Source organism: Mesoplodon densirostris, chromosome 18 (genome assembly GCF_025265405.1).
Source record: "Mesoplodon densirostris isolate mMesDen1 chromosome 18, mMesDen1 primary haplotype, whole genome shotgun sequence".
In the NCBI taxonomy this organism is placed as follows: Eukaryota; Metazoa; Chordata; class Mammalia; order Artiodactyla; family Ziphiidae; genus Mesoplodon; species Mesoplodon densirostris.
This window is the reverse complement of record NC_082678.1, coordinates 27,995,363-28,065,771: the sequence shown is the minus strand read 5'-3', so window position 1 is coordinate 28,065,771 and position 70,409 is coordinate 27,995,363. Positions and strand designations below refer to the sequence as shown.

Genomic DNA, 70,409 nt, shown 5'->3' with positions numbered 1-70,409 from the left:
TTTGATTTGCATTTCTCTAATGATTAATGATGTTGAGCATTCTTTCATGTGTTTGTTGGCAGTCTGTATATCTTCTTTGGAGAAATGCCTATTTAAGTCTTCTGCCCAATTTTGGATTGGGTTGTTTGTTGTTTTGCTATTGAGCTGCATGAGCTGTTTTTAAATTTTGGAGATTAATCCTTTGTCAGTTGCTTCATTTGCAAATATTTTCTCCCATTCTGAGGGTTGTCTTTTGGTCTTGTTTATGGTTTCCTTTGCTGTGCAAGGGCTTTGAAGTTTCATTAGGTCCCATTTGTTTATCTTTGTTTTTATTTCCATTTCTCTAGGAGGTGGGTCCAAAAGGATCTTGCTGTGATTTATGTCATAGAGTGTTCTGCCTCTGTTTTCCTCTAAGACTTTGATAGTTTCTGGCCTTACATTGAGGTCTTTAATCCATTTTGAGCTTATTTTTGTGTATGGTGTTAGGGAATGATCTAATCTCATACTTTTACATGTCCCTGTCCAGTTTTCCCAGCACCACTTATTGAAGAGGCTGTCCTTTCTCCACTGTACATTCCTGCCTCCTTGATCAAAGATCAGTTGACCATATGTGCGTGGGTTTATCTCTGGGCTTTCTATCCTGTTCCATTGATCTATCTTTCTGGTTTTGTGCCAGTAAAACACTGTCTTGATTACTGTAGCTTTGTAGTGTAGTCTGAAGTCAGGAAGCCTGATTCCTCCAGCTCCGTTTTTCGTTCTCAAGATTGCTTTGGCTATTCGGAGTCTTTTGTTTTTCCAAACAAAGTTTGAAATGTTTTGTTCCAGTTCTGTGAAAAATGCCAGTGGAAGTTTGATAGGGATTGCATTGAACCTGTAGATTGCTTTGGGTAGTAGAGTCATTTTCACGATATCGATTCTTCCAATCCAGGAGCATGGTATATCTCTCCATCTATTTGTATCATCTTTAATTTCTTTCATCAGTGTCTTATAATTTTCTGCATACAGGTCTTTTGTCTCCTTAGGTAGGTTTATTCTTAGGTATTTTATTCTTTTTGTTGCAATGGTAAACGGGAGTGTTTTCTTGATTTCACTTTCAGATTCTTCATCATTAGTGGACGGGAATGCCAGAGATTTCTGTGCATTAATTTTGTATCCTGCTACTTTACCAAATACATTGATTAGCTCTAGTAGTTTTCTGGTAGCATCTTTAGGATTCTCTATGTCTAGTATCATGTCATCTGCAAACAGTGACAGCTTTACATCTTCTTTTCCAATTTGGATTCCTTTTATTTCCTTTTCTTCTCTGATTGCTGTGGGTGGGTGGAGGTGAGGGCTCCATATCAAGCCTCTGCGCAGGAGCTGTGCCCGGGGGATGGTACACCAGCCCCCACCCAGAAACATGTCTTTCCCTCTACCCCTTGCCCTCTCTCACTCCTCCATGTCCAGCTTGTCTTGAGTCAGTTTTTTTTTTCTTCCCAAGTATTTATTGTTTTTATTTTTATTTTTATTTTATTTTTATTTTTTTATTAGTTTCTGCTTTATAACAAAGTGAATCAGTCATACATATACATCTGTTCCCACACCCCTTCCCTCATGCACCTCCCTCCCTCCCACCCTCCCCATCCCACCCCTCCAGGCGGTCACAAAGCACCGAGCTGATCTCCCTGTGCTCTGCGGCTGCTTCCCACTATCTATCTACCTTACGTTTGGTAGTGTATATATGTCCATGCCTCTCTTTCGCCTTTTCACAGCTTACCCTTGGTTGAGAGTCCGCCTGCCGATGCAGGGGACATGGGTTCGAGCCCCGGTCCGGGAAGATCCCGCATGCCACCGAGCGGCTTGTCCCATGAGCCGTGGCCGGTGAGCCGGTGCGTCCGGAGCCTGTGCTCTGCAACGGGAGAGGCCACAACCGTGAGAGGCCCACGTACCACAAAAAACAAAACAAAACAAAACAAAAACATTTGTATTTCCACTAATAAACTCAAATTATCTTTGCTTTTTCCCATCACACGCCCCAGAGCCTTTTCACAGAATTGTCACTCGTCCCCTGGCCACTATCCTGCCGCCTGTGTGATACTCCATCAGATTCCTTGGAGGCCCGTCTACCTAGCACGGCCTCGTGATTCTAATCGGCTCACCACCTACAATGGTCAACTCAGAGTTCCTCCCTTTGTGAACCTTGCAGAACAATCTCAGAACATACCATCGCCCCCCCCCCCCCCGCGGCACCGCATTTGTCTTGGGGCCAAAGAAAACCCAGAGGCTTCTTAGGGGAAGAGGTGCTGGAATGACACAGGTGCTTTCTCAGCATCACTCCCACAAGGGTGATGAGAGCAGCGAGGATGGGGACCTGAGCCATACTTGCCACCAGCTGGGGCTCCTGGCAGAGCAGCTTTGGGCCTGGGGCCGGTGGACCATGGGATGCTCCCCGGGCTCCCTCCTTGTGGGCCCTCCGTGAGGGGAGTGGCATCCGTGTGGGGAGGGAAACAGCGTGGAGAGGGAGACCGAGTGCCTGAGAAGCTGTCCTGACGGCCAAGCCAGCCTGAGGCACCTCAGTCATAGGATGGAACTTTGAACTTACAGCTGAGCGTGGTGAGGTCTGTTGATTCCACGGGAACTACCACAGTGGATGCTCCTGTCATTAACCTGACATTAACCCGACAGATGCTTCCAGAGAGTTCCCCAGCTCTTTATTACCAGTGTGACGCTAACAGCAGAACCCGAGAAACATTTTACCAAGAGAGCAGATGCACTTTCCTTCTCCCATAAGAGCCCTTGAGACCTCGGGGTGAGGCTACGATGCGACCCTCAACTCCCTCTCCCGCCACTGTCATTCGGTTTCATGTCTGGCCTGAACGGTGAAGCCAGTTTAATCTGAGAATGGCTGGCTCCCGAGATCACTGTAAAGAAGCCCAGGCATTGTTTTCCTTCCAGGTCTCGCTCCCCTGCCGCCATCCCAGAGTGGAATAAACATCCACCAGCAGGTTGGCCCGAAGGAGTTAGGGAGAGGAGGAAGCACAAGGCCTGGGGTCAGTTTCCAACAGCATGGGTGGCTGAAACAATTCCCAGGAGCTCTCTCTGCCAAACTCGGGGGTTAGTGGGCGGCCACTGTGGGGAGGCAGGAGCCTAGATTCCTCTCTTGAAGCCCAGTGAGCGGCTGGCCGGCACCGCTGCCCCAGACTCAGGGCGGAGTGAGGGCAGAGATGGCATCTTCCCCAACTAGTGACCAAAACAAATCCTGCCTGTAACCTTTGCCACAGAAGCATCCCCGCTTTTGTGGAACAGGGATTAATCTAGTCTCACAAATATTTTTTTTTTCCTGGAAAATTTCAGCATATTAAATACAGGCTCTTGCCAGTTAGGAATGGAAGCCTCAGCGAGGGCCCCTCGGATGTGCGCGTGCCCAGCAAGCTTGGGGTTGGGTGTGGGTGAACATGAACTTTCACACGAAGTCTGGATAACCTAAATGAGTTTCAAAATAAACAAACTGGACAGACAGACGTACATTTGGCAAAAAGACATGAGAAACCAATGGACAGACAGAAGCCAGGTAAAGAGTGGGAAGGCAGGAAGTGAAGTGTACCCTGGACCTCAGCCGCTCTGGCCCAGGCCTGGCTGGGTCAACGCTAAGTGGAAAGGCTGGCGAGCCCCTGGGAAGGCCGTGGGAGGTGTCTCTGGGGATTACGGCTTCCTCCCCCACAAGCCTGCATGGGGCCAGAGGGGTGAGGACCTGGGTCTTTTGCAAGCTGATGGAGAGTGGCAACCACAGGAGTTTGTGTCCCTCCAGCACCTGTAGCCACGTTGCCAAGGGAGTAAAGCACTGGACCCACGATGGGACGTGGCTGTCCTGAAGCTTAAACATGTCCAGGGCATGTTTAAGAGATTACAAACCATGCAACATGAAGGCAGTCTCTGCCGTGAACCCAGAAGGGGCAATTTCGACCTAGTCCACCGGGCAAGACGTGGCTTTAGAGCCATGGTTGGTGAAGCCCTTGGTGAGCATGGAGCAGGGGGACATCAGTGCCCAGAGTGTGACTGACAGGTGGGCTCCTCCTGAGAACTCATCCCGGATTCAGTTTAGTGTCATGAGAAGGAATAAGGGGCACGTTGATGGCCCTGATTGAATTTACAGAGTTAGGGCTCCAGGGAGAAGAGTCACCCTCGACCCCTGATCGTTCCTTTGGGATCCAAATCTAGGGAGCACAAGGCAACTGGTGGTGGCCCAGGGCTCACTGGATCACAGAGCTAGTCTATAAAATGCAGCCTTTGAAATTCCTCTCTGATCCTAACTAACCACTCTCCTCTGAGGGGCTACAGGTTCCCTTTTCAAGGGCTCAGGCTCTCTTTCCAAGACCTTATCACAGACGCCGTGTCTGCCTTAAACTGCCTGTTGATGGAAACAAGACCAGGCCCCCTGCCATGGGATCTGCAAGATCATGATGGAGAGGACGCGGTCAGGTCAAATTGGAAGGCTTTGGAGGTATTTTTGTGCCTTTCTCCATGCCCAAATAGTTTCGCTTAGAGCAGAGTCGCTCTTTGCCCAAGGACTCTCCCGAGGCCGCCTCACTTCCTTTCAGCAACTGGCTCCCAGCACCTTAGCAAAGCCCATGCCTTCTTGCAGGAACTGCAGGGCAGGAGATGGGTGTCCCAGGGTGAGAGCAGGGGTGCGAGCAGGGGAACGTCTCCCACCAAGTTCATGTTCAGCAGACTGCCACTCACCGGGTAAGCAGACCGCAGAGCACAGCTTATTGTCCAGTGCTTTCATGCTGGCGATGTCAAAGTCATTGTTATTGTCACACTCCATACCTAGAAATGCGAATGTCCTCTGGCCTGTAACGGAGTTAAGGCAGTTAGAGAGGACCTGGCTGTGTTTTTCTCTGCTTTGCTGTCCTTAAAATAAAAATCTTAAGGATGGAGACAAAAAAACATCAAATCATATGCTAAAAAAAATAAATAATTAAAATTGAAAACAATAATTAAGTGGGTAGAGTGGACAATAAAGGAAACTGTGTGGGTACGTTTGCGTTCTCGCTCTGTTCTGCTCTGTTTCCTTAACTGGCCCCTTTCCAGCCTTCGTTCCTGGGAAATCAGACCCTGGGGAGGTCTGTGGGATTCGGACACGCAGACCCGGGCCCACAGTAGAGCTAAGCCAGGCTGGAAGAGCTAGGAGAGCCACGGGGGAAGTGACCCCGGACTCCGGCCTGTGTCTGTGGGTGCACGTGGGGTGTGTTTATGACCACAAGGCTCTGCGAAATGACTAATACATAAAATGGCAATTAAAGCTCTTTGGTGCCGTAATTTTGCACCTCAAATCAAAGAATCGCATTGTTCACAAAATTATGATTTATTTTCTTTGAGACTTAATTTGCTATTCTGAGGATGTTTTAAGGGGCTGACCAGAAACCTACAGTCGTCTAAGATGGGAAGGGGACAGTTTTAGATGTTATTTTTTCAAGCTCCCCACTCGGTTTTTTTTCCTTGGTGAAAGGGAGAGGAAGAAACATACATCTACTGCGTACGGCATGTCAGGTGGAAACCACATATGGAATGTCAGGCGGAAACCACGTACTGCCCTGTGCCTTTTAGAAGCAAATATTCTACTGGGGACGACAATCACAATGGAGATCTCGGAGCCTTGTGCCCTGAAGACATCAACCGAGGGGAGGTAGCGCCCAACCCCGGCTGGGTTGGCGTGTGCGTGCGGCAGAGGCACAGCCTGGGCGACCACCCCTCCTCCGGCACTACTTGGCCAGGAGAGAGTGGTCATGTGCGCATGCGCACCCCTGCACACCACACCGCCCCCCAAGCAACTGCCATGGCCAAAGCAGAGGTGACTAGTGTGACATCTGCATCCAGGCTGGGATCCAGGTTTGCTCTGGAGGTTGCCCTTCTGTGGAGGCACCTCAGAGGAGCAGAGGGAAGAGACACCGGTTCCTGGGACGCCTGGTCCTACACTCCCAGGTGGGATTCCCAGGTCACCTCCCCACCCCCACTTCCTTGCTCTATATGTAGGTCGTTCCTTCGCTTCTCGGCTTACTAGAAACAAAATTCTTCCGACTGAAGATATGATTGACCTTATTTGCAAAACAGAAATAGAGTCACAGGTGTAGAAAACAAACTTATGGTTATGGCGGGGGGCAAGGGAGGGGAGGGATAAATTGGGAGATTGGGATTGACATATACACACTACTATATATAAAATAGATACCTAATAAGGACCTGCTGTAGAGCACAGGGGACTCTACTCAGTACCCTGTAATGGCCTATATGGGCAAAGAATCTAAAAAAAGAGTGGATATATGTATATGTATAATTGATTCACGTTGCTGTACAGCAGAAACTAACAAAACATTGTAAACCAACTCTTCCAATTAAAAAAAATATCTACTTGAGGCCTGAACGATGGTAAAGAGACTCGTGCCAATAGCCTACAAACACTAGTGTACGCTGAGCTGCTAACGTCTCTTCACCTCACCTTTGCTGTGCCGCCAGGGCTGTGATCCTTCTGCTACTGTAACATCAGCCGTTTTCTTCACTAAAGCAGGAAAACCTACTGCCTAACAGTCGGTTCCCCCAAGGGGAGGAAGCTGTTCTCCTGCTGCAGATGAACTTTGGGGCTGCTAGAGCAGTTCTGTGAGACTCAGCTGAGAAGCTGAAGCAGGAAGGAAGGTGATGGCAGTTGCCCAAGAAGCTTTAGGATCTACTCAACAAAGATGGAGAACTCCATGTATCTTCTGCAGCCTTGGCTCAGAGGCCCAGAAAGAGCCAGGAAGGCTGCTGAGGTCCTCAGATACCCTGCTTGCTTTGATATTCCATCAAGAAGACGACCTTTCCCCAAAGCCACACCCTTGAGCAGTGCCACCAAGTCACACCAGTGCCCCTTTCTGTACCCTTCAGAGAATACCCGGGAAAGAAATATAATAAAAGGGAGCAAAAGACCAGGTCTTTTACCATCTTCTTGTGTGGGTGATCCGTCCTCTTCTTCTAGAACATCATTTCCCTAGGACAGAAGGAAGGCACTGTGAGTCCATAAAGCAGTGAAAGGAGTCTACTGATTGTCAGAAGACAGAACTAATCACCCTCATGGTATCCATACATTTCCTGTCCGTGTGAGATGGCTGGGAGGCCCAGCAGAGGCAGATTTTGCTTGGCGAGGCAGGATCGGCCCGTAGGGACCAGGTCTGAGGCACGTTCCAGAGGGACCAGGTCTGAGGCACCTTACAGAGGGACCCTGGGACTGTCAGGAATAGCCTTGGTAATAGTTTAGCTCACACTCTTTCTCTCAGGTGGAAATCAAAGTTGTCAAATGAAAAAGCAAACCGTGAGATCATAAAACTTTCAGGAACCCTTTAGGATCCCCAATCCCATCCAGATACTCCTTTGAGAACATCTGGCTCAAGAGAAAGTTGTAGAGTCCCCACTGGGAGCTGGGCATTCCATATACTTCAGGCACACCTCCGTCAGAGCACTTCTCACGCTGAGTTATAACTCTGATTCCTCCATCAGATGGAGCTCCGGAATGGGTGGGATGGGTGGATTGGGGGTGTGGGGAGGCAAAAGCCATGTCACTCGGTCTTTGTGTCCCCCAGTGCCAGGAAGATGTGAGATGCCTGTGCCAGGTAAATACTAAGTGAATTGGAGGACAAACGCCCTCTCAAGGGTCTGGCCTGGAAGACTTCCCTCTGGAACTCACCCCACGCCTATTACGCTGAGACCAGCACCCTCTGCTAACCGGACAGTCCCTCTGCTCTGCACCCTGCCTCTAACAGATCCAAGTGCACCACCTTGGAAGGCTTCTTCCAGAAGAGCCCCCATCCTATTTGCATCCTGTCCCAGCGCCGGCAGTCCCTCTGACCGGGGAGGGGCACCAGCGTCCACCTTGCTCTTACCTCTGCATCCTGCTCTTCGGCGGTGGCGACGAGGCCCGCAAAGTTGCAGTCTGGAGACGCCGCTGGCGTCACCTGCAAAGGAGCAACAAAAGTCAAGGTGCAGATGCCACCGGCTCTCCTACCCAGCTCGCCTGGCAGCAAACCCAAACCAAGTCCTCAGGACAGAAGTGGTGCCACATGGAAGATCACATCTGAGGGAGTCTTTGATTCAACAACCCGGTACCGTGTTTTCCAGGGCTCCCCTCCCGAGCACTGGGGGGCTTTGCTGATCTCCCTGGCAGGCCCTGGACTGAGCTCCTTGGGACTCGAGTACAGAGCAGAGCAGAGCGGTGAGGGCGATCCCATGCTCCTCTCTTACGTCTCCTTCTTCTGAGGGCGTCCTGCTGGCGGCCCGGGGGCAGGGGAGAGCCTCCCCGTCCTCTTCCATGCCAGGGGCGATGTAGGAGCCGGACATGGAGGAGACGGTGTCGGTGCTGATCTGGGAGGACACCATGGACATGACCTTCCTTCTTCAAGTCTGGGTCCATAGTATGTTGAGGGGGGCAGAGGCGGGGAGAAGAGTGTTTCCTGCCCTCAGCTCAGCTCTTCAGGAGGCCTGGCGCATTTGCTTCAGGCCAGCATGGAATCCCATCCTGGGGGCCTTGCCGTCACTGGAGCTGGGGGTGGCCTGTCCCGTGGGCAGACGGCGAAGGTCCCCAAACACTGAGTTCCTGAACATTGCCGCTCATCCCTTTCTTGGCTGGCGATACATGGGGGAGGGAGGATAGGGAAGAGGTGGAAAGTGAGGAGACAGAAAGCTGGCTTCTTGCTTTGGGAAGGGACTGTACCACACCTGAGGCTGAAGTGGCTGAAGGGCTTCTCACCTCAAAAGTGGAGATCAAAGGAAATGCGAAACATGCCCAGAGAGCTTGAGTCATGGGCTCAAAGCCACACAGGGCAAAAGAGAAAGGACAACTCAGTGCAACATGGGTTCCTGGATTGGGATGCTGGAATGGAGAGGAGCATTACTGGGGTGATCTGCAAGATGTGAAGGGGGTCTGGGGTTACATGGGATTACCAGGTCAGTGTTCATTTCCTGATTGTGATGGTGGTACTGGGATTATGGAGGCGTGTCCTTGTTCTAAGGAAACACACACTAAAGTATCTAGTGCTAATGGGGCAGCCTGTCTGCAACTTACTGTTAAGGGCGCCAAATATATATTGACTGGGATTACATTGAATCTCTAAATAAATACGGAGTCACTGAACGTTTTTTGAAAAAGCCACCCAGCAAAGGGCCGGGGCAGGGATGAATAGGAGGGACAGGATCCACTCACGCTTCCCGCCCCCTCCACCGCCAACCCCCAAACGCTGCCTGCTGAAAGGGTGTGTGAAGCCCTGTGTTCTGGCCGCTTCGGAGCCCCCTCTTAGCTTTGGCTGCTCGTTGGCAGCATCCATGGACCCTTAAAAGTGCCAATGTTTGGGTCCCAGCCCCAGATACGCTAGTCCCAAGCATAGGGATTTCCAGGAGCTCCTGGGGATTCTTCCTGGCAGCCAGAAGCTTCTTCAGCCTTTCCTTACCTGGCAGGCAGTTCTGCCAGCCCCTGACCTTGCCCCTCTTCCCCCAGCATGGGCCCAGGCAGAGGGTGAGGAGGGGGGACAGTGACCGGCCCCACCTGTCAATCCAGGGTGTACCCCTTTTGGCGGGGGCTGGAGGCTGAGCCTGGGGACCAGTGGAGAGGCTGGAGCCCCCATGTTCCCCCAGTGCTGGGGAGCGTGGGGAGGAAGGCCGGAGGGTGGTGGGGAGAGGGAGGGAGTCGTTGCTTAGGGGGTGAAGGGAGTCTCAGAGGGAGGTTGGGGCAGCCTCCTCAGCAAGTGGTGGGAAGGGGATGGGCTGCCTCCTGAGCTCTGTAAGGCCCCAACCCGGCTGGCCCTGCAGTGGGCGCACCCTTCTGAAATATTTGGAATAATTAGCAAGGGAAAGCAGCAAGTTGGCGGGGGAATGCCAGGGTGTTCTGGAGCCAGCCTACAGTGCAAGGAAAGAAAGGGGCTTCAGGAGAAAGGGGCCCGTGGAGGCTGGGCAGGATTGTGTAGGACAGTGCCCGTTTGTGTGTGTGTGTGTGTGTGTGTGTGTGTGTGTGTGTGTGTGTGTGTCTGTGCGCACGTGCATGTGAGTGCTGGGGGAAGGGGCTGTGCACCACAAGGGCGTGCTGGCGGGGAAGGTGCGGGCGCGGGGGAGAGATGGGTTCCCGGCAAAGCTGGGGTGAGGGGGTTGAAAGGTGCCTGCTGAGTGTCACATATTTGCTGTGCCTCAGTTTCCCCATCAGAACTCTGGTACGTTGATTCCGCACAGGCTGGAGCTGTAGGGTCTAGGCACCCTGTCTTCCGTCTGCCCTGATGGCCTCCCTCAGCCCCAACCTGCATTGGAGGGAAGGCCCTGGGCGGGGTGAATGAACCCCAGGGTGGCAAGTGGGGCCCCAGGGGCTGGGGCCCTCTGACCTCACACCCTGTCCCTTCAGGAAGGGACCAAGGGAGGGAGGAGCTGGAGACAGGCCCAGGCGAGGACCGCAGGTGAGTCTGGGCAGGCCCTCAACTTGGGCGAGGTGGGGAACGTGAGCCGAGCCCTGGGCAAGAACGGCCTTTGTGAGTGAGTCCCCAGGGCCAGGGAGGGGGCTGGGCCTCCTTTGCTTCCTGCTCCTCGGGGCTGTGGGTACAGTCTCCCCATTGCACATATAGAGGTGCCGAGGCCCTGGCTGCAGGGGACCCCCGAGGGCCGCCTCTCAGCCCCTTTCTCTCTGGGCACCCAGAGATCATGAGGAGTGCATCAGGGGACACGCTGCAGGCTTTTGGTGCCCCCCATCTTCCTCCCAGCCATTCCCCCTTGGGCCGTGGCCTCCCCAAAACTGGCCCATGCTTTTCCCCAGAGAAAGTTGCAAGCAGGTCCATTTTGAGACTTTTTAAAACTTTATTTTTAAAACTGTTCTTATTGTAACTAACTTTCTATGAAAAAGGTTAAATTGCCCGATGGGTTAGGAGAGTGGATGTGGGATGCAGCCCAGGGGGTTTATGGTGCAGCAAGACACTCCCCTGCAGCAGTGCAAGCAAGGGCACGGGGCCATCCCCCCATTCCTGGTCCCAGTGGTTCTAGCAAGCACTGCGTCCCTCCCAGTTAAGCCTCAGCTATAGCTACACTCACTACATTAGTCTGTCTGTGCCCTTTCCCTCTGCAGCTTGGCTGCCCCAGCCCCTAACCCCCAGATCCCCATCTCCCCGCTGCTCTCAGCCTCAAGTTGGGCTCAAAGATTAGGGACACATACACTCTGCCCCACCTCTAGGGATGAAGCCAGAAGATCCCAGAGGCCTTAGAAAATCTCCTGGTTCCACCCGGCACCCCGGCCTCCTTTCTGTCTCCTCTCTCTTCCCCCCTCCGCCTAGCTCCTCCTCACAGACTGCCGGGAGAGGCCTCTTGGGTGTTAATTTGCAGTCACCTAATCAGCATGTGTTGTAGCTGGGAACTTGGTCTGGATAGAGACCTGGGGAGGAGAGCAGGAGAGAGAGAAGCTTCAGAAGCTAAGGTGTTCGGGGCGGGCCCCGTACTGATGTTTCCAGCTTGGCCAGGGCCCCTCCAAGCCGCAGCTCTCATAGTGCAGGGCCCTTAGCGTGTCTCTGGGGCAGGGAAGAAGTGGATCCATGAAACACTGTGTGTATGGGGGGCTGGGGAGCGGAGGCAGCAATTTTGGTCCTGGGCCCCAAATCTCAGCCTGCTGGACTAGAATCTGAGGATGGCCTGGGCTGGGGGCCGTGTGGCCTGGTGGGGTGACCTGGCCCAGCCCCTGCCTGGGCGGTAGGGTGTCCATGGGCCTGCACTGGCGGGGAGGGGGGCAGTCTGGGCCCAGACTTCGGTGCTGTCTGGAGGTGGGGCAGGGCCTGGCTTCTTACAAGAAGGCGCCCAGGCTGGCCCAGTCATGCAGGTCAGAGGCCAGTGTGGCATCCCCGGCCTCAAAGAGGGGCTCGGGGGGCAGGGAGCTACGGGTGCTCTCGTCCCAGGGGTGCTCCAGGAAGGATGTGGCCAGGAAGGTCTCATCGAAGTCCAGGCTGTCGGTAGCCTGCTCCACTGGAGGCCCCCAGGTAACAGGGCAGTCGATGTGGTGGCCATGGATGGTGAGGTCCATGTCCCCGTGGGAGGCAGGGCTCAGCGGCGGGATCAGCTCCGAGGTCTCCAGCGTGCCCAGCTCCCCGTCCAGCGTGCCAGCGTCCAAGATGGCCTCCCAGTCAAAGTTGCCCTTGAGGGGTTCCAGCTCACCCTGCTCCTCCGGGGTCAGCAGCAGGGGGCTGGAGGGCCGCGGGACCTTGGCCTCCTGCTTGGGCAGCGGCTGTTGACGCTTACGCCCCAGCCTGCCCTCGCCTGCACCCCAGCCCGCCTCCCCAGTGGCCTCCTCGAACTCCCGCAGCAGCTGCTGGGCCTCGGTGCTCACGGTCAGTGGCCCGGCCCATGGGGCGGCGCTGGGCTCTGGCGCGGCCTGGCGGGCAAAGGCCGGGTGGATGTGGACTGGGGGCAGCCGCCGCTTCTTCAAGGCCCCACTCAGCAGCCGCTCGGCGTACTGGGGGTCGATGCGCCAGAAGCCCCCCTTGCCTGGCTCGTCCTTCTCCCGAGGCATCTTGATGAAGCCCTTCTTCAGGGACAGGTTGTGGCGGATGGAGTTCTGGACACAGGGAGATAGGAGAGAAGGAAGACAGCTGGGAGAGTGGGTGGGGTCAGTGATGGGGGGCTCCTAGCGCCACTGCCAGTCCCACCACCACCTTCTCTCCGATGGGGGCAGGGGAGACAGAGGCGCTGCTCCGAGCGGGAGGCTCTGGGACACCAGCCACGGGGCACCAGGAGCTGGGAGTGCTGTCGGGGGCTTTTGTTCCCTTTTGCCAGGATATCTGCCTGCTCAGTCATCCGAGCCCTGAGCCGCAGGGTGGCTCTCAGTGCCAGCCTGTCCTGCCCTCCCTCCCTTACCCCGCTGCTTGCAGCCTCTGCTCAAAGGCCTTGGCTCCCCCAGGTCCTGGACGGCCATCTCCCTCTGCCTGGGCCTGGCTGGCCTTCTCTGTTTGTGAAATGAGTGAGTGAGTGTGAGGGTGTGTGTGTGGCGGGGGGGATGAAGTGTGGGAGGATCTGATGACTTTCCTTGTTTCTAGAGCCGGCTGCTGGCCTGGGCCCTCACCCACCATGTCCCCCTCCTCCCACCCCAGGCTCTGAGGCCTCAGTTGATTATTACCCAGCCAAGAGCATAGCGCTCATTCCTGGGGCCTCTCAGGCTTGGGGTGGGGTGGGGGGTGGTGGAGGGTCTCTGCTTTCTCACCAAGGTTACAAATGGTACCTGCCCCAGGGTCAGGGCCCAAGCAAACGTGGAATAGCTGTGATCACAGGAACTCTGATCCTGTGACCTGTGCCACAGGGAAGGATCTGTGCATCCTCAGGGTCTCTGTCCCCAAGTAGCCCCTGATCCTGATGGTCGAAGAGGCTCAGGGCAGTGTGTGCCCAGCCTGAATCACCATCCTGCCTTGTTCACGCCTAGGTGCACAGTCCAAACCACGCTGGGGCACAGGGGTCTGGGGCCTGGTGGGTGGGGCCGGCAGGTGAGTAGTGCCCCCTGGCAAGACTGGGAGGTTTACATGGTGGTCTGGGCCCCTTGGCTGCTCTGTGCCAGGTTCCGGAGACTTGGAACATGAAGCCAGTGTGGGAGGAAAGAGCCCCTGTGGAAAGCACGTGGCTGAGGTAATTGTCCCCCCAGGGAGGTTGATGAGAAGAGGGGGAGGAGTGTAGGCAGGAAACTAGGGAGGGCTTGGGGTGGGGGCTGGCACGGCAGCTTTCGGAAGGCCCCGGAGCCCTTCCACTGGGACACAGATGGCCTTCACACCCCGCAGCACGCCCCTCTCCCCTCCCAGAGCCCCTCCAGCCAACTGAAAGCAGGCGGGATGCAGAGCCTGGCAGGAACGATGCTCTGCCTCCAGTCAGGCCCTGACAAACTGACCTTGAGGAGGGTAGTGTCGAGGAATTCCAGGACTTGGGACAAAAATGTGTCCCTCAGTCCATCAACCTACCCTGGGGGGCTGTGTCCACGCATAGTTCAGCCCTGGTCTTTGGGCTGAGCCTGCCGGATGAGTGACAAGTTCTTTCCACTTGAACCTCTAGGTCGGCACCCCTACAGCCCTCTGAACATCCTCCCTCCTCCGTCTCTGAAGTCAAAGGGGCAGCAGTCCAAGCACTGGGCTCCCTTGAGGTCCTTCCTGGATGGCCTTCCTCTCTCGGGGCCCTGGCCGTACCGCGCCTACTTGTCCTGCGGATCTGGCATGTGAGTCCAGTCCGCGCGGGCATGGGGAGGGAGGGAGGGAGTGCCTCCCTACCTGCCAGGTGGGATCAGCGTGGCGGAAGTAACAGAAACTGTCCGTGATCCACTTGTAGATGGCCGACAGGGTGATCTTGGTGGCCTTGCTGGCCTGCATGGCCATGCAGATGAGCGTGGCATACGAGTAGGGCGGCTTCACGTGCGGGTTGGTGGCGTAGTCCACGTCGTCGGGAGGCGAGGCCTGCAGCCCCGAGGGGGCGCTCCGCGGCGTGCACAAGGACGTGGGCTTGCCGGGTGTGTGCGGCTGCCCCAGGCAGGCGGGGTCCGCCGCCAGGGGAGACCCCGGCTCGGCCGAGCCTGACAGCTCGTGGTAGCCGTGGGGGTCGGTGTCCGCCGAAGGCAGGGCGGGGACCTCGGCGTTGAGAAAGGAGAAGTCCTGCAGCCACTGCAGGCTGGTCAGGCTGTCATTCAGGGCGTTGGACTCCTCCAGGCCGCCTTCCGGTCCGGCCTCCTCCGCTGCCCCTGCTCCCGAGACGCGTAGCCAGCTCTCCGCCATATCTGCGGGGACTCTCCGAGGGGGCTGTCAACATCCACGAGCCGAGCCGAGGGTGGCCGCCGAGCTCTCCGGCCCGCTGACTCCCGCCGCTTCAGTTACGCAGCCTCCCGGAAGCGGGCTTCCATCCCGCGATCCGGGGGTAGCCTCCTCCAAACGGAGTGTGGTGCCTGCGGGGACCAGAGCGGGAACTGAGCCCTCTTTCCCCACCCCCGAGGGGAGAGTGTGGGCGAGGGGGGAGGCTCTTACTAAAATCCTTCCTGCAGCTGGGGAGGATCTTTTACTGCCGAGGTCTGGGAAACAGAAGGTGTGCCCGGGGGTCCGACCCACAGGGGGTTCGCCTCGCTCTTTTCCTCTTGGATCTTTTAGAGGAGACTTAATTAGCCAAACGAGGGAAGAGTGTAGGGGCATGCGAGGCCACCCCTTTCTCCCTCAAAGCGGGGAATTAACCCCCCTCTCTCCGTCCACAACCAATGGAAATGGGGCGAGAGAGTCCAGGAGGGCAGTACGACGGGTCGGGGGGCGGGGGAGGTCGTCTGATCTTTGAAAAGGGATATTAGGATGGGGATCAAGGGGAAGGAAGGAAACAATACAGAGAGTTATAAGGGGGTGGGAAGTGAGTGTCCCCCAAACGCCTCTGATGTCAGTTCCCGGGCCCACCACTTCCGTCGGGGACGGATGGGAGAGCAGGCTGGTACTGACGCCCTCCCTTCCCACGGCCTGCAGCCCTCCCCGTCCCTTACCTGGCTCAGAGCGCAGCCCGGGCCAAAGGAAGGTTCTCAAAGAAATTCCTCCCACCGCCCACCCTCACCGCGGCTCTCTGCTCCCAGCTCGAGGGCCCAGCCAGCAATCCTCGTCGCCACTCACGCCCGACGGCGCCTCTCTGAAAGCCAGCGGCCGGGGACCGGCACTCAGTAGCCGCTCGCAAGGCGTCTCCTGCTGCCGTGGCGACGCCCCGCCCATATAAACAGCTTCCGCTTCTGCCATTGGCCAGGGCATCTCCAAAGAGACCGCGCGCTCTTAACCGCTCTCTCACGCGGTAACTCTCTTCCAGCTCCCTCCTGCCGCCCTCTCCCGCGCGCGACCCAGCCCCCTACCCGCCACCGCGTCCCGGCTCCGCGCATTCCCGCCCGAGGGCCCCGCGCAGGGCTCGGAGAGGCGCGCGGCTTGGCGCTCCCGCAGAGGCCCCGGGGCCCTCGGCGAGCAGTTCGCCGCGGGAACCGTCCTCCGCCCCACCCCCTTCCCATCTGGGCTGCTCAGAGGTGGCGACGGCTCCTGGGACGCAGCCCGTGGCGTGGGGGCCAGGGCTGGGTGCATGCTTGGGGCTTTCCTTTCCTCTCCTCTGGGCTGCGAGTGGCACTTGCTCACGTTTCTGCGGCCTGTCCCGGTCTCCCGACCGAGTGTCGTCTTGGTGCCCGCAAGCAGGTCTGACTCTCCGATGCCACCTGCCGCTCAGGTCCGCAGAAACCGCAGCCCCGGTCGCAGGCACCCCAAGGCGGCTAGGGTAATCCAGTGTTTCCCGGTAAGCGCTCCCTCCCCGCCCCGTCCTCAGCAAGATTCCCAGAAGCTGACATTCCAGAGGCTTCTTCGCAAGTGCTCTCCCTCCTTTCCAGATAGCCGAGGAAACAGAGCCGGTGGGTGAAACCCAGGAAAGCCGTGGACTTGCCAAACTCTTTGACTGGGGTCATTTGCCCCATAAATTTCACCAGCCTTTAAGTGACGGACTAACGGTGGACTGTGGTCCTTCCTCCTCCCCTCCCCCAGCCTCCCTCCAGTCACCAGCTTTCCTGCTCTTCAATTACTGAGGAGCTGCAGTTGGAAGTTCTCTGGTTGAAGGGGGTGGGTGGAGGTGAGGGCTCCTTATCAGGCCTCTGCGCAGGAGCTGTGCCCGGGGGATGGTACACCAGCTCCCACCCAGAAACATGTCTTTCCCTCTACCCCTTGCCCTCTCTCACTCCTCCATGTCCAGCTTGACTTGAGTCAAAGTTTTTTTTTCTTCCCAAGTATTTATTGTTTTATTTTAATTTTTATTTAATTTTTATTTTTTATTAGTTTCTGCTTTATAACAAAGTGAATCAGTCATACATATACATCTGTTCCCACATCCCTTCCCTCATGCATCTCCCTCCCTCGCACCCTCCCCATCCCACCCCTCCAGGCGGTCACAAAGCACCGAGCTGATCTCCCTGTGCTCTGCGGCTGCTTCCCACTATCTATCTACCTTACGTTTGGTAGTGTATATATGTCCATGCCTCTCTTTCGCTTTGTCACAGCTTACCCTTCCCCCTCCCCATATCCTCAAGTCCATTCTCAAGTAGGTCTGTGACTTTATTCCTGTTTTACCCCTAGGTTCTTCATGACATTTTTTTAAAATTCCATATATATGTGTTAGCATATGGTATTTGTCTTTCTCTTTCTGACTTACTTCACTCTGTATGACAGACTCTAGGTCTATCCACCTCATTACAAAGAGCTCAGTTTCGTTTCTTTTTATGGCTGAGTAATATTCCATTGTATATATGTGCCACATCTTCTTTATCCATTCATCCGATGATGGACACTTAGGTTGTTTCCATCTCCGGGCTATTGTGAATAGAGCTGCAATGAACATTCTGGTACATGCCTCTTTTTGAATTATGGTTTTCTCAGGGTATATGCCTAGTGGTGGGATTGCTGGGTCATATGGTAGTTCGATTTTTAGTCTTTTAAGGAACCTCCATACTGTTCTCCATAGTGGCTGTACCAATTCACATTCCCACCAGCAGTGCAAGAGTGTTCCCTTTTCTCCACACCCTCTCCAGCATTTATTGTTTCTAGATTTCTTGATGATGGCCATTCTGACTGGTGTGAGATGATATCTCACTGTAGTTTTGATTTGCATTTCTCTAATGATTAATGATGTTGAGCATTCTTTCATGTGTTTGTTGGCAGTCTGTATATCTTCTTTGGAGAAATGCCTATTTAAGTCTTCTGCCCAATTTTGGATTGGGTTGTTTGTTTTTTTGCTATTGAGCTGCATGAGCTGTTTTTAAATTTTGGAGATTAATCCTTTGTCAGTTGCTTCATTTGCAAATATTTTCTCCCATTCTGAGGGTTGTCTTTTGGTCTTGTTTATGGTTTCCTTTGCTGTGCAAAAGCTTTGAAGTTTCATTAGGTCCCATTTGTTTATCTTTGTTTTTATTTCCATTTCTCTAGGAGGTGGGTCCAAAAGGATCTTGCTGTGATTTATGTCATAGAGTGTTCTGCCTATGTTTTCCTCTAAGACTTTGATAGTTTCTGGCCTTACATTGAGGTCTTTAATCCATTTTGAGCTTATTTTTGTGTATGGTGTTAGGGAATGATCTAATCTCATACTTTTACATGTCCCTGTCCAGTTTTCCCAGCACCACTTATTGAAGAGGCTGTCCTTTCTCCACTGTACATTCCTGCCTCCTTGATCAAAGATCAGTTGACCATATGTGCGTGGGTTTATCTCTGGGCTTTCTATCCCGTTCCATTGATCTATCTTTCTGGTTTTGTGCCAGTAAAACACTGTCTTGATTACTGTAGCTTTGTAGTGTAGTCTGAAGTCAGGGAGCCTGATTCCTCCAGCTCCGTTTTTCGTTCTCAAGATTGCTTTGGCTATTCGGAGTCTTTTGTTTTTCCAAACAAAGTTTGAAATGTTTTGTTCCAGTTCTGTGAAAAATGCCAGTGGAAGTTTGATAGGGATTGCATTGAACCTGTAGATTGCTTTGGGTAGTAGAGTCATTTTCACGATATCGATTCTTCCAATCCAGGAGCATGGTATATCTCTCCATCTATTTGTATCATCTTTAATTTCTTTCATCAGTGTCTTATAATTTTCTGCATACAGGTCTTTTGTCTCCTTAGGTAGGTTTATTCCTAGGTATTTTATTCTTTTTGTTGCAATGGTAAATGGGAGTGTTTTCTTGATTTCACTTTCAGATTCTTCATCATTAGTGTACAGGAATGCCAGAGGTTTCTGTGCATTAATTTTGTATCCTGCTACTTTTCCAAATTCATTGATTAGCTCTAGTAGTTTTCTGGTAGCATCTTTAGGATTCTCTATGTCTAGTATCATGTCATCTGCAAACAGTGACAGCTTTACATCTTCTTTTCCAGTATGGATTCCTTTTATTTCCTTTTCTTCTCTGACTGCTGTGGGTGGGTGGAGGTGAGGGCTCCATATCAAGCCTCTGCGCAGGAGCTGTGCCCGGGGGATGGTACACCAGCTCTCACCCAGAAACATGTCTTTCCCTCTACCCCTTGCCCTCTCTCACTCCTCCATGTCCAGCTTGTCTTGAGTCAAAGTTTTTTTTTTCTTCCCAAGTATTTATTGTTTTTATTTTAATTTTTATTTAATTTTTATTTTTTTATTAGTTTCTCCTTTATAGCAAAGTGAATCAGTCATACATATACATCTGTTCCCACACCCCTTCCCTCATGCATCTCCCTCCCTCCCACCCTCCCCATCCCACCCCTCCAGGCGGTCACAAAGCACCGAGCTGATCTCCCTGTGCTCTGTGGCTGCTTCCCACTATCTATCTACCTTACGTTTGGTAGTGTATATATGTCCATGCCTCTCTTTCGCCTTTTCACAGCTTACCCTTGGTTGAGAGTCCGCCTGCCGATGCAGGCGACATGGGTTCGTGCCCCGGTCCGGGAAGATCCCACATGCCACGGAGCGGCTTGTCCCATGAGCCATGGCCGGTGAGCCGGTGCAACTTCCTATTGAGCACACCTGGGTGCGAGGAAAACACCACAGCAGAGAAGTTTCTCAGTCTGAGGCACTGAAGAGAGTGCTGCACTGGGAATCAGGAAGCTTCAGTCTTCACTCTGCTTTATCTAACTGTGATACCTCACTGGTCCCTCTAGCTCCTCTGGGCCCTGAACTTCCTCATCTGTTCCTTCCAGGGTTAAGATTCTGATTTCACCTTTCTACTAGTTCCTTAAACTCAACACACAAAACCAAAATCATCTTTTCTCTATTCTAAACCCCTAAGACCTGCTCTTCCTCCTGACTTCTGTATTCCTGCTGTCCCATTCTGCCAGCCATCCAACCACAAACACTTCAGCATCATCTCTGACTTAAGACACCGAACTGACTGTTCCTTCCCCTCCTACCTAATCAGTCACCACATCTCTCTGTTCAACCTCCAAAGTATCTCTTGACTCCACCACCTCCTTTCATTCCCAAGCACACTAACTCAGGCACTCATCATCCCTCACCTGGAGTAGTGCCATGAACTCGACTGAAAACCCTGTCTCTAGTTTCTCCTCACTCACAATCCATCATATGCATTCTCCAAAACCCAGTCATGACCTCTCAACAGCCTCACTGTCCACTATGTTCTTTCATGTAACCCAGGGTCCGGGTAATTTGGATACTCAGTTTCCGGACATCCACCTCATTTCCAACACCACCCCTCAGCCTTTGCTCAAGCTACCCTTCCCTCCAGAATGCCCTCTTCTTGCCCTGGCGCCTCAATTTCACAGTCGTGCAATTTAAATGCCACCTCCTCAGTTGAAGTGTTCCCTTACATCCGCAAGGGGGCAGTATCACTCCCTCCACTGAACCCCTAAGCACCTTGTCTGAACCCCTCTTACAGCACCCTTCAAATTCCTATTAGTCCTTTCTTGGTTTGGTGCCCCTACTCTCTCTACTAGATGATTCGCTCCTTGTCAGAGGAAATGATGCTTTATTCGTCTTTGTATCCTTCAGAACAGAGCTTCTCAAAGACTGTGCCGTGGCACTGTGGTATGCCATGAATGAGCTAAAGAGGTTCTAGTCAGTCATCCCCTCAGCCCTCCACAAAGAGACTTCAGCAGCCAAAGTCCCACAAGTCAAGCCTCAAGCAGCCTCAAGCAGCCTGCTCCTTCAGCCAAGTATACGCCACGATGACTTGAGAAGCACTAAGAGGATGCAACACGTGGTACACAATGGATGCGCACTAAACATGTGCTGAGCTGAACCTTGGAATAACTCACCCGTTCCCCTTCAACCACTATGTTCTCAAGAAAACTTACCATCCAGACTAGACTCTCTCTGAACATTCTCCCCGAACAGGTTCTGATCATCTTTTTAATAATCACCTGTTTATTAGCTGGTTATACTTGCCTTACCATCCAAAGCCCACATCGATAGTTTACTGATTCAAATAGCAAAGGATATGAACAAACAATTCACCATGAAGAGACTCAAAGAGAAAAATTCAACATTATAGAACAAAGAAGTACAAATGCCACTTTACACTATTAAATAAGCAAAAACTTTTAAGGAAAAAATGTATTTATATCCAGTTATGGCGAAACGGGTACATCTGTATATCTCTTAGTAGTACAAACTGGTATAACATTCTTGAAAAACAGTATGGCGATATATATATCAAAAGCCATAAAAACATTCATACCATTTAACACAATAATGCATTCAAAAATTTATCCTAGAGATATAATTAGCCAGAAGAAAAGTACAATAATATCTACAATAATGTACATTAAAGTATTAACTGAAAACGAGCCAGCAACATAAATAACTAACATAAAAAGAGTTAAGTAAATTATTGACAGCATGACTTGATGACATATTTTGCAGCCTCTCAAAGTGTAATCATGTCAATTAAAATTGTGACAACTATAACATGGAAATGTTTCATAATCTAATAAGTAGGAAAAATTCAAATTATATACATTATAATTAAAAAGGAGTACAATAATCTATGTGTGTGTGTATGTATATATAGATAGATATAGAGAGATATATATCTCTCTATATATATTTTTAACAGAATGCCAAAAATAAAATCAACTGTTTTAGGGGTAGTAACACAAATATTTAACAATTTACTTAATAACAATTCTTAAATTATTTTATAATTTAAGAGAGAAAGTTCTACCATACTGAGCAAACTTAGGGGTCCCAGGATGCAAACTCGATATAGTCTCAGGAAGAGGTCCACACCTCTCTTTTATTGCTCACTTTGGCCTTAACTGAGAATGCTCATGTACTTCTTATCACAATGACCTATGACAACCCAGACCCCAGCTTTCCAAGGACCAAGAAACCAGCTCAGCTAGCCTTCTGATCATCCCCATGAACCTGTGGGGGATGAATCGTGCAAACTACCCTAACTCAAGAAACAAAGAACCCCTACAACAATGTTTTACTTTAGCAATCAATAAGTAGCCAAGCCTAAGTTTAATTATAAACCCTAAAAGTATATAGCATTGTCTCATTAAAGTCTCTGGGACTAGCATTAAAAAGACATCAAAAAATAATTTTAGCACTGATGCCCCACAAGGACAATATTAGAACAGTCTTCTAATTGTTTTTCTGTAGTATTACCATTTTCTTAGTTTAATACTGAATGGCCAAGATACTATAATGGACCAAGAAGATTAATTACTGGGAAATAATAAATACTCAAGACTAAAATGTCATTCTTAGGGCATTTCAGCAATAAACAAATAATTTGAAGGACTAATACAACCATTAGGAAAAAAGTTTAACCTTCTGTTTCCATTGATATGTTCCTGGTATCCAGATCCTCAGAAATGCAGATATATAGTCATTCATGACAATACACACATAGTAGATAACAGGAAAAACAGACAATTTAACACTTAACCTGTTCATCAGAGCACTGGGCGATCAACACTCAAGAATGTTGACACAAAAACTGAAGGACCTCTGAAGATCCAATCATACGCAGATAGGTTGAATCCCTGTGCAGTTACTCATTCAAAACACAAGTGGAAGATTAACCTACCCTCACTTCTCTTCAAACAAACTGACAAAGCATCAGGCAGTCTGTTTGGAGTAGGTTCACCATCATCCAGTCGGCCCCAGAAGTAGCCAATTCAGTCAGGTCACTGCCGCTGCACCGGAGCCCTACTTCCTCCACCTTGTCCCAGCTCATCTTGCTGACCAGACACCCTCCTCTAGATTAAGTCCCTTTTGTCTTTTCCTCAGGCATTACCAAGTCCTTGCTTTGTAAATAAGGCTCTCCCAGACCTTACTCACCTGCAGTTCACTGCACTGGGTATCACCCAAAGAGCCCATCAGAGCTCTTTATAATTTCTGAAAGAGAGAGAAGGAACCTTTTAATACATACTAGAAAACACCACTGCTGATGTATCAGTTCTGAAGCATTTGTATCCAGTGGTCACAGCATATGGTCCTTTGGTCCACAGTACTGCAGTAAAATGTAGCATAACCAGCCAGGACCAAGAGTCCTGAGATAAGGGTCCAGAGATAAAAGTTTGCTTTAATGTTACTACTAATCAGCTGTATGACCTTGGGAAAGTCACTTGACTTCTCCAGGCCTCAATTTCCTCATCTGAAAAATAAGACAGACTAGATAGAAGCAGCAGAGCATACTGCAGTGGAAAGAGAACACCCTTTCCAAGGCACAACGCCAGCACCACTACTTACTGGTCTTGCGACATTATGTTCATTAATTCACATTTAACCTAAATTTCCTCTGCAAAGCAGAAATAACAGCTATCTTGGAGTTGTTCTGAAAACTAAAGGAAACATAATGAGTTATAAAAAGCCTAGAGTAAGTATACTGTGCATCTCATCATAAAATGCCACAAATGATAATTACCAACATTACTCCCAGCCCTAAGGTTACGTGAATTCAATTTCCAAATATTTATTTCCTTACAAGATCAACAAATCAAAACTTTACCAACCTGACAATGCAATTAACTGTTTGAGTGTTTCACTAACAATTCAATTACAGTTATCTTAAACTAATGGAAGTTTAAGATTATCAATATTAATTAACATCACAGGAAATAAGGGTGGAATACCTGCCTAACATCTAAACGGGTTCCGTGGCCATGCCTTCCATGACTTCTCCCTCTGCTTTCACTACTGCCCGCGCACCGAGTCAAGAGAGGTCTTCCAAACACCAAGTAACACCAACTGCTTTCTACGGTCAGATTAGGGGGACATGGCTAACGATGGAGGAAGGAGAGCAGAGGCTTTTTATCTTTTTTCCTATATACACTTAGCACTGCTTGGATTTGTTTACCATAGCATGCATCAGTTTTACATAAAAATAAATAAGTTTTTAAACTATATTAGTTACACATATTGCCTACTGAAAGGAAGCTCGCCTCACAGGATTATTTTCACCACTAGGAGAATATCGACAGAAGAAAGCAAAAAGGCAAATTCAGATGTTCCGAGAACACCTAAAATATGGCACAGAAATAACAAAAATCACAAACATTCACACGTCACAATGGTTTACTCAAAAAAATGTGCCTGCATTCTTTGAAGAACCTAATGATGAATCAGGGTTTCTGGGGGTCAAAACAAGTTGAACACACAAATTCTGGCTTTACCAGACAACTTCCTGCCCTTGGAGAAACTGACCCAGTACAATTTACACCAGTAAACAAGTTGGTATGACTCTTTAGTAGTATGCTGAAAAACGTTCAATTTGCTTTAGACAATTGGTAGCTTTTAAAATAAAGATAGATACATATATAAATATATATGAACACACATATATATACATATAAATTAAAAATCTTCATGTTATATCTACTATTTATTTTTGAAAGAGGAATTTTTTTTTTTTCTTTTTGCTGTATGCGGGCCTCTCACTGTTGTGGCCTCTCCCGTTGCGGAGCACAGGCTCCGGATGCGCAGGCCCAGCGGCCATGGCTCACGGGCCCAGCCGCTCCGCGGCATATGGGATCCTCCCAGACCGGGGCACGAACCCGTATCCCCTGCATCGGCAGGCGGACTCTTAACCACTGCGCCACCAGGGAGGCCCGAAAGAGGAATATTAACCTTATTAAATTCAGGATAGCTCAAAAGTATAATCTCAGCCACCGGTGAAGTGACAGACCACTAAGTTTTATGTGGCTCCTAGCCAGTGCTACCGAAGTCATCCTGACTACACCCAGCAATTTAAATGAACTACAAGCTGCTGCGGCCACACTCTCCACACATATCATACTTCTCTCCTAGAAAACAATTCAAACTATTATTTAGAAATCAAATTATATTTGCATGTATACTTATCGAAGTTGATGGAAATAAACAGCCATAACACTTTGTTTATAATTTTTAAGTAGCTCCTCCCCATCTCTTGTTTATCGACAAGTTGATAAACTTGGCCCCAAATCTACTATGCATTTAAAACTGTTAAGCATTTAAAACAACAGGCAAAGGACCTTACTTCTTGTGCTGGGCCTGTATTTAGAATCTTAAATAGGGTCTGACAGATAATTATAGACTAAGTTGCATTTAATATCAATACCATGCCTACTTCTTAAACAGAGGACAAAAGTGCATGTGTAAGATCTGGTCTACTTAGTTGTAGGTCCCTCTGCAATATTCTTAGCCTTTCATGAATATGCTCTATATTTTTAAACTACACAAGGTCCTTTGCAAGTAGAAATGATTTCCCCTGTTATTGTGGCATCACTCCCTGCTCCAGTAAAACACTGGACTGTCCATAAATGTATACAGACTTTAAAACAATGTAGATTGAATACTTATGGTATTAGAAATGAAACTTCTTGCTAACAACTGCAAAAATCAAGCACACCAGCTGATAGAGAGGCACTTACTGACTCCCCAAAACTCCCGCCTTACCTAAAAATAGTGTCCCAGCTTCCCAGCCAAAAGGACAGACTAAAAAAGCTATGTGTTCAAAGACACAGACCCTCGCTTCACCACAAACTTCAGTACTATGGCATTTCCCATTTTAGAATGCTTCGTGTGACAACCTGTTCGGTGGCCAACCACCAACTTCACTTTGAAGTGAATACTAACACTTCACATGGTAATATGTATTAAAAGTAATATGTATTAAAAAAGGTCCAGAGGCCCGCAGACCGGTCCCCCCCTCCCCCGTACTGGTTGCCTTTAAAACCGCCGCCCCCGCCATGTTTAAAAACGTGGCTTTGGGTCTTTCCCGTCGCTCCTGCCCCGGCCTCCCTTCCCCCCACCCTTCGCCTCCACGCCGGTTCCCTCTACCCCGCCGCCCTCCTGTCCTGGCAGACACCCCGCGTCTGCATTTAATCAGCCCGAGGTTTCCCTGCTGCTGGCAGCAAAGAGCCGCTCATTGGTTTATTTATGCGTCTGTTATTGCTCTAGATCTTCAGTGCCCGGAGGCGGGCTTCTGCTTCCCGCCCCCGGGCAGACGGGGGTCGCCCTCGGGGCCCCGGAGCCCGGCAGCCCTGCAGGCCAAGCGGCGCTCTGACTGCAGCATCCGCGTATGGAAAGATACCTCTGTCCTGCCAAACCGTTCCGGGGCGGACACTGTGTCCCCGAGCCTACCGGCATCGCAGCGGGTAAGGGAGGGGGAGGGGGGAGTAGTAAGCGAAAAGCAACTTTTACCTCTGTTGACTCTCCCTTCCGCTGTCTCCTCCCCTCGGCCGGTAATGCGATCTGCGACCCTCTAGATGGGGACCCCACCCCTCCCCTAGAAATGTGGTTTGGGGCTCTGCCGAATCCACCCTTTTACAGTCCCGGCTGCTTGCGAACTGGGACTTCCCGAGGCAGGTAACTCGGGGGCGCAGATGGCGAGCTCTGGCCGGGGAGCAGAGGCGCGCCAGGGCTCGAGGGAGGGGCCGGGGCCGGAAGGAGGGTGCGCCCGCCGCAGGCCACCTGCCGGGTCCCAGCCGGGCGGCGAGCGCTGGCGGCCGGGCGGCGAGCGCCGGCGGCCAGGCGAGCGGAGGACTGCGGGCAGCACTCCGGCCCAAGGCTGGTTGGGGGACGCTCAGGTCGCCTGGCTGCGACGGGGCGCGCTGGAAGTAGGGGCGCCGAGATGCCAGCCGGAGAACCAGGCGAGCGACCCCGCAGCCCACGCCCGCCGCCTGGGCCTCTGCTCCTGCCCGAGGGCTCGCTGCAGGGGAGCTGAGCGCTCTCGCGATACTCGCCGCCCGCTTTCGGTTGCGCGGGCGAGTAGAGCTTTGGCCCGCGCCCTCGCGCGGTGGTCCCCTTGCCCCGGGGCCCATTGGTCAGTCCGCCGCACTCTCACCTCCCATTGCCACTGGTCTCTGCTTTGCAGACTTTGGGGGCCTACTCTGGTTGCTTTTTTGTTTTCCCCAAGCAAATTTTGACCAAGAGGTGTCCAAGGGCAAATTCCTCCAGGACACCAAGACTTGCGAAATTGTATTCGGTATAAAATGCTGTTGAAAGGCTCTGAAATTAGAAGAATGCACAGGCATTAAAGCCCTCCTTCGGTGCACGGGGAGGGCCTGGGGCCTTCGGGTCCACCCAAAGGTTTTACGCTCCACCAGCCCCTAGGAGAAGCCTCTCTCGAGGAACCTGGACGGTTGCTGACAGAAGCCCTGCCCCCGGGGAGCTAAAAACTCCACGAGGCAATTGTCCCGGCCAAGTGAGAAGAGTGGGGTGTAGACTCCTTAAGGGATTGGCCCGGGGTCAGCGGTGAGGGAGGGAGCGAGGTGGTGAGTCACTGCAGGCCGGCTGACAACGCGGCGTGCCGGGAGGGCCCTCGCCTGAGTCACCGCTTCTCTGAGCTCCGAGTGAGTTGGGAAACTGGAGCCCGGAGCCAAGTTCTTGGACAATCCAGGCCCTGCCGCCACGCGAGGCCGTGGGCTGGGGGCGGGGAGGCAGCGCTGCTCGCGACCCTCTGCCGCTGCCCGCTGGAAAATGAGCCGCCCCGCCCGTCTGGAGAAGGCTCCAAAGTCTCCCCTTTACGCGGTAGCCAGTTACTGTTTCCAGTCCCCCTTCTGCACCTAGTCAGCCCCTCCTATGCACTGACTTACTGGTTGCTTTGTGTTTACCCGGCACCTTAATATGTGTGGTCTGAGTTTCCTGTAATTCAGCATTCAGTAAGCTGAGGGCAAGGACTGTACCTCGCCCATGTTTCTTTAGGAGGTGCTTTTCTTGGCCTTGCATAGGCCTGGACCCAGAGAAGAGCTTGATATATGTATGACTGCCTGACCCACCCGTTCGTCCAAGACAACGTGCATCCTGGCCCATCCTAGTGCAAGATGCCACCTGTGGCCTCAGCTAGGAAACCCTCCTAACTCCTTTCGCTGCCTCCACTCTGCCCCCTACTGTCTGCTCTCCATCTGACCAACCCAGTGAGGTCTGTGAAATGTTGTCACGTGAGTCCTCTGCTTAAACCCACGGGAGGTGTCCTCGTCACACTTAGAATAAAACCAAATTCCTAACCATAGCCTACAAGGTCCCATGTGAGGGGGCTCCTCACCATGATCAGCACACTGGCCTTCAACATTCCCCTGCAGCACTGCAAGCCTCCCTCCAGCCAGATCCTTGACCCCCAGATCTGATGGCCATCATCCTTTTAGCGCTCAGGTCTCAGCTCAGATGTCCCCTCCTGGAAGAGAATTTTCATGATCCCCTTCACCAAAGCAGGGCATTTTCTATTCTTTTACCCTGGATTAGGAATGTTCTTGTTTGTCTATTTGTTGATTGTTTATTATCTGCCCCAGCCCCCTTATGGAGTATAAGCTCCAGAAGGGCACAGGCCTTGTCTAGCTTGTTCACTCAGGGCCTGGCACATATATAGGCATTCAGCAAAAATTTGTTGAATGAATGACCAAACCTTTATGAGAGCGAGGGGTGGTGGTGAAAGAGTGCAGAAGCATGGAATGAGCAGCTGACGGCCCCGCCCATCATCAGACCACTGGGATTGTACACAGCTAGAGGCAGGCAGGTAGGAGTGGAGTTGGGGGGAAACAGACCCCTTGGTCACCATTAATGGTGCTCCATTCTGATTCTGATCTGATGAACCACAGCCCCCAATAATTCCCCACTCACGCCCGCTTCCTTCCCTCACTTTTTTTCTCCCCATCCCCAGCAATGGCCACATCTTATTCTGTCCAGACCTAAGGCTCAGTCCTTGGGTCTCTCTTTTTCAACTACACTGCCTGCCCTTCTCTTTCGGTCTCAAGGCTTTGAGTAGCGTCTTTACCCTGAGAAAGGACTCTAAACCTGTAGCTCAAGCCCAGGGCTTTCTCCTGAGCTTCAGACCCTAGTCCAGCAGCTTCTTAGTGTCTCCACATGAAACTCTCATGGACGTCGCAAGCTCAACATGTCTAGAGGTGAGTTCTTGAGTTCCCCCCACAAACGTGCTCCACCATGGTCTTCCCTAGCTCCATCTCTTTTTTTTTTTTTTTTTTTCTTTTTGCGGTATGCGGGCCTCTCACTGTTGTGGCCTCTCCCGTTGCGGAGCACAGGCTCCGGATGCGCAGGCCCAGCGGCCATGGCTCACGGGCCCAGCCGCTCCGCGGCATATGGGATCCTCCCAGACCGGGGCACGAACCCGTATCCCCTGCATCGGCAGGCGGACTCTTAACCACTGCGCCACCAGGGAGGCCCTCCATCTCTTAATTGCTCAGGCCACAGTCACTCCTGTCTTTCTCTCAAACTCCATCTTCAATCCATCTACAAATCCTGTTTTGCCTTCAAATTGTATCTAGCAACCTACATCTCTCATCACCTCCATTGTTGCCACTCTGGTCCCATGCAGACTTTTATCTCCTTCCCTTTGCCCCCATTCAGTGTATTCCCAACGTAGCCACCACACTGGTCTCGATAAAGTGCAGATCGAATCCTAGCTCTCCTCTGCTCACATCCATCTGATTCTTTTCGTCTCATTCAGAGGATAAATCTAGAGTCCCACACGATTTGCCTCTGATTTGTTTGAGCTCATCTCCTGCCTCTCTCCGCTGGCTCTGTTTCAGCCATAATGGGCTCCTTTTTGAGTGTTTCCTCTTCCAGTCACACCGTCTCCCCTATATTCACATGGCTCACGCCTCTGCTTCCTTCAAGCTTTGCTCAGCCCAGTGAGTCCGTCTCTCACCAGTCTATTTAAATTTTCAATACTCCCCCCTCCCAGACACTCTATTTCTTTCCTGCATTTTTCCCATAGCATTTATCACCTCCGAAAGTAATAAATAATTTGTTATTCAGTTTCTTGTCTGTATCTTTCCATGTGAAGAATCAGTTTGCTGATTACCAAAGACTTGTGTTTGTTACTGGGAACTACATTTCCCAGCCATGCCCTTGCCTTTGGGGCCATGTGACTAGTTCTTGCCAATAGACGTGAAGCAGAAGTGTGACTCTGAATGAGCAGGGCAGATCTGCATGACCAAAAATACATGCAAGGACTCTCAGCTGAGCAGACAACAGACCTTTATTATGTTAACCTGCTGAGAAGTTGTGATCTGTTTGTTACAGCATTTAGCACCTCAATCACTGTACCTTGGGTACAGTGGCCCACTAGAACAGAAGTTCAGTGAGGGCAAGGGCTTGTGTAGGTTTTGTTCATTTGTTTCTCCTCAGTGCCCAGAACAGAGCTTGGCATATAGTGGGTACCTAATAAATATTTGTTGAGTGAATGAATTAGTTTCCTTTTTCCACGACCAGTCATGAAAATAAGTGAATGGTTGGCAAGGAAAGGACAATGTGAAAGGAATTTTTTGTTTGTTTGCTTGTTAAGCAGGTAGTAACTCTGGATTTCTACAGAAGCACTGGCTACAGGTCTTGGTAAAACTAAATGGAGCTTCCTTTAATTCAGTTCTCCCCGCTTCATCTTTCTCTTTTCTTTTTCCCGCTTTTCTGCCTTCTCCATCTCTATCCCTCTAGGTCCTCCTTCTCTCTCCCTTTCTTCTTCCACTCCTTTTTCTTCCATGGATTTTCTTCTCTTTTTATTCCCACTTAATCTAAAAAAAAAATTCACTGCCTGTTAATGTGAGCTACTGCGAGTACTCAGCCAGGATATCTACTCCAGGTTACTTAAAATATAGACGTGGGAGATAACGTGGGTTAAAAAATAAAGAAATATTAAATCCATGGACTCCTACTCTCCTTCTACTTTTAAGGCCCACTTCATTTCTTCTTGAAATACAGAAAAGAAGTGATGGTGGTCCAGATAATTCAGACTAACCCCCCCCCCACTAAGGACTACTAAAACAAAATAGACAATGTATTCCTCTAAACATCTGCTTGGAAACATCTGGTAGGTTAATAAGAGTGAAAACTATCAGGGGTAGACAGAACAGGGAGGTGATTCTAAGATTTGGGGTCCTTGTGCCCTAAGGTCCTTTGCTTTTGACAGCAACTTAAGTCCAGAGTAAGTATCACCTTGCACACATTTAGACAACTGTTATCGAAACCAAAACAAAAAACAGAAAATAACAAGCGTTGGCAAAGATGTAGTGAAATTAAAATACTTGTCCATTGCTGGTAGGAATGTAAAATGGTGCGACCACTATGGAAAACATTATGGCAGTTTCTCAAAAAATTAAACAATGACCATATAACCCAGCACTTCCACTTCTGGGTATATAACCAAAAGAATTGGAAGCAAGGACTCAAACAGATATTAAGCACTCATGTTCATAGCAGCATTATTCACAATCACAAAAAGGTGGGAGGAACCCAAGCGTCCATCAACAGATGAATAGGTTTTTTTTTTTTAATGTGGTATACACACACCATGGAATATTACTCAGCCTTCAAAAGGGAGGAAATGCTACACATGCTACAACATGGATGAACCTTGACAACATTGTGCTATGTGGAATAAACCAGCAGCAAGAAACAAATAACTGTCTGATTGTATTTGTATGAGGGCATCTAGAGTAGACAAATTCTTCGAGAGTAGGAAGGGTGATTGCCAAGCAGGGGGTAGGAAGGAAGGATGGGGAATTGTTAACTGGATACACATATAGCGTCTTCAGTGTGGTAAGATGAAAAGACCTCTGGAGATTAATTGCAGAACAATGTAAATGTACTTTACTGTACACTTTAAAATGACTAAAATGGTAAACTTCATGTTAACAGAGTTTTTACCACAATTTTTAAAAATTTTAATGGTTAAAACAGTAAATTGTGCATTGTACCACAATTTTTGAAAGAAGAACAAAAATTTAAAAAGACAAACCATGCAAAAACTACCAAAAGAAGGTTGGCATTATGGCAAAAAAGCATGACTGGAAGTAAAGAGGGATGCTTCATAATGATGGAATGCTTCATTCACCAAGAAGACATAACAGTTCTGAATTTGTGTGTGCCTAATACACATAGCCTCAAAATATAGAAAGCAAAACCATGGACAGAATTGCAAAAAGGTAGAGACAAATCTACAAATATAGTGGAAGATGCATATATCAGTAACTCTTAAAATGAGCAGATGGAGAGCTAGTAAGAAAGAGATCTGAACAACTGGATAAGCAGACCTTACCTAATAGATATATAGAGAATACTGCACCCACAACTGCAGATCACAAATTCTTCTCCAGTCTACATGGAATGTTTATGAAAATGCTGGGCCATATAACAAGTCTCAACAAATTCAAATGCTCTAAATCATACAGAGTACATTCTCAGACAGTGATGCAATTAAGATAGAAAACAAGAAAAAAACTAAGAAAATATCTACATATTTGAAAATTCTTTCTTTCTTTCTTTTTTTTTTTTTTTTGCGGTATGCGGGCCTCTCACTGTTGGGGCCTCTCCCGTTGCGGAACACAGGCTCCGGACGCGCAGGCTCAGCGGCCATGACTCACGGGCCCAGCCGCTCCGCGGCATGTGGGATCTTCCCGGACCGGGGCACGAACCCCTGCCCCCTGCATCGGCAGGCGGACGTTCAACCACTGCGCCATCAGGGAAGCCCAAGAGGTGGTTATTATGTAGTCATTAAGAACAATGAGTTTGGGAATTCCCTGGCGGTCCAGTGGTTAGAACTGTGGCGCTTTCACTGCTGAGGCCCGGGTTCAGCCCCTGTTTGGGGAACTAAGATCCCGCAAGCTGCTCGCAGCGGGCCAAAAAAAAAAAAACACAACGAGGCAATGAGGTCAATCCATAAGTACAGACATGGAAAGATGAGTACAGTACATTAGGAAAAAAAACAACATGCAGATCAATATGAGTAATATCCCAATTAGGTTAAATATCAAAATAAAGCAAAACAGAAAACCTGAATGTGTTTATATATGTATAGGAAAATCTGGAAGGCTGCAAACTGATTGTTAATAATGGAGTTACCTTTCATAGTGTTGGATTATCACTTTTTTTTTTCTCATGGTACGCGGGCCTCTCACTGTTGTGGCCTCTCCCGTTGCGAAGCACAGGCTCCAGACGCGCAGGCTCAGCGGCCATGGCTCACGGGCGCAGCCGCTCCGTGGCACGTGGGATCTTCCCAGACCTGGGCACGAACCCGTGTCCCCTACATTGGCAGGCGGACTCTCAACCACTGCGCCACCAGGGAAGCCCAGATTATCACTTTTTTTTTTTTTTTTTTTTTTGCGGTATGCGGGCCTCTCACTGCTGTGGCCTCCCCCGTTGCGGAGCACAGGCTCCGGACGCGCAGGCTCCGGACGCGCAGGCTCAGCGGCCATGGCCCACGGGCCCAGCCGCTCCGCGGCACATGGGATCCTCCCAGACTGGGGCACGAACCCGTATCCCCTGCATCGGCAGGCGGACTCTCAACCACTTGCGCCACCAGGGAGGCCCAGATTATAACTTTTTAAATTACGTACTTCTTTGTATTTTTTTTTGTCAAAGACATGTATTACTTATATAATTTTTAAATTTTGTTTATTTATTTAATTTATTTTTTGCTGTGTTTTGTCTTTGCTGCTGGGCGCGGGCTTTCTCTAGTTGCAGCAAGCGGGAGCTACTCTTCGTTGCGGTGCGTGAACTTCTCATTGAGGTGGCTTCTCTTGTTGCGGAGCACGGACTCTAGGCGCATAGGCTTCAGTCATTGTGGCACGTGGGCTCAGTAGTTGTGGCGCATGGGCTTAGTTGCTCCGCGGCATGCGGGATCTTCCCGGTCAAGAGCTCGAACACGTGTCCCCTGCATTGGCAGGTGGATTCTTAGCGCCACCAGGGAAGTCCGTATAATTTTTTTAAATAGGTAAAAAACATGAATAACAAAAGCAGCACTGTAGCATTAGAATTGACTTGAACAGTTAGAGGTGCTTAAATACAATTTTGTTACTTTCCTTTTATTTTTGTGACCTTAAGCTTAAAGTATGTTATTGAAATGCCATGTAGATGAAGATTTTTCAAATATATGAAAATGTAATAGGATTTCCATAGCCAGTTTTTCCATATTTTAATTTTTCTTTTTATTTCCTTTGCTTTTTATTTATTTTTAAAATTTTTTCCCATAGTTTAATTTTGTATGAAGTTATTTTTAAGTACAACTCCATTTTCTACAATAATCAAGGATATAACTCCATTGGTTCAAAAATAAATAGGTGAAGATTAGTATTTTCCACTTATAGGCAGGATATCTAATTTATTTTACTGTGACCTCAATTTTTAAAAAAATACCAAAAGAAGGGAAGATTGATTAGAGATTTTGCAATAACAACTCCCAATTAGGGCTTCCCTGGTGGCGCAGTGGTTGAGAGTCTGCCTGACGATGCAGGGAACGCGGGTTCATGCCCCGGTCCAGGAAGATCCCACATGCCGCAGATCGGTAGGCCCGTGAGCCATGGCTGCTGAGCCTGCGCGTCCAGAGCCTGTGCTCCACAACGGGAGAGGCCACAACAGTGAGAGGCCCTCGTACCGGAAAAAAAACAAAAACCATCTTGGGAATTTCCTGGTGCTCCAGTGGTTAGGACTCCATGCTCCCACTGCTGCAGGCCTGGGTTCAATCCCTAGTCAGGGAACTAAGATCCCACAAGCCACATGGTGCAGCCAAAAAATTAAAAATTAAAAAAAAAAGTTAAAAAATATCCATCTTGCTGGAATATTTTCAGAATTCAAATAATGACAACTATTGTGATTTGATTTCCATTTTAGAAAGTTAGCTCTTTAAATCAACTCACAGTGTAGAGTGAATCAGAAAGGGAGGAGATTAAGGAGACCAGTTAAGAGGTCATAGTTTTAGTTAAGAATGAAAACTACCTGAACTAGGATAGCAGCATTAAAAAATAAGGATGGTGCAGATTCAAAAGTTGTGGGCAGTGTGAGTTGAGGGAAGGGGAGAAGTTAAGGCAGAGGACACGGAGGAGCAGTCCCTGGTGGCAGCTACCACTTAAATGGGATCCTCTGCACGGGTTTTGTCTGCAGGTTGGTTTGTGCCCAGGCCCCAGTGTAACCAGACCGGTTGGTCACAAGTACCCCAGTATCTACTGCCTTGGAGCCTGTATTCATCTGCCCAGGCTGCCGTAACAAAATACCACAGGCTGGGTGGCTTAAACAACACATACTCACTTCTCACAGTTCTGGAGGCTGAGAACTCCAAGATCAAGGTGCCGGCAGACTGGGTTGCTGGTGAAGGCCCTCTTCCTGGCTTGCAATGACTGCCTTCTTACTGTGTCCTCACATGACAGAAAGAGACTGGGAGTTCCCTGGTTGCCTAGTGGTTAGGATTCCCGGATTTCACTACCGTGGCCCGCGTTCAGTCCCTGGTTGGGGAACTGAGATCCTGCAAGCCTCATGGTGTGGCCAAAAAGAAAAAAAAGAGAGAGAGACTGATATCTCTCTCTCTGTTCTTATAAAGCCACTAATTCCATCTGGAGGGGCCCACCCTTATGACCTTATCTAACCCTAATTATCTCTCAAAAGCCCCATCTCCAAATATAGTCACATTGGAAGTTGAGCTTCAAGGTATGAATGGGGGAGGGGGACATGAGTCCATAGCACAATGTAAAGTCCATGGAAGGAATGGGCCTCTTTACCGAGTGTGTGTGTGTGTGTGTGTGTGTGTGTGTGTGTGTGTATTAGATTGGATTTTTTGCCTTTTGTCTGCTATCTTCTTTCCTTCTTCCTTCCTTTATAACTGTAGTACAACTGTTTTTGTTTTGGGCATTCAGTTTGGCAATATTTAGTAAATTTTCAGCTGTGGCCCAGCTATTTCACTTCTCTGAGTGTCCATGTAAAGGAAAAACATACTCCTGTGTGTTTCCTCTTCTCTCAGTATTCTACTACAATGCTGATTCACATTTTTTAAATTAATTAATTATTTAATTAATTTTTATTTATTTTATTTTTGGCTGCGTTGGGTCTTCGTTAGCTATGCGCCGGCTTTCTCTAGTTGTGGTGAGCAGGGGTTACTCTTCATTGTGGTGCACAGACTTCTCCTTGCAGTGGCTTCTCTTGTTGTGGAGCATGGGCTCTAGGTGCGCAGGCCTCAGTAATTGAGGCATGCGAGCACAGTAGTTGTGGTGCACTGGCTTAGTTGCTCCATGGCATGTGGGATCTTCCCAGACCCGGACTCAAACCTGTGTCCCCTACATTGGCAGGCAGTTTTTTATTTATTTTATTTTTATTTATTTATTTATTTATTTTTTGCGGTACGCAGGCCTCTCACTGTTGTGGCCTCTCCCGTCGCGGAGCACAGGCTCTGGACGTGCAGGCTCAGCGGCCATGGCTCACGGGCCCAGCCACTCTGCGGTATGTGGGATCTTCCCGGACCGGGGCAGGAACCCATGTCCCCTGCATTGGCAGGTGGACTCCCAACCACTGCGCCACCAGGGAAGCCCTGGCAGGCGGTTTTTAACCACTGTGCCACCAGGGAAGTCCCTGATTCACTTTTTTTCCCCAATGCACTTATAATTTATTTATTTATTTATTTTTGGCTGCATTGGGTCTTTGTTGCTGCATGCGGCTCTCTCTAGTTGTGGTGAGCAGGGGCTACTCTTCATTGCAGTGCGCAGGCTTCTCACTGCAGTCGCTTCTCTTCTTGCAGAGCACGGGCTTCAGGAATGTGGGCTTCAGTAGTTGTGGCACATGGGCTTTGTAGTTGCGGCTTACGGGCTCTAGAGCACAGGCTCAGTAGTTGTGGCACGCTGGCTTAGTTGCTCCACGGCATGTGGGATCTTCCCAGACCAGGTTTCAAACTCATGTCCCCTGCATTGGCAGGCAGATTCTTAACCACTGGGCCACCAGGGAAGTCCCTCCTGATTCACTTTTGACACTAGATGTGTGTGGGTTTTCCACACATCAGGCAGGAATTGTTAAATAAATTATAGTGTATCTATACTATGAACTGGTATTCAGGCAAAACTAAAGTAGAGCTGTATCCACTGAGGTGCAAATATATCTAGGACCACATCGTTTACCAAAAAAAAAAAGCAAGTTCCTATATATAATGTAGAGTCTGGATTCATTTCTTTATTTTATTTTTTTAATATTTATTTATTTATTTGGTTGCACTGGGTCTTAGTTTCTGCCAGCAGGCTCCTTAGTTATGGCTCACTGGCTCCTTAGTTGTGGCATGTGAACTTTTAGTTGTGGCTGTAGAAAGAGAATCAGTAGGCTTTTGCATCTGCCCTGGGGTGCACCGAGGTTGCGAGCCCAGGTGACTGATGGGGGTGCCGGGCGTGGGCTGAGGGACAGGCGGTGTTTGTATTAGATCCATCAAGCTGGAACTAACCCTCCATCCAAGAGGAGAAGCCCAGCAGGTACCGGGGCCTCCGCTGGTTCTGTGTTCTCTCCCTTCAGAAGAAGAGCTATTTGTCCGCGTACCACAAAAAAAAAAAAAAAAAAAAAAGGAGAGCTGTTAGTAATCCTGGGGAAACCTGGGGTGTTCCCGTGTCACAGCTACTGGGTGACCAGTGTCACCTGAGCTGCGGTCTTTGTGTGGCTCCAGCAGCTGCTGGGCTTCGGGCAGGATGTGCTTGCACCTCCCCCCGGGAGACAGCCACTCTAGGTCAGGGGTGCACAGAAGTGATGAGAGGAGAGACCAGCCCTCCCTCTGCATGTCGCCTCCTGCCGCCCTTCCCAGATCCCCTTTCCTCCTCCTCGCACGGGTGCCCTGCCCTGACTCCTCCCCTCTAACATATTTGACTGGCGCTTACTTCTTTCCCACCCAGGAATGTGGCATCACCCCAGAAAGTGAGAACCTGACCTTGTCACCGAAAGGAGCTATTGACCAGTCGTCCTGCACGGGGACGCCTCTCTCCTCCACAATTTCCTCCCCAGAAGGTACATGATGGTGGGTGGGAACAACTGCAGGTCCTTCCCCGTCAGCCGAGTCCATAGTGCTTCTAATATTTCCTCCCGGATGGACTAGGGAGCAGCACTTTAATACCTAAGCGGCAGACAAAATAGGCCCCAGCTTGAGAGGAAGTAAGACTCGCTCCCTTGCAATGAGAGGGCGGTCTAGCGGCTGAGCTGGGGGAGAAGCAGGTATCTCACTCCCAGTCCTGCTGTCATAAGTGTTTCTTTAACATTATGACAGGGAAAAGCAAATCCCTCATCCCTGAGGTTGAGTTTGGAGTTCTAAAACATAAAGGAGCCAAACCTTGGAAAACTTTCCATCTAAACCCTATTTGGTGAGGGCAAGGCTAGGCCGCTGGTGTCCTCACTGCCCGGGTGCAGCGAGAGAGCTCTGCTCCCAGTGCACTCACAGCAGCCGGGCCTGACCTCCGTGTCCTTCCTCCAATTCCTGTCTCCAAAGACCCTGCCAGCAGCAGTCTGGCCCAGTCGGTCATGTCCATGGTGTCCTCCCAGATCAGCACCGACACCGCCTAATCCATATCCGGCTCCTACATCGCCCCTGGCACAGAAGAGGACGGGGAGGCTCTCCCCTGCCCCCGGGCCGCCAGGAGGACCCCCTCAGAAGAAGGAGACATAAGAGAGGAGCATGGGATGGCCCTCGCCGCTCTGCTCTGCTCTGTACTCGAGTCCCAAGGAGCTCAGTCCAGGGCCTGCCAGGGAGATCGGCAAAGCACCCCAGTGCTCGGGAGGGGAGCCCTGGAAAACAGGGTACCGTGTCGTTGAATCACAGACTCCCTCAGATGTGATCTTCCATGTGGCACCACTTCTGTCCTGAGGACTTGGTTTGGGTTTGCTGCCAGGCGAGCTGGGTAGCAGAGCCGGTGGCATCTGCACCTTGACTTTTGTGGCTCCTTTGCAGGTGACGCCAGCGTCGTCTCCAGACTGCAACTTTGCGGGCCTCGCCACCACCGCCGAAGAGCAGGATGCAGAGGTAAGAGCAAGGTGGACGCTGGTGCCCCTCGCCGGTCAGAGGGACTGCCGGCGCTGGCAGAGGAGGCAAATAGGATGGGGGCTGTTCTGGAAGAAGCCTTCCACGGTTGTGCACTTGGATCTGTTAGAGACAGGGTGCAGGCACAGGGACTGTCCGGTTAGCAGAGGGCGCTGGTCTCAGCGTAATAGGCGTGGGGTGAGTTCCAGAGGGAAGTCTTCCAGGCCAGACCTTTGAGAGGGTGTTTGTCCTCCAATTCACTTAGTATTTACCTGGCACAGGCATCTCACATCTTCCTGGCACTGGGGGACACAAAGACCGAGTGACATGGCTTTTGTCTGCCCACACCCCCAATCCACCCATCCCACCCATCCCGGAGCTCCGTCTGATGGAGGAATCAGAGTTATAACTCAGCGTGAGAAGTGCTCTGATGGAGGTGTGGCCGAAGTATATGGAATGCCCAGCTCCCAGTGGGGACTCTACAACTTTCTCTTGAGCCAGATGTTCTCAAAGGAGTATCTGGATGGGATTGGGGATCCTAAAGGGATTCTGAAAGATTTATGATCTCACGGTTTGCTTTTTCATTTGACAACTTTGATTTCCACCTGAGAGAAACAGTGTGAGCTAAACTATTACCAAGGCTATTCCTGACAGTCCCAGGGTCACTCTGTAAGATGCCTCAGACCTGGTCCCTCTGGAACGTGCCTCAGACCTGGTCCCTACGGGCCGATCCTGCCTCGCCAAGCAAAATCTGCCTCTGCTGGGCCTCCCAGCCATCTCACACGGACAGGAAATGTATGGATACCATGAGGGTGATTAGTTCTGTCTTCTGACAATCAGTAGACTCATTTCACTGCTTTATGGACTCACAGTGCCTTCCTTCTGTCCTAGGGAAATGATGTTCTAGAAGAAGAGGACGGATCACCCACACAAGAAGATGGTAAAAGACCTGGTCTTTTGCTCCCTTTTATTATATTTCTTTCCCGGGTATTCTCTGAAGGGTACAGAAAGGGGCACTGGTGTGACTTGGTGGCACTGCTCAAGGGTGTGGCTTTGGGGAAAGGTCGTCTTCTTGATGGAATATCAAAGCAAGCAGGGTATCTGAGGACGTCAGCAGCCTTCCTGGCTCTTTCTGGGCCTCTGAGCCAAGGCTGCAGTAGATACATGGAGTTCTCCACCTACGTTGAGTAGATCCTGAAGCTTCTTGGGCAACTGCCATCACCTTCCTTCCTGCTTCAGCTTCTCAGCTGAGTCTCACAGAACTGCTCTAGCAGCCCCAAAGTTCGGCTACAGCAGGAGAACAGCTTCCTCCCCTTGGGGGAACCGACTGTTAGGCAGTAGGTTTTCCTGCTTTAGTGAAGAAAACGGCTGATGTTACAGTAGCAGAAGGATCACAGCCCTGGCGGCACAGCAAAGGTGAGGTGAAGAGACGTTAGCAGCTCAGCGTACACTAGTGTTTGTAGGCTATTGGCACGAGTCTCTTTACCATCATTCAGGCCTCAAGTAGATATTTTTTTTTTAAATTGGAAGAGTTGGTTTACAATGTTGTGTTAGTTTCTGCTGTACAGCAACGTGAATCAATTATACATATACATATATCCACTCTTTTTTTAGATTCTTTTCCCATATAGGCCACTTCAGGGTACTGAGTAGAGTCCCCTGTGCTCTACAGCAGGTCCTTATTACGTATCTCTTTTATACATAGTAGTGTATATATGTGAATCCCAATCTCCCAATTTATCCCTCCCCTCCCTTGCCCCCCGCCATAACCATAAGTTTGTTTTCTACATCTGTGACTCTATTTCTGTTTTGTATATAAGGTCAATCATGTCTTCAATCGGAAGAATTTTGTTTCTAGTAAGCCGAGAAGCGAAGGAACGACCTACATATAGAGCAAGGAAGTGGCGGGGTGGGGGGATTAGGCGAGCTGGGAATCCCACCTGGGAGTGTAGGACCAGGCGTCCCAGGAACCGGTGTCTCTTCCCTCTGCTCCTCTGAGGTGCCTCCACAGAAGGGCAACCTCCAGAGCAAACCTGGATCCCAGCCTGGATGCAGATGTCACACTAGTCACCTCTGCTTTGGCCATGGCAGTTGCTTGGGGGGCGGTGTGGTGTGCAGGGGTGCGCATCCGCACATGACCACTCTCTCCTGGCCAAGTAGTGCCGGAGGAGGGGTGGTCGCCCAGGCTGTGCCTCTGCCGCACGCACACGCCAACCAAGCCGGGGTTGGGCGCTACCTCCCCTCGGTTGATGTCTTCAGGGCACAAGGCTCCGAGATCTCCATTGTGATTGCCGTCCCCAGTAGAATATTTGCTTCTAAAAGGCACAGGGCAGTACGTGGTTTCCGCCTGACATTCCATATGTGGTTTCCACCTGACATACCGTACGCAGTAGATGTATGTTTCTTCCTCTACCTTTCACCAAGGAAAAAAAACCGAGTGGGGAGCTTGAAAAAGTGACATCTAAAACTGTCCCCTTCCCATCTTACACGACTGTAGGTTTCTGGTCAGCCCCTTAAAACATCCTCAGAATAGCAAATTAAGCCTCAAAGAAAATAAATCATAATTTTGTGAACAATGCGATTCTTTGATTTGAGGTGCAAAATTACGGGACCAAAGAGCTTTAATTGCCATTTTATGTATTAGTCATTTCGCAGAGCCTTGTGGTCATAAACACACCCCACGTGCACCGACAGACACAGGCCGGAGTCCGGGGTCACTTCCCCCGTGGCTCTCCTAGCTCTTCCAGCCTGGCTTAGCTCTACTGTGGGCCCGGGTCTGCGTGTCCGAATCCCACAGACCTCCCCAGGGTCTGATTTCCCAGGAACGAAGGCTGGAAAGGGGCCAGTTAAGGAAACAGAGCAGAACAGAGCGAGAACACAAACGTACCCACACAGTTTCCTTTATTGTCCACTCTACCCACTTAATTCTTGTTTTTAATTTTAATTATTTATTTTTTTTAACATATGATTTGATGTTTTTTGTCTCCATCCTTAAGATTTTTATTTTAAGGACAGCAAAGCAGAGAAAAACACAGCCAGGTCCTCTCTAACTGCCTTAACTCCGTTACAGGCCAGAGGACATTCGCATTTCTAGGTATGGAGTGTGACAATAACAATGACTTTGACATCGCCAGCATGAAAGCACTGGACAATAAGCTGAGCTCTGCGGTCTGCTTACCCGGTGAGTGGCAGTCTGCTGAACAGGAACTTGGTGGGAGACGCTCCCCTGCTCGCACCCCTGCTCTCACCCTGGGACACCCATCTCCTGCCCTGCAGTTCCTGCAAGAAGGCATGGGCTTTGCTAAGGTGCTGGGAGCCAGTTGCTGAAAGGAAGTGAGGCGGCCTCGGGAGAGTCCTTGGGCAAAGAGCGACTCTGCTCTAAGCGAAACTATTTGGGCATGGAGAAAGGCACAAAAATACCTCCAAAGCCTTCCAATTTGACCTGGCCGTGTCCTCTCCATCATGATCTTGCAGATCCCATGGCAGGGGGCCTGGTCTTGTTTCCATCAACAGGCAGTTTAAGGCAGACACGGCGTCTGTGATAAGGTCTTGGAAAGAGAGCCTGAGCCCTTGAAAAGGGAACCTGTAGCCCCCTCAGAGGAGAGTGGTTAGTTAGGATCAGAGAGGAATTTCAAAGGCTGCATTTTATAGACTAGCTCTGTGACCCAGTGAGCCCTGGGCGACCACCAGTTGCCTTGTGCTCCCTAGATTTGGATCCCAAAGGAACGATCAGGGGTCGAGGGTGACTCTTCTCCCTGGAGCCCTAACTCTGTAAATTCAATCAGGGCCATCAACGTGCCCCTTATTCCTTCTCATGACACTAAACTGAATCCGGGATGAGTTCTCAGGAGGAGCCCACCTGTCAGTCACACTCTGGGCACTGATGTCCCCCTGCTCCATGCTCACCAAGGGCTTCACCAACCATGGCTCTAAAGCCACGTCTTGCCCGGTGGACTAGGTCGAAATTGCCCCTTCTGGGTTCACGGCAGAGACTGCCTTCATGTTGCATGGTTTGTAATCTCTTAAACATGCCCTGGACATGTTTAAGCTTCAGGACAGCCACGTCCCATCGTGGGTCCAGTGCTTTACTCCCTTGGCAACGTGGCTACAGGTGCTGGAGGGACACAAACTCCTGTGGTTGCCACTCTCCATCAGCTTGCAAAAGACCCAGGTCCTCACCCCTCTGGCCCCATGCAGGCTTGTGGGGGAGGAAGCCGTAATCCCCAGAGACACCTCCCACGGCCTTCCCAGGGGCTCGCCAGCCTTTCCACTTAGCGTTGACCCAGCCAGGCCTGGGCCAGAGCGGCTGAGGTCCAGGGTACACTTCACTTCCTGCCTTCCCACTCTTTACCTGGCTTCTGTCTGTCCATTGGTTTCTCATGTCTTTTTGCCAAATGTACGTCTGTCTGTCCAGTTTGTTTATTTTGAAACTCATTTAGGTTATCCAGACTTCGTGTGAAAGTTCATGTTCACCCACACCCAACCCCAAGCTTGCTGGGCACGCGCACATCCGAGGGGCCCTCGCTGAGGCTTCCATTCCTAACTGGCAAGAGCCTGTATTTAATATGCTGAAATTTTCCAGGAAAAAAAATATTTGTGAGACTAGATTAATCCCTGTTCCACAAAAGCGGGGATGCTTCTGTGGCAAAGGTTACAGGCAGGATTTGTTTTGGTCACTAGTTGGGGAAGATGCCATCTCTGCCCTCACTCCGCCCTGAGTCTGGGGCAGCTGTGCCGGCCAGCTGCTCACTGGGCTTCAAGAGAGGAATCTAGGCTCCTGCCTCCCCGCAGTGGCCGCCCACCAACCCCCGAGTTTGGCAGAGAGAGCTCCTGGGAATTGTTTCAGCCACCCATGCTGTTGGAAACTGACCCCAGGCCTTGTGCTTCCTCCTCTCCCTAACTCCTTCGGGCCAACCTGCTGGTGGATGTTTATTCCACTCTGGGATGGCGGCAGGGGAGCGAGACCTGGAAGGAAAACAATGCCTGGGCTTCTTTACAGTGATCTCGGGAGCCAGCCATTCTCAGATTAAACTGGCTTCACCGTTCAGGCCAGACATGAAACCGAATGACAGTGGCGGCTGCCGGGAGAGGGAGTTGAGGGTCGCATCGTAGCCTCACCCCGAGGTCTCAAGGGCTCTTACGGGAGAAGGAAAGTGCATCTGCTCTCTTGGTAAAAGGTTTCTCGGGTTCTGCTGTTAGCGTCACACTGGTAATAAAGAGCTGGGGAACTCTCTGGAAGCATCTGTCGGGTTAATGTCAGGTTAATGACAGGATCATCCACTGTGGTAGTTCCCGTGGAATCAACAGACCTCACCACGCTCAGCTGTAAGTTCAAAGTTCCATCCTATGACTGAGGTGCCTCAGGCTGGCTTGGCCGTCAGGACAGCTTCTCAGGCACTCGGTCTCCCTCTCCACGCTGTTTCCCTCCCCACACGGATGCCACTCCCCTCACGGAGCGCCCACAAGGAGGGAGCCCGGGGAGCAACCCATGGTCCACCCTCCCCAGGCCCAAAGGTGGTCTGCCAGGAGCCCCAGCTGGTGGCAAGTATGGCTCAGGTCCCCATCCTCGCTGCTCTCATCACCCTTGTGGGAGTGATGCTGAGAAAGGACCCGTGTCATTCCAGCACCTCTTCCCCTAAGAAGCCTCTGGGTCTTCTTTGGCCCCAAGACAAATGCGGTGCGGCGGGGGGGGGGAGGCGATGGTATGTTCTGAGATTGTTCTGCAAGGTTCACAAAGGGAGGAACTCTGAGTTGACCATTGTAGGTGGTGAGCCGATTAGAATCACGAGGCCGTGCTAGGTAGACGGGCCTCCAAGGAATCTGATGGAGTATCACACAGGCGGCAGGATAGTGGCCAGGGGACGAGTGACAATTCTGTGAAAAGGCTCTGGGGTGTGTGATGGGAAAAAGCAAAGATAATTTGAGTTTATTAGTGGAAATACAAATGGTATTGTTTTGTTTTGTTTTGTTTTCTGTGGTACGTGGGCCTCTCACTGTTGTGGCCTCTCCCGTTGCAGAGCACAGGCTCCGGACGCACCGGCTCACCGGCCACGGCTCATGGGCCAAGCCGCTCCGTGGCATGTGGGATCTTCCCGGACCGGGGCACGAACCCATGTCCCCTGCATCGGCAGGCGGACTCTCAACCAAGGGTAAGCTGTGAAAAGGCGAAAGAGAGGCATGGACATATATACACTACCAAACGTAAGGTAGATAGATAGTGGGAAGCAGCCGCAGAGCACAGGGAGATCAGCTCGGTGCTTTGTGACCGCCTGGAGGGGTGGGATGGGGAGGGTGGGAGGGAGGGAGATGCATGAGGGAAGGGGTGTGGGAACAGATGTATATGTATGACTGATTCACTTTGTTATAAAGCAGAAACTAATAAAAAAATAAAAATAAAAATAAAAACAATAAATACTTGGGAAGAAAAAAAAACTTTGACTCAAGACAAGCTGGACATGGAGGAGTGAGAGAGGGCAAGGGGTAGAGGGAAAGACATGTTTCTGGGTGGGGGCTGGTGTACCATCCCCCGGGCACAGCTCCTGCGCAGAGGCTTGATATGGAGCCCTCACCTCCACCCACCCACAGCAATCAGAGAAGAAAAGGAAATAAAAGGAATCCAAATTGGAAAAGAAGATGTAAAGCTGTCACTGTTTGCAGATGACATGATACTAGACATAGAGAATCCTAAAGATGCTAACAGAAAACTACTAGAGCTAATCAATGTATTTGGTAAAGTAGCAGGATACAAAATTAATGCACAGAAATCTCTGGCATTCCCGTCCACTAATGATGAAGAATCTGAAAGTGAAATCAAGAAAACACTCCCGTTTACCATTGCAACAAAAAGAATAAAATACCTAAGAATAAACCTACCTAAGGAGACAAAAGACCTGTATGCAGAAAATTATAAGACACTGATGAAAGAAATTATAGATGATACAAATAGATGGAGAGATATACCATGCTCCTGGATTGGAAGAATCGATATCATGAAAATGACTCTACTACCCAAAGCAATCTACAGGTTCAATGCAATCCCTATCAAACTTCCACTGGCATTTTTCACAGAACTGGAACAAAACATTTCAAACTTTGTTTGGAAAAACAAAAGACTCCGAATAGCCAAAGCAATCTTGAGAACGAAAAACGGAGCTGGAGGAATCAGGCTCCCTGACTTCAGACTACACTACAAAGCTACAGTAATCAAGACAGTGTTTTACTGGCACAAAACCAGAAAGATAGATCAATGGAACAGGATAGAAAGCCCAGAGATAAACCCACGCACATATGGTCAACTGATCTTTGATCAAGGAGGCAGGAATGTACAGTGGAGAAAGGACAGCCTCTTCAATAAGTGGTGCTGGGAAAACTGGACAGGGACATGTAAAAGTATGAGATTAGATCATTCCCTAACACCATACACAAAAATAAGCTCAAAATGGATTAAAGACCTCAATGTAAGGCCAGAAACTATCAAAGTCTTAGAGGAAAACAGAGGCAGAACACTCTATGACATAAATCACAGCAAGATCCTTTTGGACCCACCTCCTAGAGAAATGGAAATAAAAACAAAGATAAACAAATGGGACCTAATGAAACTTCAAAGCTTTTGCACAGCAAAGGAAACCATAAACAAGACCAAAAGACAACCCTCAGAATGGGAGAAAATATTTGCAAATGAAGCAACTGACAAAGGATTAATCTCCAAAATTTAAAAACAGCTCATGCAGCTCAATAGCAAAACAACAAACAACCCAATCCAAAATTGGGCAGAAGACTTAAACAGGCATTTCTCCAAAGAAGATATACAGACTGCCAACAAACACATGAAAGAATGCTCAACATCATTAATCATTAGAGAAATGCAAATCAAAACTACAATGAGATATCATCTCACACCAGTCAGAATGGCCATCATCAAGAAATCTAGAAACAATAAATGCTGGAGAGGGTGTGGAGAAAAGGGAACACTCTTGCACTGCTGGTGGGAATGTGAATTGGTACAGCCACTATGGAGAACAGTATGGAGGTTCCCTAAAAGACTAAAAATCGAACTACCATATGACCCAGCAATCCCACCACTAGGCATATACCCTGAGAAAACCATAATTCAAAAAGAGGCATGTACCAGAATGTTCATTGCAGCTCTATTCACAATAGCCCGGAGATGGAAACAACCTAAGTGTCCATCATCGGATGAATGGATAAAGAAGATGTGGCACATATATACAATGAAATATTACTCAGCCATAAAAAGAAACGAAACTGAGCTCTTTGTAATGAGGTGGATAGACCTAGAGTCTGTCATACAGAGTGAAGTAAGTCAGAAGGAGAAAGACAAATACCGTATGCTAACACATATATATGGAATTTTTAAAAAATGTCATGAAGAACCTAGGGGTAAAACAGGAATAAAGTCACAGACCTACTTGAGAATGGACTTGAGGATATGGGGAGGGGGAAGGGTAAGCTGTGACAAAGCGAAAGAGAGGCATGGACATATATACACTACCAAACGTAAGGTAGATAGATAGTGGGAAGCAGCCGCAGAGCACAGGGAGATCAGCTCGGTGCTTTGTGACCGCCTGGAGGGGTGGGATGGGGAGGGTGGGAGGGAGGGAGGTGCATGAGGGAAGGGATGTGGGAACAGATGTATATGTATGACTGATTCACTTTGTTATAAAGCAGAAACTAATAAAAAAAATAAAAATTAAATAAAAATTAAAATAAAACAATAAATACTTGGGAAGAAAAAAAAAACTTTGACTCAAGACAAGCTGGACATGGAGGAGTGAGAGAGGGCAAGGGGTAAAGGGAAAGACATGTTTCTGGGTGGGAGCTGGTGTACCATCCCCCGGGCACAGCTCCTGCGCAGAGGCCTGATAAGGAGCCCTCACCTCCACCCACCCCCTTCAACCAGAGAACTTCCAACTGCAGCTCCTCAGTAATTGAAGAGCAGGAAAGCTGGTGACTGGAGGGAGGCTGGGGGAGGGGAGGAGGAAGGACCACAGTCCACCGTTAGTCCGTCACTTAAAGGCTGGTGAAATTAATGGGGCAAATGACCCCAGTCAAAGAATTTGGCAAGTCCACGGCTTTCCTGGGTTTCACCCAGCGGCTCTGTTTCCTCGGCTATCTGGAAAGGAGGGAGAGCACTTGCGAAGAAGCCTCTGGAATGTCAGCTTCTGGGAATCTTGCTGAGGACGGGGCGGGGAGGGAGCGCTTACCGGGAAACACTGGATTACCCTAGCCGCCTTGGGGTGCCTGCGACCGGGGCTGCGGTTTCTGCGGACCTGAGCGGCAGGTGGCATCGGAGAGTCAGACCTGCTTGCGGGCACCAAGACGACACTCGGTCGGGAGACCGGGACAGGTCGCAGAAACGTGAGCAAGTGCCACTCGCAGCCCAGAGGAGAGGAAAGGAAAGCCCCAAGCATGCACCCAGCCCTGGCCCCCACGCCACGGGCTGCGTCCCAGGAGCCATCGCCACCTCTGAGCAGCCCAGATGGGAAGGGGGTGGGGCGGAGGACGGTTCCCGCGGCGAACTGCTCGCCGAGGGCCCCGGGGCCTCTGCGGGAGCGCCAAGCCGCGCGCCTCTCCGAGCCCTGCGCGGGGCCCTCGGGCGGGAATGCGCGGAGCCGGGACGCGGTGGCGGGTAGGGGGCGGGCTGGGTCGCGCGCGGGAGAGGGCGGCAGGAGGGAGCTGGAAGAGAGTTACCGCGTGAGAGAGCGGTTAAGAGCGCGCGGTCTCTTTGGAGATGCCCTGGCCAATGGCAGAAGCGGAAGCTGTTTATATGGGCGGGGCGTCGCCACGGCAGCAGGAGACGCCTTGCGAGCGGCTACTGAGTGCCGGTCCCCGGCCGCTGGCTTTCAGAGAGGCGCCGTCGGGCGTGAGTGGCGACGAGGATTGCTGGCTGGGCCCTCGAGCTGGGAGCAGAGAGCCGCGGTGAGGGTGGGCGGTGGGAGGACTTTCTTTGAGAACCTTCCTTTGGCCCGGGCTGCGCTCTGAGCCAGGTAAGGGACGGGGAGGGCTGCAGGCCGTGGGAAGGGAGGGCGTCAGTACCAGCCCGCTCTCCCATCCGTCCCCGACGGAAGTGGTGGGCCCAGGGACTGACATCAGAGGCGTTTGGGGGACACTCACTTCCCACCCCCTTATAACTCTCTGTATTGTTTCCTTCCTTCCCCTTGATCCCCATCCTAATATCCCTTTTCAAAGATCAGACGACCTCCCCCACCCCCCGACCCGTCGTACTGCCCTCCTGGACTCTCTCGCCCCATTTCCATTGGTTGTGGACGGAGAGAGGGGGGTTAATTCCCCGCTTTGAGGGAGAAAGGGGTGGCCTCGCATGCCCCTACACTCTTCCCTCGTTTGGCTAATTAAGTCTCCTCTAAAAGATCCAAGAGGAAAAGAGCGAGGCGAACCCCCTGTGGGTCGGACCCCCGGGCACACCTTCTGTTTCCCAGACCTCGGCAGTAAAAGATCCTCCCCAGCTGCAGGAAGGATTTTAGTAAGAGCCTCCCCCCTCGCCCACACTCTCCCCTCGGGGGTGGGGAAAGAGGGCTCAGTTCCCGCTCTGGTCCCCGCAGGCACCACACTCCGTTTGGAGGAGGCTACCCCCGGATCGCGGGATGGAAGCCCGCTTCCGGGAGGCTGCGTAACTGAAGCGGCGGGAGTCAGCGGGCCGGAGAGCTCGGCGGCCACCCTCGGCTCGGCTCGTGGATGTTGACAGCCCCCTCGGAGAGTCCCCGCAGATATGGCGGAGAGCTGGCTACGCGTCTCGGGAGCAGGGGCAGCGGAGGAGGCCGGACCGGAAGGCTGCCTGGAGGAGTCCAACGCCCTGAATGACAGCCTGACCAGCCTGCAGTGGCTGCAGGACTTCTCCTTTCTCAACGCCGAGGTCCCCGCCCTGCCTTCGGCGGACACCGACCCCCACGGCTACCACGAGCTGTCAGGCTCGGCCGAGCCGGGGTCTCCCCTGGCGGCGGACCAGCCGCACACACCCGGCAAGCCCACGTCCTTGTGCACGCCGCGGAGCGCCCCCTCGGGGCTGCAGGCCTCGCCTCCCGACGACGTGGACTACGCCACTAACCCGCACGTGAAGCCGCCCTACTCGTATGCCACGCTCATCTGCATGGCCATGCAGGCCAGCAAGGCCACCAAGATCACCCTGTCGGCCATCTACAAGTGGATCACGGACAGTTTCTGTTACTTCCGCCACGCTGATCCCACCTGGCAGGTAGGGAGGCACTCCCTCCCTCCCTCCCCATGCCCGCGCGGACTGGACTCACATCCCAGATGCGCAGGCCAAGTAGGCGCGGTACGGCCAGGGCCCCGAGAGAGGAAGGCCGTCCAGGAAGGACCTCAAGGGAGCCCAGTGCTTGGACTGCTGCCCCTTTGACTTCAGAGACGGAGGAGGGAGGATGTTCAGAGGGCTGTAGGGGTGCCGACCTAGAGGTTCAATTGGAAAGAACTTGTCACTCATCCGGCAGGCTCAGCCCAAAGACCAGGGCTGAACTATGCGTGGACACAGCCCCCCAGGGTATGTTGATGGACTGAGGGACACATTTTTGTCCCAAGTCCTGGAATTCCTCGACACTACCCTCCTCAAGGTCAGTTTGTCAGGGCCTGACTGGAGGCAGAGCATCGTTCCTGCCAGGCTCTGCATCCCGCCTGCTTTCAGTTGGCTGGAGGGGCTCTGGGAGGGGAGAGGGGCGTGCTGCAGGGTGTGAAGGCCATCTGTGTCCCAGTGGAAGGGCTCCGGGGCCTTCCGAAAGCTGCCGTGCCAGCCCCCACCCCAAGCCCTCCCTAGTTTCCTGCCTACACTCCTCCCCCTCTTCTCATCAACCTCCCTGGGGGGACAATTACCTCAGCCACGTGCTTTCCACAGGGGCTCTTTCCTCCCACACTGGCTTCATGTTCCAAGTCTCCGGAACCTGGCACAGAGCAGCCAAGGGGCCCAGACCACCATGTAAATCTCCCAGTCTTGCCAGGGGGCACTACTCACCTGCCGGCCCCACCCACCAGGCCCCAGACCCCTGTGCCCCAGCGTGGTTTGGACTGTGCACCCAGGCGTGAACAAGGCAGGATGGTGATTCAGGCTGGGCACACACTGCCCTGAGCCTCTTCGACCATCAGGATCAGGGGCTACTTGGGGACAGAGACCCTGAGGATGCACAGATCCTTCCCTGTGGCACAGGTCACAGGATCAGAGTTCCTGTGATCACAGCTATTCCACGTTTGCTTGGGCCCTGACCCTGGGGCAGGTACCATTTGTAACCTTGGTGAGAAAGCAGAGACCCTCCACCACCCCCCACCCCACCCCAAGCCTGAGAGGCCCCAGGAATGAGCGCTATGCTCTTGGCTGGGTAATAATCAACTGAGGCCTCAGAGCCTGGGGTGGGAGGAGGGGGACATGGTGGGTGAGGGCCCAGGCCAGCAGCCGGCTCTAGAAACAAGGAAAGTCATCAGATCCTCCCACACTTCATCCCCCCCGCCACACACACACCCTCACACCCACTCACTCATTTCACAAACAGAGAAGGCCAGCCAGGCCCAGGCAGAGGGAGATGGCCGTCCAGGACCTGGGGGAGCCAAGGCCTTTGAGCAGAGGCCGCAAGCAGCGGGGTAAGGGAGGGAGGGCAGGACAGGCTGGCACTGAGAGCCACCCTGCGGCTCAGGGCTCGGATGACTGAGCAGGCAGGTATCCTGGCAAAAGGGAACAAAAGCCCCCGACAGCACTCCCAGCTCCTGGTGCCCCGTGGCTGGTGTCCCAGAGCCTCCCGCTCGGAGCAGCGCCTCTGTCTCCCCTGCCCCCATCGGAGAGAAGGTGGTGGTGGGACTGGCAGTGGCGCTAGGAGCCCCCCATCACTGACCCCACCCACTCTCCCAGCTGTCTTCCTTCTCTCCTATCTCCCTGTGTCCAGAACTCCATCCGCCACAACCTGTCCCTGAAGAAGGGCTTCATCAAGATGCCCCGGGAGAAGGACGAGCCAGGCAAGGGGGGCTTCTGGCGCATCGACCCCCAGTACGCCGAGCGGCTGCTGAGTGGGGCCTTGAAGAAGCGGCGGCTGCCCCCAGTCCACATCCACCCGGCCTTTGCCCGCCAGGCCGCGCCAGAGCCCAGCGCCGCCCCATGGGCCGGGCCACTGACCGTGAGCACCGAGGCCCAGCAGCTGCTGCGGGAGTTCGAGGAGGCCACTGGGGAGGCGGGCTGGGGTGCAGGCGAGGGCAGGCTGGGGCGTAAGCGTCAACAGCCGCTGCCCAAGCAGGAGGCCAAGGTCCCGCGGCCCTCCAGCCCCCTGCTGCTGACCCCGGAGGAGCAGGGTGAGCTGGAACCCCTCAAGGGCAACTTTGACTGGGAGGCCATCTTGGACGCTGGCACGCTGGACGGGGAGCTGGGCACGCTGGAGACCTCGGAGCTGATCCCGCCGCTGAGCCCTGCCTCCCACGGGGACGTGGACCTCACCATCCATGGCCACCACATCGACTGCCCTGTTACCTGGGGGCCTCCAGTGGAGCAGGCTACCGACAGCCTGGACTTCGATGAGACCTTGCTGGCCACATCCTTCCTGGAGCACCCCTGGGACGAGAGCACCCGTAGCTCCCTGCCCCCCGAGCCCCTCTTTGAGGCCGGGGATGCCACACTGGCCTCTGACCTGCATGACTGGGCCAGCCTGGGCGCCTTCTTGTAAGAAGCCAGGCCCTGCGCCACCTCCAGACAGCACCGAAGTCTGGGCCCAGACTGCCCCCCTCCCCGCCAGTGCAGGCCCATGGACACCCTACCGCCCAGGCAGGGGCTGGGCCAGGTCACCCCACCAGGCCACACGGCCCCCAGCCCAGGCCATCCTCAGATTCTAGTCCAGCAGGCTGAGAATTGGGGCCCAGGACCAAAATTGCTGCCTCCGCTCCCCAGCCCCCCATACACACAGTGTTTCATGGATCCACTTCTTCCCTGCCCCAGAGACACGCTAAGGGCCCTGCACTATGAGAGCTGCGGCTTTGAGGGGCCCTGGCCAAGCTGGAAACATCAGTACGGGGCCCGCCCCGAACACCTTAGCTTCTGAAGCTTCTCTCTCTCCTGCTCTCCTCCCCAGGTCTCTATCCAGAGCAAGTTCCCAGGTACAACACATGCTGATTAGGTGACTGCAAATTAACACCCAAGAGGCCTCTCCCGGCAGTCTGTGAGGAGGAGCTAGGCGGAGGGGGGAAGAGAGAGGAGACAGAAAGGAGGCCGGGGTGCCGGGTGGAACCAGGAGATTTTCTAAGGCCTCTGGGATCTTCTGGCTTCATCCCTAGAGGTGGGGCAGAGGGTATGTGTCCCTGATCTTTGAGCCCAACTTGAGGCTGAGAGCAGCGGGGAGATGGGGATCTGGGGGTTAGGGGCTGGGGCAGCCAAGCTGCAGAGGGAAAGGGGACAGACAGACTAATGTAGTGAGTGTAGCTATAGCTGAGGCTTAACTGGGAGGGACGCCGTGCTTGCTAGAACCACTGGGACCAGGAATGGGGGGATGGCCCCGTGCCCTTGCTTGCACTCCTGCAGGGGAGTGTCTTGCTGCACCATAAACGCCCTGGCCTGCATCCCACATCCACTCTCCTAACCCGTCGGGCATTTTAACCTTTTTCATAGAAAGTTATTTACAATAAAAACATTTTTAAAAATAAAGTTTTAAAAAGTCTCAAAATGGACCTGCTTGCAACTTTCTCTGGGGAAAAGCATGGGCCAGTTTTGGGGAGGCCACGGCCCAAGGGGGAATGGCTGGGAGGAAGATGGGGGGCACCAAAGGCCTGCAGAGTGTCCCCTGATGCACTCCTCATGATCTCTGGGTGCCCAGAGAGAAAGGGGCTGAGAGGCGGCCCTCGGGGGTCCCCTGCAGCCAGGGCCTCGGCACCTCTATATGTGCAATGGGGAGACTGTACCCACAGCCCCGAGGAGCAGGCAGCAAAGGAGGCACAGCCCCCTCCCTGGCCCTGGGGACTCACTCACAAAGGCCGTTCTTGCCCAGGGCTCGGCCCACGTTCCCCACCTCGCCCAAGTTGAGGGCCTGCCCAGACTCACCTGCGGTCCTCGCCTGGGCCTGTCTCCAGCTCCTCCCTCCCTTGGTCCCTTCCTGAAGGGACAGGGTGTGAGGTCAGAGGGCCCCAGCCCCTGGGGCCCCACTTGCCACCCTGGGGTTCATTCACCCCGCCCAGGGCCTTCCCTCCAATGCAGGTTGGGGCTGAGGGAGGCCATCAGGGCAGACGGAAGACAGGGTGCCTAGACCCTACAGCTCCAGCCTGTGCGGAATCAACGTACCAGAGTTCTGATGGGGAAACTGAGGCACAGCAAATATGTGACACTCAGCAGGCACCTTTCAACCCCCTCACCCCAGCTTTGCCTGGAACCCATCTCTCCCCCGAGCCCGCACCTGGCCCCGCCAGCACGCCCTTGTGGTGCACAGCCCCTTCCCCCAGCACTCACGTGCACGTGCGCACAGACACAGACACACACACACACACACAAACGGGCACTGTCCTACACAATCCTGCCCAGCCTCCACGGGCCCCTTTCTCCTGAAGCCCCTTTCTTTCCTTGCACTGGAGGCTGGCTCCAGAGCACCCTGGCATTCCCCCGCCAACTTGCTGCTTTCCCTTGCTAATTATTCCAAATATTTCAGAAGGGTGCGCCCACTGCAGGGCCAGCCGGGTTGGGGCCTTACAGAGCTCAGGAGGCAGCCCATCCCCTTCCCACCGCTTGCTGAGGAGGCTGCCCCAACCTCCCTCTGAGACTCCCTTCACCCCCTAAGCAACGACTCCCTCCCTCTCCCCACCACCCTCCGGCCTTCCTCCCCACGCTCCCCAGCACTGGGGGAACATGGGGGCTCCAGCCTCTCCACTGGTCCCCAGGCTCAGCCTCCAGCCCCCGCCAAAAGGGGTACACCCTGGATTGACAGGTGGGGCCGGTCACTGTCCCCCCTCCTCACCCTCTGCCTGGGCCCATGCTGGGGGAAGAGGGGCAAGGTCAGGGGCTGGCAGAACTGCCTGCCAGGTAAGGAAAGGCTGAAGAAGCTTCTGGCTGCCAGGAAGAATCCCCAGGAGCTCCTGAAAATCCCTATGCTTGGCACTAGCGTCTCTGGGGCTGGGACCCAAACACTGGCACTTTTAAGGGTCCATGGATGCTGCCAACGAGCAGCCAAAGCTAAGAGGGGGCTCCGAAGCGGCCAGAACACAGGGCTTCACACACCCTTTCAGCAGGCAGCGTTTGGGGGTTGGCGGTGGAGGGGGCGGGAAGCGTGAGTGGATCCTGTCCCTCCTATTCATCCCTGCCCCGGCCCTTGGCTGGGTGGCTTTTTCAAAAAACGTTCAGTGACTCCGTATTTATTTAGAGATTCAATGTAATCCCAGTCAATATATATTTGGCGCCCTTAACAGTAAGTTGCAGACAGGCTGCCCCATTAGCACTAGATACTTTAGTGTGTGTTTCCTTAGAACAAGGACACGCCTCCATAATCCCAGTACCACCATCACAATCAGGAAATGAACACTGACCTGGTAATCCCATGTAACCGCAGACCCCCTTCACATCTTGCAGATCACCCCAGTAATGCTCCTCTCCATTCCAGCATCCCAATCCAGGACCCCATGTTGCACTGAGTTGTCCTTTCTCTTTTGCCCTGTGTGGCTTTGAGCCCATGACTCAAGCTCTCTGGGCAGGTTTCGCATTTCCTTTGATCTCCACTTTTGAGGTGAGAAGCCCTTCAGCCACTTCAGCCTCAGGTGTGGTACAGTCCCTTCCCAAAGCAAGAAGCCAGCTTTCTGTCTCCTCACTTTCCACCTCTTCCCTATCCTCCCTCCCCCATGTATCGCCAGCCAGGAAAGGGATGAGGGGCAATGTTCAGGAACTCAGTGTTTGGGGACCCTCGCCGTCTGCCCACGGGACAGGCCACCCCCAGCTCCAGTGAAGGCAAGGCCCCCGGGATGGGATTCCATGCTGGCCTGAAGCAAATGCGCCAGGCCTCCTGAAGAGCTGAGCTGAGGGCAGGAAACACTCTTCTCCCCGCCTCTGCCCCCCTCAACATACTGGGGACCCAGACTTGAAGAAGGAAGGTCATGTCCATGGTGTCCTCCCAGATCAGCACCGACACCGTCTCCTCCATGTCCGGCTCCTACATCGCCCCTGGCATGGAAGAGGACGGGGAGGCTCTCCCCTGCCCCCGGGCCGCCAGCAGGACGCCCTCAGAAGAAGGAGACGTAAGAGAGGAGCATGGGATCGCCCTCGCCGCTCTGCTCTGCTCTGTACTCGAGTCCCAAGGAGCTCAGTCCAGGGCCTGCCAGGAAGATTGGCAAAGCCCCCCAGTGCTCGGGAGGGGAGCCCTGGAAAACACGGTACCGGGTTGTTGAATCAAAGACTCCCTCAGATGTGATCTTCCATGTGGCACCACTTCTGTCCTGAGGACTTGGTTTGGGTTTGCTGCCAGGCGAGCTGGGTAGGAGAGCCGGTGGCATCTGCACCTTGACTTTTGTGGCTCCTTTGCAGGTGACGCCAGCGGCGTCTCCAGACTGCAACTTTGCGGGCCTCGTCGCCACCGCCGAAGAGCAGGATGCAGAGGTAAGAGCAAGGTGGACGCTGGTGCCCCTCCCCGGTCAGAGGGACTGCCGGCGCTGGCACAGGATGCAAATAGGATGGGGGCTCTTCTGGAAGAAGCCTTCCAAGGTGGTGCACTTGGATCTGTTAGAGGCAGGGTGCAGAGCAGAGGGACTGTCCGGTTAGCAGAGGGCGCTGGTCTCAGCGTAATAGGCGTGGGGTGAGTTCCAGAGGGAAGTCTTCCAGGCCAGACCCTTGAGAGGGTGTTTGTCCTCCAATTCACTTAATATTTACCTGGCACAGGCATCTCACATCTTCCTGGCACTGGGGGACACAAAGACCGAGTGACATGGCTTTTGCCTGCCCACACCCCCAATCCACCCATCCCATCCATTCCGGAGCTCCATCTGATGGAGGAATCAGAGTTATAACTCAGCGTGAGAAGTGCTCTGACGGAGGTGTGCCTGAAGTATATGGAATGCCCAGCTCCCAGTGGGGACTCTACAACTTTCTCTTGAGCCAGATGTTCTCAAAGGAGTATCTGGATGGGATTGGGGATCCTAAAGGGTTTCTGAAAGTTTTATGATCTCACGGTTTGCTTTTTCATTTGGCAACTTTGATTTCCACCTGAGAGAAACAGTGTGAGCTAAACTATTACCAAGGCTATTCCTGACAGTCCCAGGGTCCCTCTGTAAGGTGCCTCAGACCTGGTCCCCCTGTAATGTGTCTCAGACCTGGTCCCTACGGGCCGATCCTGCCTCGCCAAGCAAAATCTGCCTCTGCTGGGCCTCCCAGCCATCTCACACGGACAGGAAATGTATGGATACCATGAGGGTGATTAGTTCTGTCTTCTGACAATCAGTAGACTCCTTTCACTGCTTTATGGACTCACAGTGCCTTCCTTCTGTCCTAGGGAAATGATGTTCTAGAAGAAGAGGACGGATCACCCACACAAGAAGATGGTAAAAGACCTGGTCTTTTGCTCCCTTTTATTATATTTCTTTCCCGGGTATTCTCTGAAGGGTACAGAAAGGGGCACTGGTGTGACTTGGTGGCACTGCTCAAGGGTGTGGCTTTGGGGAAAGGTCGTCTTCTTGATGGAATATCAAAGCAAGCAGGGTATCTGAGGACCTCAGCAGCCTTCCTGGCTCTTTCTGGGCCTCTGAGCCAAGGCTGCAGTAGATACATGGAGTTCTCCACCTACGTTGAGTAGATCCTGAAGCTTCTTGGGCAACTGCCATCACCTTCCTTCCTGCTTCAGCTTCTCAGCTGAGTCTCACAGAACTGCTCTAGCAGCCCCAAAGTTCATCTGCAGCAGGAGAACAGCTTCCTCCCCTTGGGGGAACCGACTGTTAGGCAGTAGGTTTTCCTGCTTTAGTGAAGAAAACGCCTGATGTTACAGTAGCAGAAGGATCACAGCCCTGGCGGCACAGCAAAGGTGAGGTGAAGAGACATTAGCAGCTCAGCGTACACTAGTGTTTGTAGGCTATTGGCACGAGTCTCTTTACCATCGTTCAGGCCTCAAGTAGATATTTTTTTTAATTGGAAGAGTTGGTTTACAATGTTTTGTTAGTTTCTGCTGTACAGCAACGTGAATCAATTATACATATACATATATCCACTCTTTTTTTAGATTCTTTGCCCATATAGGCCATTACAGGGTACTGAGTAGAGTCCCCTGTGCTCTACAGCAGGTCCTTATTAGGTATCTATTTTATATATAGTAGTGTGTATATGTCAATCCCAATCTCCCAATTTATCCCTCCCCTCCCTTGCCCCCCGCCATAATCATAAGTTTGTTTTCTACACCTGTGACTCTATTTCTGTTTTGTAAATAAGGTCAACCATATCTTCAGTCGGAAGAATTTGGTTTCTAGTAAGCCAAGAAGCGAAGGAACGACCTACATATAGAGCAAGGAAGTGGCGGGGGGGGGAGGGTAGGCGAGCTGGGAATCCCACCTGGGAGTGTAGGACCAGGCGTCCCAGGAACCGGTGTCTCTTCCCTCTGCTCCTCTGAGGTGCCTCCACAGAAGGGCAACCTCCAGAGCAAACCTGGATCCCAGCCTGGATGCAGATGTCACACTAGTCACCTCTGCTTTGGCCATGGCAGTTGCTTGGGGGGCGGTGTGGTGTGCAGGGGTGCGCATGCGCACATGACCACTCTCTCCTGGCCAAGTAGTGCCGGAGGAAGGGTCGTCGCCCAGGCTGTGCCTCTGCCGCACGCACACGCCAACCCAGCCGGGGTTGGGCGCTACCTCCCCTCGGTTGATGTCTTCAGGGCACAAGGCTCCGAGATCTCCATTGTGATTGCCGTCCCCAGTAGAATATTTGCTTCTAAAATGCACAGGGCAGGGCCTCCCTGGTGGCGCAGTGGTTGAGAGTCCGCCTGCCGATGCAGGGGACACGGGTTCGTGCCCCGATCCCGGAGGATCCCACATGCCGCGGAGCGGCTGTGCCCGCGAGCCATGGCCGCGGAGCCTGTGTGTCCGGAGCCTGTGCTCCGCAACGGGAGGGGCCACAGCAGTGAGAGGCCCGCGTACAGCAAAAAAAAAAAAAAATAAATAAAATAAAATAAAATAAAATGCACAGGGCAGTATGTGGTTTCCGCCTGACATTCCATATGTGGTTTCCACCTGACATGCCGTACGCAGTAGATGTATGTTTCTTCCTCTCCCTTTCACCAAGGAAAAAAAAACCGAGTGGGGTGCTTGAAAAAATAACATCTAAAACTGTCCCCTTCCCATCTTACACGACTGTAGGTTTCTGGTCAGCCCCTTAAAACATCCTCAGAATAGCAAATTAAGTCTCAAAGAAAATAAATCGTAATTTTGTGAACAATGCGATTCTTTGATTTGAGGTGCAAAATTACGGGACCAAAGAGCTTTAATTGCCATTTTATGTATTAGTCATTTCGCAGAGCCTTGTGGTCATAAACACACCCCACGTGCACCGACAGACACAGGCCGGAGTCCGGGGTCACTTCCCCCGTGGCTCTCCTAGCTCTTCCAGCCTGGCTTAGCTCTACTGTGGGCCCGGGTCTGCGTGTCCGAATCCCACAGACCTCCCCAGGGTCTGATTTCCCAGGAACGAAGGCTGGAAAGGGGCCAGTTAAGGAAACAGAGCAGAACAGAGCGAGAACGCAAACGTACCCACACAGTTTCCTTTATTGTCCACTCTACCCACTTAATTCTTGTTTTTAATTTTAATTATTTATTTTTTTAACATATGATTTGATGTTTTTTGTCTCCATCCTTAAGATTTTTATTTTAAGGACAGCAAAGCAGAGAAAAACACAGCCAGGTCCTCTCTAACTGCCTTAACTCCGTTACAGGCCAGAGGACATTCGCATTTCTAGGTATGGAGTGTGACAATAACAATGACTTTGACATCGCCAGCATGAAAGCACTGGACAATAAGCTGTGCTCTGCGGTCTGCTTACCCGGTGAGTGGCAGTCTGCTGAACATGAACTTGGTGGGAGACGCTCCCCTGCTTGCACCCCTGCTCTCACCCTGGGACACCCATCTCCTGCCCTGCAGTTCCTGCAAGAAGGCATGGGCTTTGCTAAGGTGCTGGGAGCCAGTTGCTGAAAGGAAGTGAGGTGGCCTCGGGAGAGTCCTTGGGCAAAGAGCGACTCTGCTCTAAGCGAAACTATTTGGGCATGGAGAAAGGCACAAAAATACCTCCAAAGCCTTCCAATTTGACCTGACCGCGTCCTCTCCAGCATGATCTTGCAGATCCCATGGCAGGGGGCCTGGTCTTGTTTCCATCAACAGGCAGTTTAAGGCAGACACGGCGTCTGTGATAAGGTCTTGGAAAGAGAGCCTGAGTCCTTGAAAAGGAAACCTGTAGCCCCTCAGAGGAGAGTGGTTAGTTAGGATCAGAGAGGAATTTCAAAGCCAGCATTTTATAGACTAGCTCTGTGACCCAGTGAGCCCTGGGCCACCACCAGTTGCCTTGTGCTCCCTAGATTTGGATCCCAAAGGAACGATCAGGGGTCGAGGGTGACTCTTCTCCCTGGAGCCCTAACTCTGTAAATTCAATCAGGGCCATCAACGTGCCCCTTATTCCTTCTCATGACACTAAACTGAATCCGGGATGAGTTCTCAGGAGGAGCCCACCTGTCAGTCACACTCTGGGCACTGATGTCCCCCTGCTCCATGCTCACCAAGGGCTTCACCAACCATGGCTCTAAAGCCACGTCTTGCCCGGTGGACTAGGTCGAAATTGCCCCTTCTGGGTTCACGGCAGAGACTGCCTTCATGTTGCATGGTTTGTAATCTCTTAAACATGCCCTGGACATGTTTAAGCTTCAGGACAGCCACGTCCCATCGTGGGTCCAGTGCTTTACTCCCTTGGCAACGTGGCTACAGGTGCTGGAGGGACACAAACTCCTGTGGTTGCCACTCTCCATCAGCTTGCAAAAGACCCAGGTCCTCACCCCTCTGGCCCCATGCAGGCTTGTGGGGGAGGAAGCCGTAATCCCCAGAGACACCTCCCACGGCCTTCCCAGGGGCTCTCCAGCCTTTCCACTTAGCGTTGACCCAGCCAGGCCTGGGCCAGAGCAGCTGAGGTCCAGGGTACACTTCACTTCCTGCCTTCCCACTCTTTACCTGGCTTCTGTCTGTCCATTGGTTTCTCATGTCTTTTTGCCAAATGTACGTCTGTCTGTCCAGTTTGTTTATTTTGAAACTCATTTAGGTTATCCAGACTTCGTGTGAAAGTTCATGTTCACCCACACCCAACCCCAAGCTTGCTGGGCACGCGCACATCCGAGGGGCCCTCGCTGAGGCTTCCATTCCTAACTGGCAAGAGCCTGTATTTAATATGCTGAAATTTTCCAGGAAAAAAAAATATATGTGAGACTAGATTAATCCCTGTTCCATAAAAGCGGGGATGCTTCTGTGGCAAAGGTTACAGGCAGGATTTGTTTTGGTCACTAGTTGGGGAAGATGCCATCTCTGCCCTCACTCCGCCCTGAGTCTGGGGCAGCGGTGCCGGCCAGCCGCTCACTGGGCTTCAAGAGAGGAATCGAGGCTCCTGCCTCCCCGCAGTGGCCGCCCACCAACCCCCGAGTTTGGCAGAGAGAGCTCCTGGGAATTGTTTCAGCCACCCATGCTGTTGGAAACTGACCCCAGGCCTTGTGCTTCCTCCTCTCCCTAACTCCTTCGGGCCAACCTGCTGGTGGATGTTTATTCCACTCTGGGATGGCGGCAGGGGAGCGAGACCTGGAAGGAAAACAATGCCTGGGCTTCTTTACAGTGATCTCGGGAGCCAGCCATTCTCAGATTAAACTGGCTTCACCGTTCAGGCCAGACATGAAACCGAATGACAGTGGCGGCTGCCGGGAGAGGGAGTTGAGGGTCGCATCGTAGCCTCACCCCGAGGTCTCAAGGGCTCTTACGGGAGAAGGAAAGTGCATCTGCTCTCTTGGTAAAAGGTTTCTCGGGTTCTGCTGTTAGCGTCACACTGGTAATAAAGAGCTGGGGAACTCTCTGGAAGCATCTGTCGGGTTAATGTCAGGTTAATGACAGGATCATCCACTGTGGTAGTTCCCGTGGAATCAACAGACCTCACCACGCTCAGCTGTAAGTTCAAAGTTCCATCCTATGACTGAGGTGCCTCAGGCTGGCTTGGCCGTCAGGACAGCTTCTCAGGCACTCGGTCTCCCTCTCCACGCTGTTTCCCTCCCCACACGGATGCCACTCCCCTCACGGAGCGCCCACAAGGAGGGAGCCCGGGGAGCATCCCATGGTCCACCCTCCCCAGGCCCAAAGGTGCTCTGCCAGGAGCCCCAGCTGGTGGCAAGTATGGCTCAGGTCCCCATCCTCGCTGCTCTCATCACCCTTGTGGGAGTGATGCTGAGAAAGCACCTGTGTCATTCCAGCACCTCTTCCCCTAAGAAGCCTCTGGGTCTTCTTTGGCCCCAAGACCAATGCGGTGCCGTGGGTGGGGGGGCGATGGTATGTTCTGAGATTGTTCTGCAAGGTTCGCAAAGGGAGGAACTCTGAGTTGACCATTGTAGGTGGTGAGCCGATTAGAATCACGAGGCCGTGCTAGGTAGACGGGCCTCCAAGGAATCTGATGGAGTATCACACAGGCGGCAGGATAGTGGCCAGGGGACCAGTGACAATTCTGTGAAAAGGCTCTGGGGCGTGTGATGGGAAAAAGCAAAGATAATTTGAGTTTATTAGTGGAAATACAAATGTTTTTGTTTTGTTTTGTTTTGTTTTTTGTGGTACGTGGGCCTCTCACTGTTGTGGCCTCTCCCGTTGCAGAGCACAGGCTCCGGACGCACCGGCTCACCGGCCACGGCTCATGGGACAAGCCGCTCCGTGGCATGTGGGATCTTCCCGGACCGGGGCACGAACCCATGTCCCCTGCATCGGCAGGCGGACTCTCAACCAAGGGTAAGCTGTGAAAAGGCGAAAGAGAGGCATGGACATATATACACTACCAAACGTAAGGTAGATAGATAGTGGGAAGCAGCCGCAGAGCACAGGGAGATCAGCTCGGTGCTTTGTGACCGCCTGGAGGGGTGGGATGGGGAGGGTGGGAGGGAGGGAGATGCATGAGGGAAGGGGTGTGGGAACAGATGTATATGTATGACTGATTCACTTTGTTATAAAGCAGAAACTAATAAAAAAATAAAAATAAAAATAAAAACAATAAATACTTGGGAAGAAAAAAAAACTTTGACTCAAGACAAGCTGGACATGGAGGAGTGAGAGAGGGCAAGGGGTAGAGGGAAAGACATGTTTCTGGGTGGGGGCTGGTGTACCATCCCCCGGGCACAGCTCCTGCGCAGAGGCTTGATATGGAGCCCTCACCTCCACCCACCCACAGCAATCAGAGAAGAAAAGGAAATAAAAGGAATCCAAATTGGAAAAGAAGATGTAAAGCTGTCACTGTTTGCAGATGACATGATACTAGACATAGAGAATCCTAAAGATGCTACCAGAAAACTACTAGAGCTAATCAATGTATTTGGTAAAGTAGCAGGATACAAAATTAATGCACAGAAATCTCTGGCATTCCCGTCCACTAATGATGAAGAATCTGAAAGTGAAATCAAGAAAACACTCCCGTTTACCATTGCAACAAAAAGAATAAAATACCTAAGAATAAACCTACCTAAGGAGACAAAAGACCTGTATGCAGAAAATTATAAGACACTGATGAAAGAAATTAAAGATGATACAAATAGATGGAGAGATATACCATGCTCCTGGATTGGAAGAATCGATATCGTGAAAATGACTCTACTACCCAAAGCAATCTACAGGTTCAATGCAATCCCTATCAAACTTCCACTGGCATTTTTCACAGAACTGGAACAAAACATTTCAAACTTTGTTTGGAAAAACAAAAGACTCCGAATAGCCAAAGCAATCTTGAGAACGAAAAACGGAGCTGGAGGAATCAGGCTCCCTGACTTCAGACTACACTACAAAGCTACAGTAATCAAGACAGTGTTTTACTGGCACAAAACCAGAAAGATAGATCAATGGAACAGGATAGAAAGCCCAGAGATAAACCCACGCACATATGGTCAACTGATCTTTGATCAAGGAGGCAGGAATGTACAGTGGAGAAAGGACAGCCTCTTCAATAAGTGGTGCTGGGAAAACTGGACAGGGACATGTAAAAGTATGAGATTAGATCATTCCCTAACACCATACACAAAAATAAGCTCAAAATGGATTAAAGACCTCAATGTAAGGCCAGAAACTATCAAAGTCTTAGAGGAAAACATAGGCAGAACACTCTATGACATAAATCACAGCAAGATCCTTTTGGACCCACCTCCTAGAGAAATGGAAATAAAAACAAAGATAAACAAATGGGACCTAATGAAACTTCAAAGCTTTTGCACAGCAAAGGAAACCATAAACAAGACCAAAAGACAACCCTCAGAATGGGAGAAAATATTTGCAAATGAAGCAACTGACAAAGGATTAATCTCCAAAATTTAAAAACAGCTCATGCAGCTCAATAGCAAAACAACAAACAACCCAATCCAAAATTGGGCAGAAGACTTAAACAGGCATTTCTCCAAAGAAGATATACAGACTGCCAACAAACACATGAAAGAATGCTCAACATCATTAATCATTAGAGAAATGCAAATCAAAACTACAATGAGATATCATCTCACACCAGTCAGAATGGCCATCATCAAGAAATCTAGAAACAATAAATGCTGGAGAGGGTGTGGAGAAAAGGGAACACTCTTGCACTGCTGGTGGGAATGTGAATTGGTACAGCCACTATGGAGAACAGTATGGAGGTTCCCTAAAAGACTAAAAATCGAACTACCATATGACCCAGCAATCCCACCACTAGGCATATACCCTGAGAAAACCATAATTCAAAAAGAGGCATGTACCAGAATGTTCATTGCAGCTCTATTCACAATAGCCCGGAGATGGAAACAACCTAAGTGTCCATCATCGGATGAATGGATAAAGAAGATGTGGCACATATATACAATGAAATATTACTCAGCCATAAAAAGAAACGAAACTGAGCTCTTTGTAATGAGGTGGATAGACCTAGAGTCTGTCATACAGAGTGAAGTAAGTCAGAAGGAGAAAGACAAATACCGTATGCTAACACATATATATGGAATTTTTAAAAAATGTCATGAAGAACCTAGGGGTAAAACAGGAATAAAGTCACAGACCTACTTGAGAATGGACTTGAGGATATGGGGAGGGGGAAGGGTAAGCTGTGACAAAGCGAAAGAGAGGCATGGACATATATACACTACCAAACGTAAGGTAGATAGATAGTGGGAAGCAGCCGCAGAGCACAGGGAGATCAGCTCGGTGCTTTGTGACCGCCTGGAGGGGTGGGATGGGGAGGGTGGGAGGGAGGGAGGTGCATGAGGGAAGGGATGTGGGAACAGATGTATATGTATGACTGATTCACTTTGTTATAAAGCAGAAACTAATAAAAAAAATAAAAATTAAATAAAAATTAAAATAAAACAATAAATACTTGGGAAGAAAAAAAAAACTTTGACTCAAGACAAGCTGGACATGGAGGAGTGAGAGAGGGCAAGGGGTAAAGGGAAAGACATGTTTCTGGGTGGGAGCTGGTGTACCATCCCCTGGGCACAGCTCCTGCGCAGAGGCCTGATAAGGAGCCCTCACCTCCACCCACCCCCTTCAACCAGAGAACTTCCAACTGCAGCTCCTCAGTAATTGAAGAGCAGGAAAGCTGGTGACTGGAGGGAGGCTGGGGGAGGGGAGGAGGAAGGACCACAGTCCACCGTTAGTCCGTCACTTAAAGGCTGGTGAAATTAATGGGGCAAATGACCCCAGTCAAAGAATTTGGCAAGTCCACGGCTTTCCTGGGTTTCACCCAGCGGCTCTGTTTCCTCGGCTATCTGGAAAGGAGGGAGAGCACTTGCGAAGAAGCCTCTGGAATGTCAGCTTCTGGGAATCTTGCTGAGGACGGGGCGGGGAGGGAGCGCTTACCGGGAAACACTGGATTACCCTAGCCGCCTTGGGGTGCCTGCGACCGGGGCTGCGGTTTCTGCGGACCTGAGCGGCAGGTGGCATCGGAGAGTCAGACCTGCTTCCGGGCACCAAGACGACACTCGGTCGGGAGACCGGGACAGGCCGCAGAAACGTGAGCAAGTGCCACTCGCAGCCCAGAGGAGAGGAAAGGAAAGCCCCAAGCATGCACCCAGCCCTGGCCCCCACGCCACGGGCTGCGTCCCAGGAGCCATCGCCACCTCTGAGCAGCCCAGATGGGAAGGGGGTGGGGCGGAGGACGGTTCCCGCGGCGAACTGCTCGCCGAGGGCCCCGGGGCCTCTGCGGGAGCGCCAAGCCGCGCGCCTCTCCGAGCCCTGCGCGGGGCCCTCGGGCGGGAATGCGCGGAGCCGGGACGCGGTGGCGGGTAGGGGGCGGGCTGGGTCGCGCGCGGGAGAGGGCAGCAGGAGGGAGCTGGAAGAGAGTTACCGCGTGAGAGAGCGGTTAAGAGCGCGCGGTCTCTTTGGAGATGCCCTGGCCAATGGCAGAAGCGGAAGCTGTTTATATGGGCGGGGCGTCGCCACGGCAGCAGGAGACGCCTTGCGAGCGGCTACTGAGTGCCGGTCCCCGGCCGCTGGCTTTCAGAGAGGCGCCGTCGGGCGTGAGTGGCGACGAGGATTGCTGGCTGGGCCCTCGAGCTGGGAGCAGAGAGCCGCGGTGAGGGTGGGCGGTGGGAGGACTTTCTTTGAGAACCTTCCTTTGGCCCGGGCTGCGCTCTGAGCCAGGTAAGGGACGTGGAGGGCTGCAGGCCGTGGGAAGGGAGGGCGTCAGTACCAGCCCGCTCTCCCATCCGTCCCCGACGGAAGTGGTGGGCCCAGGGACTGACATCAGAGGCGTTTGGGGGACACTCACTTCCCACCCCCTTATAACTCTCTGTATTGTTTCCTTCCTTCCCCTTGATCCCCATCCTAATATCCCTTTTCAAAGATCAGACGACCTCCCCCACCCCCCGACCCGTCGTACTGCCCTCCTGGACTCTCTCGCCCCATTTCCATTGGTTGTGGACGGAGAGAGGGGGGTTAATTCCCCGCTTTGAGGGAGAAAGGGGTGGCCTCGCATGCCCCTACACTCTTCCCTCGTTTGGCTAATTAAGTCTCCTCTAAAAGATCCAAGAGGAAAAGAGCGAGGCGAACCCCCTGTGGGTCGGACCCCCGGGCACACCTTCTGTTTCCCAGACCTCGGCAGTAAAAGATCCTCCCCAGCTGCAGGAAGGATTTTAGTAAGAGCCTCCCCCCTCGCCCACACTCTCCCCTCGGGGGTGGGGAAAGAGGGCTCAGTTCCCGCTCTGGTCCCCGCAGGCACCACACTCCGTTTGGAGGAGGCTACCCCCGGATCGCGGGATGGAAGCCCGCTTCCGGGAGGCTGCGTAACTGAAGCGGCGGGAGTCAGCGGGCCGGAGAGCTCGGCGGCCACCCTCGGCTCGGCTCGTGGATGTTGACAGCCCCCTCGGAGAGTCCCCGCAGATATGGCGGAGAGCTGGCTACGCGTCTCGGGAGCAGGGGCAGCGGAGGAGGCCGGACCGGAAGGCTGCCTGGAGGAGTCCAACGCCCTGAATGACAGCCTGACCAGCCTGCAGTGGCTGCAGGACTTCTCCTTTCTCAACGCCGAGGTCCCCGCCCTGCCTTCGGCGGACACCGACCCCCACGGCTACCACGAGCTGTCAGGCTCGGCCGAGCCGGGGTCTCCCCTGGCGGCGGACCAGCCGCACACACCCGGCAAGCCCACGTCCTTGTGCACGCCGCGGAGCGCCCCCTCGGGGCTGCAGGCCTCGCCTCCCGACGACGTGGACTACGCCACCAACCCGCACGTGAAGCCGCCCTACTCGTATGCCACGTTCATCTGCATGGCCATGCAGGCCAGCAAGGCCACCAAGATCACCCTGTCGGCCATCTACAAGTGGATCACGGACAGTTTCTGTTACTTCCGCCACGCTGATCCCACCTGGCAGGTAGGGAGGCACTCCCTCCCTCCCTCCCCATGCCCGCGCGGACTGGACTCACATCCCAGATGCGCAGGCCAAGTAGGCGCGGTACGGCCAGGGCCCCGAGAGAGGAAGGCCGTCCAGGAAGGACCTCAAGGGAGCCCAGTGCTTGGACTGCTGCCCCTTTGACTTCAGAGACGGAGGAGGGAGGATGTTCAGAGGGCTGTAGGGGTGCCGACCTAGAGGTTCAAGTGGAAAGAACTTGTCACTCATCCGGCAGGCTCAGCCCAAAGACCAGGGCTGAACTATGCGTGGACACAGCCCCCCAGGGTATGTTGATGGACTGAGGGACACATTTTTGTCCCAAGTCCTGGAATTCCTCGACACTACCCTCCTCAAGGTCAGTTTGTCAGGGCCTGACTGGAGGCAGAGCATCGTTCCTGCCAGGCTCTGCATCCCGCCTGCTTTCAGTTGGCTGGAGGGGCTCTGGGAGGGGAGAGGGGCGTGCTGCAGGGTGTGAAGGCCATCTGTGTCCCAGTGGAAGGGCTCCGGGGCCTTCCGAAAGCTGCCGTGCCAGCCCCCACCCCAAGCCCTCCCTAGTTTCCTGCCTACACTCCTCCCCCTCTTCTCATCAACCTCCCTGGGGGGACAATTACCTCAGCCACGTGCTTTCCACAGGGGCTCTTTCCTCCCACACTGGCTTCATGTTCCAAGTCTCCGGAACCTGGCACAGAGCAGCCAAGGGGCCCAGACCACCATGTAAATCTCCCAGTCTTGCCAGGGGGCACTACTCACCTGCCGGCCCCACCCACCAGGCCCCAGACCCCTGTGCCCCAGCGTGGTTTGGACTGTGCACCCAGGCGTGAACAAGGCAGGATGGTGATTCAGGCTGGGCACACACTGCCCTGAGCCTCTTCGACCATCAGGATCAGGGGCTACTTGGGGACAGAGACCCTGAGGATGCACAGATCCTTCCCTGTGGCACAGGTCACAGGATCAGAGTTCCTGTGATCACAGCTATTCCACGTTTGCTTGGGCCCTGACCCTGGGGCAGGTACCATTTGTAACCTTGGTGAGAAAGCAGAGACCCTCCACCACCCCCCACCCCACCCCAAGCCTGAGAGGCCCCAGGAATGAGCGCTATGCTCTTGGCTGGGTAATAATCAACTGAGGCCTCAGAGCCTGGGGTGGGAGGAGGGGGACATGGTGGGTGAGGGCCCAGGCCAGCAGCCGGCTCTAGAAACAAGGAAAGTCATCAGATCCTCCCACACTTCATCCCCCCCGCCACACACACCCCCTCACACCCACTCACTCATTTCACAAACAGAGAAGGCCAGCCAGGCCCAGGCAGAGGGAGATGGCCGTCCAGGACCTGGGGGAGCCAAGGCCTTTGAGCAGAGGCCGCAAGCAGCGGGGTAAGGGAGGGAGGGCAGGACAGGCTGGCACTGAGAGCCACCCTGCGGCTCAGGGCTCGGATGACTGAGCAGGCAGGTATCCTGGCAAAAGGGAACAAAAGCCCCCGACAGCACTCCCAGCTCCTGGTGCCCCGTGGCTGGTGTCCCAGAGCCTCCCGCTCGGAGCAGCGCCTCTGTCTCCCCTGCCCCCATCGGAGAGAAGGTGGTGGTGGGACTGGCAGTGGCGCTAGGAGCCCCCCATCACTGACCCCACCCACTCTCCCAGCTGTCTTCCTTCTCTCCTATCTCCCTGTGTCCAGAACTCCATCCGCCACAACCTGTCCCTGAAGAAGGGCTTCATCAAGATGCCCCGGGAGAAGGACGAGCCAGGCAAGGGGGGCTTCTGGCGCATCGACCCCCAGTACGCCGAGCGGCTGCTGAGTGGGGCCTTGAAGAAGCGGCGGCTGCCCCCAGTCCACATCCACCCGGCCTTTGCCCGCCAGGCCGCGCCAGAGCCCAGCGCCGCCCCATGGGCCGGGCCACTGACCGTGAGCACCGAGGCCCAGCAGCTGCTGCGGGAGTTCGAGGAGGCCACTGGGGAGGCGGGCTGGGGTGCAGGCGAGGGCAGGCTGGGGCGTAAGCGTCAACAGCCGCTGCCCAAGCAGGAGGCCAAGGTCCCGCGGCCCTCCAGCCCCCTGCTGCTGACCCCGGAGGAGCAGGGTGAGCTGGAACCCCTCAAGGGCAACTTTGACTGGGAGGCCATCTTGGACGCTGGCACGCTGGACGGGGAGCTGGGCACGCTGGAGACCTCGGAGCTGATCCCGCCGCTGAGCCCTGCCTCCCACGGGGACGTGGACCTCACCATCCATGGCCACCACATCGACTGCCCTGTTACCTGGGGGCCTCCAGTGGAGCAGGCTACCGACAGCCTGGACTTCGATGAGACCTTCCTGGCCACATCCTTCCTGGAGCACCCCTGGGACGAGAGCACCCGTAGCTCCCTGCCCCCCGAGCCCCTCTTTGAGGCCGGGGATGCCACACTGGCCTCTGACCTGCATGACTGGGCCAGCCTGGGCGCCTTCTTGTAAGAAGCCAGGCCCTGCCCCACCTCCAGACAGCACCGAAGTCTGGGCCCAGACTGCCCCCCTCCCCGCCAGTGCAGGCCCATGGACACCCTACCGCCCAGGCAGGGGCTGGGCCAGGTCACCCCACCAGGCCACACGGCCCCCAGCCCAGGCCATCCTCAGATTCTAGTCCAGCAGGCTGAGAATTGGGGCCCAGGACCAAAATTGCTGCCTCCGCTCCCCAGCCCCCCATACACACAGTGTTTCATGGATCCACTTCTTCCCTGC

General features: G+C 52.4%; 3 protein-coding genes across 3 annotated transcripts; 2 read left to right on the top strand and 1 right to left on the bottom strand.

The window, feature by feature from the left end:
* Window positions 1-11,782: 11,782 nt before the first annotated feature.
* On the bottom strand, window positions 11,783-14,735 carry LOC132478878 (forkhead box protein J1-like). The gene is made up of 2 exons (XM_060082327.1): window positions 14,238-14,735; window positions 11,783-12,550 (listed from the first exon to the last, which is right to left on the bottom strand). The coding sequence occupies exons 1-2, from the start codon at window positions 14,733-14,735 to the stop codon at window positions 11,783-11,785; spliced, it is 1,266 nt and encodes a 421-aa protein (XP_059938310.1).
* Window positions 14,736-38,310: 23,575 nt separating this feature from the next.
* Window positions 38,311-52,311, top strand: LOC132479155 (forkhead box protein J1-like; the record flags this gene model as incomplete). Its single annotated transcript, XM_060082734.1, has 5 exons — window positions 38,311-38,427; window positions 38,579-38,650; window positions 49,515-49,676; window positions 49,815-49,877; window positions 51,565-52,311. Coding segments are annotated over exons 1-5 (1,161 nt in total), but the record flags the coding sequence as incomplete, so codon positions are not given.
* Window positions 52,312-55,726: 3,415 nt separating this feature from the next.
* On the top strand, window positions 55,727-70,124 carry LOC132479153 (forkhead box protein J1-like; the record flags this gene model as incomplete). The annotated part of the gene is made up of 5 exons (XM_060082733.1): window positions 55,727-55,867; window positions 56,154-56,225; window positions 67,328-67,489; window positions 67,628-67,690; window positions 69,378-70,124. Coding segments are annotated over exons 1-5 (1,185 nt in total), but the record flags the coding sequence as incomplete, so codon positions are not given.
* Between the last annotated feature and the right edge of the window lie 285 nt (window positions 70,125-70,409).

Excerpts from the sequence above, each read along its gene's own strand:
- LOC132478878 (XM_060082327.1), bottom strand. The coding sequence starts at position 14,735 with ATGGCGGAGAGCTGGCTACGCGTCTCGGGAGCAGGGGCAGCGGAGGAG. Across the intron at positions 12,551-14,237 it reads ACGCTGATCCCACCTGGCAG|AACTCCATCCGCCACAACCT; the intron begins GTAGGGAGGCAC and ends CCCTGTGTCCAG.